Below are 72,089 nucleotides of genomic sequence, written 5' to 3'. Positions count from 1 at the left end.
TTCCCTATGAAAAAGGAGGTATAGCAATAAGACTGCTAGGACTAATGAACATTGCCCTTGGGACAAAAATTATCTGGAGAATGATAAATGGGAATGGCCACTGGTGGGAAAAAATACTAACAATGAAATACTTGAATGGTCATAGAATAAAGTTTCTCACTGATACTATTCCAGACAGGTCATGCACCCAAATCTGGAAATTGGTTAAAAGGATAATTCCTCTTATTAGAGATAAAATATCCAAAAATCCGGGGAATGGAAAAACAATTTCTATTTGGGAGGATAGAATAATGGGGGGAAACCCCTTAAATCAGTAACAAAATTTAAGGGGCCTTCAGAGATGGATTGAAAAGAAAAGTTTTAACACACTTTATTCTCTTTTGGATTGGGATCAGAATATCTGGGTTAGATGGAAAAAGCTAGCCACTCCACCAAGACTTAAAAGTCAGTGGGAAATTTTAAAAGTCCATTTGGCTGGGGGCTATGCCCATAAACATAGAAGAGCAGGATGACTTTGTTTGGGACCCAAATGGAGGGGATTACATAGGGAAATCAGGGTACAACCTCCTCCAAAAACTTCACAATCAAAATGACTGGAGTCTTTGGAAGGCAGCTGTTGAGCTTTGAAACTACACCTCTCCTACACATTTTCCGAAACTTTTTCCCTCACCAGTACTCCATAAGCTATCAGAAATCATTGCATATTGATTCTAAAAGAGCATTTAAGTGGTTTTCTAACTATGTTCTTGTGTTTGCTGTTTGACTTAGAATTTGCTCATAAGCTGCGGAATGCAGCCACTTTCCGCAGTTGTTTTTGCTAAACTCTAGGTAGCAAGAGTCATCAGGAAAAACGGGACACATGGGTAGGTCAGGAATGACCTGGACATGGATCAGGTCCTATTGGTTCAACTGAATTCATCAAGGAAAGTTGTGGTCAAGAGTGGTCAAGCGGTGGTCAAACAGAGGAATCCTACAGCAACAGGACTCCGTCTTCAAGCACATGAAGGATTCATGGCAGTTCCTAGATCCTTAGGGTCATGTCGACAACTGTATACTGAGGTTGTCTTGCACATATAGTGAGCCACACTTCATCAGTTTACGACTCCCGGATTTATAATTAATGTAGCAATTTAGGACACACTAAATTGACCAAACATTTTGGCGCCGTTGCCGAGGAAGTGTAACTAGGTAGCCAATATCTTAAAAAAAGGGGGGGAAATTGATAACTTCTTGAAGTATGCTCTGCTCTTGCACCTAGTGTGATCTGGAGGATAAGAAAAGAGAGTTGTTAGTTCAATAATTTCTTGATTATGCTCTCTTCTTGCACCTAGTGTGACCTGGAAGATCAGAAATAGAATTGTTAGCTCGAATTAAAACAATAAAAAATGACATGCATAGAGCAAGAGATTCTAGGGGAAGGTTTATAGCTAGGGCCAAAATTTAGATTTTCACAACTCCAACTACTTCAAGGCATAGACAAGATACACCTCCATCATCTCCGACTCACACTACCAGCCTTAGGATTCCTGGAATTCAAGGGGTAGCAACTGAATTAGGAGACTCTCCCACATTATCCATCAAATCTGACCTAGGAGAAGAACCTTTCTTCACTTCTACAGGGGAACACATTGTAATCAAAGAAGTAGAATCACCTGAAGAATAGGAGGGAGAAATTCTTCCTCGTTCACCATTAATAGAAGAACCATAGGACTCTGAGAACTCTGAGGAAACTATCATGACAGAGGAAGTAGTGAATGGATTTGGAGGAGGGGGTCGAGGTAGAGGTAGAGGAGGAGGAAACAATGGAGGAGGTAGAGGTAACAATGGGGGAAATAGGGATGGAGATAACTCATTTGGATTCCCTATAGCTGATGAGGAAACCCATTCAACAATGAAAAACATTTCACCATCTGTCCTCCCAAACTTTTATGGGTTGCGAAGTGAGGATCCTAAAACATTTTTATTTGAATTTTAAGTCTTGTGCCGAACCTATGACTATATGGAAGACTCTCAAAAACTCAAATTGTTTCCTTCAACATTGAAAGGAGCTGCTTTGAAATGGTTCATGGCATTAGTCACTCAATCTATTAGGACTTGGAATGATATGAAACAAACATTTTTGGATAGATACTTCGATTATTGTATGCCCACCAATCATAAGGATGAGGTATTCAAGATTATGCAAAAAGAAGATGAAAACTTGGAGGATTTACTTGAAATATTTCAATACAACTTAAAGAGAGCAATAATGAGTAATTTAGATGAGGAAACCTTGAAAGCCCTTCTATTGAAATCCATTAGAGATGAGTGGATAGATATTTTAAACATGATGGGGAAGGGAGATATTTCTCAAATTCCACTCCATGACATAGCAGAACTATGTCTCCATCTCTCAAGGGGAAATCTAAAATTGGAAAAGGGCCTAGAGATCCTTCTCTTCTTAGAGCAAAAAAATATCCAACTGGATCAGTAAGTAGGGCAGAGATTGGCAATATGCTTCATGAGTTCAAAACTGATATTCTAGGGAGCCTTAGTGAACAACTAGACACCCTTAAAATACAAAACAAAAAGAAAGCAGAAGTTGAAGCCTTAGCCATATTTTGTCCAAAATGTAGAAAGAAACATGCTTTAATGGAATGTCCCTTGGATGCAAAAGTTGTAGAGACGTGTGATTTTCTCAAAAATCCATGAGACCAAGGATTGTCCTTCAATTCCTGGGCTCAAAGCTGTCTTTCAGGAAGATCCAACTTCAGTAGAATCCCTTTGTTTTGTTTCAATAAGACCATGGCAAGGGCCACAAAATCAAGGATTTAACAATCCTATGAACTTTCAGCTCCCACCAAATTGGAATTCTTGGCAACAACCTTGGCCTCAATCTCAAAATCCATACCAATCATGGGCACAAGGGATGCAAAATCCTTATGTGAGATTTGCTCAATTTTATCAATATCCTCCATCTTTCCAAAATCAACAAAATCCACAAATTCCAAATCAAAACCCACAGCTCTCATTACCATTTCCGCAACAACAACCTTCTCAAAAAAATCCAAATTCTCAACTCTTGCTTCCATTTAAACAAAAGACAAATCAACTACCAACCCATCCATTGCCAAATCCCAATAAAAAAATCCTCATAATGCTTACATGGTAGAAGGACAACAATTTCCTACCTATATGATTGTTCCTCTCAACGATGTACAACTCAGGTCTGGTAGAGTTTTAGAAAAACCTTCTATAGATGTTCAAAAGAAATATACCTCTAAGGAGGATTATCTTAAAGCCAATAAAGGTTCTGAGGAAGAATCTCTTCAAAACCCAAACATTCAAAAATAAAATGAAAAGAGCTAATCCCCACAACTCCTGTAGTTGAGAAACCTGCATCTTCATCCACACCTCCTTTCCCTGAAAGATTACAAATTGACAAAGGGGTGGAAAAACAAATCTTGTTTCCTGACTATGATTTCCTAGATGAATTAAAGAATGTCTATATCAAGATTCCCTTGCTACAAGCCATTAAAGAGATTCCTATTCTAGCAAAAACAATAAAAGAGTTGAGTCTCAAAAGACCAGGAAGGAAACCAAGAGATACAAGAAGAATCCACCTGGTAGGAAAAATTGCAGATATCATGATGGGAAAAATTACCATGCAGAAATATGTACATCCAGGAAGTCCAATTGTCAAGACACATATAAATGGGATAGAAATTCCAAATACTTTGATTGACTTAGGGCCTACTATCAACATTATGAGTAGACAGACTATGGAACAACTTAAACTTCCTAATCTTCTTTTTACACCTACCTTACTGTAACTTGCAGATAGATCGATAATCAAACCAAATGGTGTATTAGAATACATTTCAGTCTCCTTAGATTCTTGGGAATATCCAGTAGATTTCATGATTTTGACTCCCAAGAGTAATTTAGGAGGGCACCCACTCATCTTAGGAAGACCTTGGCTAGCCATAGCTGATGCTTTCATTAGTTGTAGATCTGGAGATATGTACATTTCTAATGGTAGTTCGACAAAGAAATTCAATTTGTATCCTCCAGAAAAAGCAGTTCCAGAAGTAGGAGACAATGAATGGGTCGATGATGAGGATAGTATACAACCTGTCTTTACCATTTCTGAAATTAGTGAAGATAGTCAAATTCTGAACACATTAGAAAATTTTGAAACACCTTCAGAATATGACCACACACAATTTCAGTTAGATTCTGATATTGAGTATTTATCATCAAGACAAATGTCTCTTTACTCTATGGAAGAGTTTGGTAGTTCTACCATTGAGATTCTCCCGGGTAAAACATTGAATATCAACAAAAATTTGGAAAAATCACAACAGGAAGAGCTAACCAAAATCTTGCAAAAACATTCTACTGCATTTGCATGGGAATATACTGATATGAAAGGTATTGACCCTAAGACTTGCATCCATCATATCTATATCGAGGAAAACAATAGACCAATCAGAAAACCTCAGAGAAGGATGAATCCAAATCTTAGGGAGATAGTGAAAGGAGAGCTCCAAAAACTACTCAATGTAAACTTCATTTATCCAATTTCAAATAGCCGATGGGTTTCTCCTTCGGTTATAGTACCTAAAAAGAATGGTAAATGGATGGTATGCATTGATTACAGGGAATTGAACAAAGCAACTTTGAAGGATCACTTTCCTTTGCCCTTTATCGATCAAGTATTAGATACATTAGCAGGCAAAAAGTACTTTTCATTTCTGGATGGTTTTAGTGGTTATAATCAAATTCAGGTAGCACCTGAGGATCAGGATAAGACCACATTTACCTGTCCATGGGGAAATTTTGCTTATCTAGTGCTTCCTTTTGGATTATATAATGCACCCGCGACATTCCAAAGAGAAGTGCTAGGAATTTTTTCTGATCTAATCCATGATTGTGTAGAGGTTTATATGGATGATTTTACAGTTTATGGTGATTCATTTGAGGAGGCATTAGAAAATTTGGAAAAAGTCCTTATAAGATGTAAAGAGACAAACCTTTCATTAAGCCATGAAAAATGATTTATGATGTTTACTGAAGGTATTGTTTAAGACATCATATTTCAGGGGATGGGATTAAAGTTGATAGATCAAAAGTTGAAGTCATCTCCAAATTGCCTATTCCAAATTGTCAAAAAGAAGTTAGAAGTTTTCTAGGATTTACTGGATACTATAGAAGATTTATAGAAAACTTCACTAAAATAGCATCTCCACTCTTCAAACTGCTTACAAAATACTGTGAATTCAAATAGGATCCTGATTGTCAATCAACATTTGAAACTTTGAAAACAAGAATATCTGAAGCGCCTATCTTGAGAGGACCAAATTGGAAACTCACTTTCCATATTTCTACAGATGCTTCAGATACAACTTTAGGAGCTGTGTTGGGTCAAAAAGATTTAGTTCCTTATGCAATTTACTATACCAGTAAAAATTTGACTCCCACTGAATTGAACTATAATGTAACTGAAAAAGAGTTCTTAGATGTTGTTCATGTAATCAATAAGTTTAGACATTATATAACAGGCTATGAAACTTTTATTCATACTGATCATTCTGCAATTAGATATCTAATGAAAAAACCTATTACCAATGGCAGAGTTACAAGGTGGCTCCTACTTTTACAAGAATTCAATATTACTATGTTGGATAGATCGGGGAAACAAAATACAATAGCTGATTTCTTGTCTAGGATCCAGAATACTAAAGAAGATTCTCCTGTAGAGGATAAGTTTCCTGATGAATATTTATTTGCAGTAACTACTAAGACCCCTTGGTATACAGATATAGCTAACTATTTGGTTACAGGGAAACTACCTCCACATTTATTTCCTAGTGAAAGAAGAAAGATTATTCAGGAGAGTTCAAAATATTCATGGATTTCTAATGAATTGTTTAAAGTAGGGCCAGATCTTGTGATCAGAAGATGTGTTAGGGAAGATGAAATGCCTGATATTCTCAAAGCATGTCATGATGAACCATGCGGTGGACACTTTGCTGACAAAATGACAGCCTATAAAATCCTCTCCTTTGGATATCATTGGCCATCCCTCTTCAAAGATGCAAAACAATATGTCAAAAGGTGTGATAGATGCCAAAGAGTAGGGAAACCTACCCTTTCAAATGAAATGCCATTGCAACCACAGGTACTCATCGAACCCTTTGAAAAATGGGCTTTAGATTTCATTGGACCTATTAACCCACCATCTAAACAAGGAAAGTATATATTGGTATGTACTGATTATGTCACTAAATGGGTAGAAGCCAAAGCATTATTTTCTACTATTGAAAATTCAGTTGTTAGTTTTCTTTATGAGGATATTTTTACTCACTTTGGTGTTCCAAGAGAAATTGTGACAAATCAGGGAAGTCAATTCACATCCAACCTGGTGGAGAAGCTGATGGAAGAATACAAAATCAAGCACAGAAAATCTACTCCTTACCATCTGCAAGCAAATGGTCAAGTGGAGTCTACAAATAAAGTTATTGAAGGCATCATCATCAAAACTGTTCATCTACACAGAAGAGATTGGGCAGAAAGGCTTCCTGAAGCCTTGTGGGCCTACAGAACTACATGGAGAAATACAACAGGACATTCTCCCTGTGAACTTGTTTATGGGAAAGAAGTCCTGCTCCCCATTGAGTTCCAAGTCAAAACTTTCAAGATGGCAGTTCAGTTGGGAATGGATCTATCAGAAGCCCAAAAGCATAGAATGGAGCAGTTGAATGAGCTAGATGAGATCAGACAAGAGGAAATCCTAAGAACTGATCTAGTTCAATATCAAAGAGCTAAGTGGCATGAAAATACATCAAGGAGAAAAAGTTTCAAGAAGGAGATTGGGCATTGCTATTTGATTCCAAGTTTAAAGATTTTAAAGGAAAATTTCAGACTCATTGGCTTGGGCCATATGAGATTGACAAAATATTTAGCAATGGAGTGGTAAGAATCAAAACCATTGATGAAAATCAAACTCCTCTTATTGTGCATGGCCACAGATTAAAGATCTATCATAAGCCACTCTCAAAAGAGGAATTTGTCAAAATCTTTCAAGATAATTCTACAATGAGGTTGGTGAAGAAGAATCCTCCTTCTCCACCAGCCTAGCCTTTGTTCTTTTCTGTTTCTAAAAAAAAAAAAATTGTGTATAAGCCTGAAAACCAATCACTGATTGGCAGTCTTATACAGAAAATACAGGGCAAAAATCAAGAACTCCTAACGCCCTATATTTTCCAAAAGAAATCTTCTCTCATTGTATCCATAGTTTCATGACATCTCACTTCACTTCATTTCACCTCATTTCACTTCACTTCATTTCATCATCTCATTCCGCCAATAAAATTCCTTTTATGACCATTTTCATTCATTCAGTCATCATTTATCCATCTCCATTTAGTCATATGATTACTGTGTCAGTTTCCGCAGCTGAACCCAGTTTCCGCAGCCAGAGGCTGATTCCACAGCCACCACTCTGTTTTTCAACATTAACAATCAGATGTTAGTTAAATGGTCATGAAAATCAAATGCAGGCATGGCAAAAGGAAGATATTCTAAAGATATAAAGCAATTAGGAGCATGCAATAAGCAGCCAATCAAAGGTCAATGGATGGAAGTGGTAAAGTTCCAAGGTATGAGCAAATTTCGTTTCAAATAGCGTTTTAAAACACATTTTACATAGTTATGAAACCACCAGCTCCATTATATGTAATGATTCACCTTGATAGCCTCCATAACCGCTCCATAACCTTTTCATAATTTCACCACGAACCTTGCATTAATTCCTAACAGCTTTATGATCCATCTCCGATTTTAACTCGTGTTCAATCATACTTTGACATTCCGTCTGTTAAGCTGGGTAATTATGAGGACGTGATCAATTTGTTCACGGCTCCTTTCCTACCGCACAAATTCCGCATCCATTTTGTGAGCAAGCTAACGTCTATTCTGCAGTCGTCTAGTTCAAAACTTTTTCGGGTTCACTCTATTGCCATATTGCCCATCGAAGTTGCATTTGTATTGCTGGTCTGCTCACATAAACCTACATTTTGTAAACCCATTCTAGCCTCCGTTCTGTGAACTCATCCTCGCTACCTATTCTCTGTCCCGCCATTTACGACTACTGGTTTTTCTGCATAGTCCTTCCACATTCCCCACGAGCACAACCGTCTCACCTCCATTAGTCTATCATTCACGCAAACGTACTTTAAAGCGAGGGAAGGAATGGGTCCTCTGTTGAGAGCAGAACCGGAAGGGCCCAAATTTATGGAAGGGTATCTGCAAGTGAAAATCATGCTAAGGAAGGCCCGGTGGCTACAATTTATTCAGAAATTCAGAGGCTACAACAAGGAAGTTACGAAGACTTTTGTGAGGTCTTTTGACAGAGTGGAAGCTGAGGTTGGAGACCTTAAATTCTCAATCATAGAGGTGTCCATATCAGCTGCAACCAAACTCTCACAAGAGGGAGAACGGTGGTTCAAAAATAAGATCTTTGACAAGAGAGCATGGAGGGTTATCCTATGAAATCAAGGTATGGATGTAACCATCTTTATTCGAGAAATCCTTGTCTCTACTTTACAATAAAAATGGGCTAGTTTATTATTAATAATCCAAAAATTCATTACCTATGAGGGACGATTCAGGTCAATGTACATGTACCACACCCAGTTGCTGATGAATTTTCTAGAAAACCAAACTATTAATTTTCCCTACTTCTTGTTAAATAGCCTGAAGAAAATGTCCACCACCATCCAAAAGAATCTGGAGGATGTAGAACCCCATTTGTATCATCACGGCCTTGTGAAAATTTTGATAGAAAAACAATTGAAAGAAAAGAAGGACACATGGGAGCAGTTTTTGGTTAGAAATTTCTTTAAAGATCCACAAGAAACCCCTGAAAGCAGCACATCAAGGAGAAGAAGAAGAAAGAAAACAAGTGATAGAATTCAGGATACTCCTACTAACATAGTCAAAGAAACTAGTAGGGAAGAAAAATTGTCTGAAGGTAGGAAGGAAAGAACTTAGGGTAAGAAGCCAAGAAAATCAAAAGGGAAAAGAAGTATTGAGGTTGTCTATCAAACCCCAGAACCTTCCTCAGAAGAGGACCACCAAATATTGTCTGAAAGACTAGTTTACCTTCAGGAGCAGTCAACTGTAGCAGAGAGAAAAGAGAAAGAAAAACAGAGTATGGAGAAAGAAGACATTAGTCCACAAAATTTGAGGAGAAGTTCTAGAATAAAATGGAAATTGAGGAAAATACAAATTAAAGGGCCCCACTTTATTGATTTAGGAGGGGAAACATCGGAACAACCTTCAGCAATCCCTCCTAGCCGTGGTCCACAACATACTCCTATTCCTCAGCCATATTTTGAAAATAGTCCTTCTCGGCCAGAGTTTGAGATCAGTCCTTCTCAACCAGAGTTTGGGGACAACCCAAGGAAGACTACACCTGAGATAGATCTAGTCTAGAAAGAAATGTATGATTATATTGAGACCTTGGAGAAAACAACCACAGATCCAGGCACTTCATCTGCCCAACCTAATACAGCTCAAGAAGCTCAAATCCAATCACTAAAACAGGAAGTTTTTGAGCTGGAGGTCTTAAATAGACACATAAAAAGAGAAAATAAAACATTGAAGGAATAGGGCAGGTTAGATAAGATTATTCATGACAACACCATGTTGCATCTTGGGCTATGGCAAAAGAAAAATAGAAAATTAAAGAAAAAGAACAGGAGGTTGAACAAGGCTCTCATCAACCTCAAATTCAGGTGTCTAATGAGGAAGCCGAGGATGGTAGTGGTCCCAAGAAAGAAGAAAAGAATGCTAGATGTATTGGCAGAGGTCTCAGAACACATGAACTGAAAGGAGGATGATCAAAGTTTTGGTTGCATGGGGACATGCAACACCTTCACAGTGGGGGTATGTTGAGCTTTGAAATTACACCTCTCCTACACATTTTCCTAGACTTTTTCCCTCACCAGTATTCCATAAGCTATCAGAAACCATTGCATATTGATTCTAAAAGAGCATTTAATTGGTTTTCTAACTATGTTCTTGTGTTTGCTGTTTGATTTAGATTTTGCTCATAAGCTACGGAATGCAGCCACTTTCTGCAGTTGATTCAACTTTCCACAGCTATTTTTGTTAAACTCCAGGTTGCAGGTCTCATCAGGAAAAACGGGACACGTGGGTAGGTCAGGAATGACCTGGACATGGATCAGGTCCTATTGGTTCAGCCAAATTCATCAAGGAAAGTTGTGGTCAACTGTGGTCAAGCGGTGGTCAAACAGAGGAATCCTATAGCAACAGGACTCCATCTTCAAGCACGTGAAGGATTTGTGGTCGTTCCTAGATACTTGGGGTCATGTCGACAGTTGTAGACTACCCCACGATGTGAATCCAACACCCACAGTTGATAGATTTAATCATCTCGGCAACCATTATGCTAAATCCATGGACGTTGTCTTTTACGTGTCCTCTGTTCATTTAGTTTTATAGGAAAACAGTTATGTAACCTTTGTTATAAACAACGGGTTTCTATATGCATAGAGTTAGTCTTTTTGAATGTAATTTTGTTGTTCAAAGTTCACTGTGTCGTGACACTAGTCTTATTGTTGTAACTGTGTTTTTAAATATATAAGAAGACTCTGTTTCTACATGATTGTGTGAACGTAATTTTGGATTGATAGCCTGTTGATCGAGGTTGTGCAGAGGGCCCCTGTACGCTGAAGTTTCATTTTCGTTGTTGCTGTACAGTTTTTATGTGTCATTTCCTTATTTTCACTGCACATGTTTTATATTTATTCACTTGTGTATATATTTCTAACATTTCCTTCCTGTTTATGATTTTACAATCTTTGTATATTGTTGTTAACACTGATAAGTGTGTGTATGTTTCAGGACAGAGTAGGCCCGAGCATTTTTCACGAAATTTTTTGTAATAACTAGTGACATGGAATTAACCTCTCTGCTGAATTTGATTTTCTTAGTTTTTTAATCCCAGTTATGCTTTGATTCCAGTCTTGTTCACTTGCTTTAGTAGTTAGTTTAGATATCAGATTGCTCATGTCATTGACGATTATCTCTGAAAGCCATAGCTAGACTAACTGGCAAGGAATTGAATTACGAATGTTGTGATTTGATTTTAGTTTTACTTTTCTACAATTAGATATCAGATTGCTCATGTCATTGACGATTATCTCCGAAAGCCATAGCTAGACTAACTGGCAAGGAATTGGATTATGAATGTTGTGATTTGATTTTAGTTTTACTTTTCTGCAATTAGATATCAGATTGCTCATGTCATTGACGATTATCTCCGAAAGCCATAGCTAGACTAACTGGCAAGGAATCGGATTGTAAATGTTGTGATTTGATTTCAGTTTTACTTTTCTGCAATTAGACATCAGATTGCTCATGTCGTTGACGATTATCTCCGAAAGCCATAGCTAGACTAACTGGCGAGGAATCGGATTATGAATGTTGTGATTTGATTTTAGTTTTACTTTTATGCAATTAGACATCAACTTGCTCATATCATTGACGATTATCTCCGAAATCCATAGCTTAGACTAACTGGCGAGGAATCGGATTATGAATGATGTGAATTGTTTTTACTTTTACTAGATTGCAATTTCTGATTTATTTGAGTGCAGTAGCTTAATTCATTTTTCTGTATTTAGACAGCAGCAGAGATAATGGTTTCATGATCAGTAGTTCATTATTGGCTTGATTTGAATAGCAGTACATTTTTGTTCAAGTATTAATTTCATCATTAGTATGTTCTAAGACCCTCTAAAGTGTTAAGTTCTGGAAATCATTATAGAGGACATAATTGCCTTAAAATCTATATCCATACTTGCCTTCTAGAGTATTCTTAAAACTCAGGAATAGGATTTCCATTAATATTGGAGATAAACAAAGATAAAAACCCCCAAAACAAAATAAAAATTGAAAACGACAAAAGGTAAGAAAGAGGTTGTCTTGCACATATAGTGCGCCACACTTCATTAGTTTATGACTCCCGGATTGATAATTAATGTAGCAATTTAGGACACCCTAAATTAACCAAACAGCAGCATGGAATTCAGAGAGTCTGCCCAAAATTAAATTCTTCACCTGGACCCTTCTCAAAGGTAAAATTCTTACCTCTGAAAATTAAAAAAAAAGAATACAAGGGCCCTCAAAATTTGTCATGTGTCAAAAGGAGGAAGAAACTATCGAACACGTCTTCGTTAACTGTATGGTGGCGAGAGAGTGCTAGAAACAGGCAAAATGTCCTTTGGAAATAAACATAAATCTAACAATCTAGTTGGCAATTCTTCATAAAAACTAGGATAAAAGCTACCCATATACAAAGAAAAAAAAGGCAACAATGAAAAGGATATGGAAATGTCTCCCTTCAATACTATGTTAGCAAATTTGGTTAGCCTGAAAAAAATGCATTTTCAAAGAACAAAAGCCAAATCTACACAAGATCTTAGCAAAAACTTGGAGCCAAATTGCAAAGATAATCAGTACAAACGGAATCTTAAAAATGGACCAGAATAATTTACAACAAGAAGAGAAGGACTAGTACAATAAAGCAATACTAGAAAACAAAGCAAAAGCAGCAGTCACAACAAATAATAAAGAATCCCACACAAACAAGAATTGGAAATTAAGATTGGAGGACAAAGAATTTGCAGAATGGATAAAAGAACAGAAGAGACACATTCTCTTTTTTGATAGAGTTGAAAAAGATAACCCAGGAAAAGCAAGGGTAGGAGGAGTTATACTAGACCCAAATGGACAAAAAATAATAACCTATGAATGGCGCTTGGGTGAAATGACAAACAACAGGGCTTAAGCATACAACCTTCTCCTTGGCACAAGGCTTTTAAACAAAAACGCATTCAAAAACCCTCTAATAATAGGGGACTCCACTATCATAATAGCTGCTTTGGATTCCAATAGGGACTTCAAAAGCATAACCATCAATAAAATCTATCAAAGGATTAGAGCAAGTTTTGAAAGTCTAGGAAATATAACCTTAAAGCACATCCTGAGAAACCAAAATAAGGATGCGGATAGCCATGCCAAAAAAGCAATTGACAGACCAGTTGGCATAGTCAAAGAGAACAATGAAGTTTATGAAGAAAGTATCCCTTGACCCCCTCTCCCAGTATAAAGAACGAGAATGTATACCATGATCCACATGTATCAGTGCAGGCTCCCAGGCGACCCGAGACAGTTTGGCAATCAACAGCAGCAGGTTTCTTCACAACAGAGACCAATAAGACAGGACCAGAAACCACAAATCAATGAAGAAAGGCCACAAAGTAGGAGTGCAGAGACTGATGAAGAATCATCGCACAGGTATCATGGGATTCTGGAGATCAATGGCCGAGGTCTGATTTCAGTTGTAGTGGAAGAGGATCTCGGAAATGCTGTCGCAACCGTTGATGGTGATAGATCAACGACCATTGGGCACTTTCTTGCATGAGATTTAGACAATAAGAAAAGGAGGGGTTGTAAACCAGAATGGTATTTTGGGCAGAGTTTCATCGATAAGTGGTTTCAGGAGAGAACCACCTAATACCACTCACCAATGGACACATATCATGAGGGCATTGTGAGATTACCACATTTTGGGGCAGGTACTCTCCACGTGATTTACCCGCCCAATATTCATGCCAACCATTGGATCTATCGTGTGAGGATCAAAAACGAAAGTGGGACGTGAAAGTTGTTTGACCAATCAAATCTGAAGGAGGATTTTCTATGGTGGAGATCGTGTCTTATAAAGGTAATATTTGAAGATCACACCAAGGCTTCAGAAAAGCGGAAAACATTAATTACCATGTATTATGTATATGCTGACTTTTCGAGGATAATGGTCTTTGACTTTATCCGCCTCTTCAAAAGTTAAGTCATTTTTCAGAGTCCAAGTCATCTTTGTTGAAGTTTATGGATTATGGGCGGAAAAAGTAGTTGCGGGGACTGTGCTCCCATATACACACTACTTTTGAACATGCCCTCCTTTGATTGTACAACGAACTAGCTTCCTTTCCTTATTTTTTTTACAATATATAAACGTAACCGACTGCATTAAAAAAAATGACCCAAAAAAAACCAAAAAGAAAATCAAAGTAACCAAGAAAATACCAAAGCAAGTTTCTTAAGAAAGAACGCAAAGCACTCCAAAAGTGTCACATCTAGGAAAACAAAGCCCAATCAAACAAAAACTCTCAAAGAAATCAAACCAAAATCCAAAATTAAAAGAAGGAAGGCAATGTCAACAAGCTAGGGTTGAAGCATAATGGCTCAACTAAGGCCAATGTTCTACAAAGGTCAAAACGAGACTCTAGAGGCATGAAGGCCTAAACAAGATCAAATGAGGGTGATACAAAGAAATGAAAACACACTCAAAATAACTTTTCTAGATGAAAATTGCACAACCAATCACAACACCACCAATTGTGACAAAAATGACTAAAAGAGGAAAGGTATCACCCAACAAGAAGTGAAAAAAGTGAGCAAAACCCACAAAATTTGAAAGTAAAATGTGGATTAGGTCTAAAGAGTCACTGAAAAAGCCAATCAAATATGAAAATGAGATCTAGAGGCAAAAATCAAGCCTCAACCCAAATCATCCAATAAAAATTTAAGAGCACCTTGAAAGATAGAGGGTAATGGAAGACCTTGGATAAACTGATCAAAATGGATCAAGTCAAATACACACAACATCTGGTCAATAACAGAAAACCATAGACCGAGAAAATCTCCAATAGATCGGTGAAAAACAAGAAGATTAATGCCCAATCAAAGAAAAAAAATCCTCTCAATGAGGAATAACCAACTTAAGGAAATCAAGAAAATAGAGACAGATTTGGACCAGATCCACCAAGGAAGTATGAGGCCCAGACTGAGCAAGGACAGAAGCAGAAACTTTAGAAAGAAAAAGTTGTTTTTTAGTGCTAAAATCTCGAACACACGCACAAAACAGGGAATAGAGCAGTCAGACACTCTCACACTAACTACAAGGGAGTGTCTAGTATCTACCAAACGCATGAATGACTCCTTGTGAGAGCGTCTGGGGAAAAAAGTGACTAGCTAACTTCAATCGGCCATAAAATCCTCATATGGAGTCTGTTTTCAGTGAATTTTTTTTTACGAAATTCCGAGAGGAATCTAGATCTATGGTCAATTCAATTAATTTTTTTACAGAAAATTCCATAATTTGGTTTTAAACACATGATCTATTATTCTCTCATAGAAAAAACAAATATAAAACTCTGGATCTTAGATCAGCTCATATCTTAAGCAAGTAAAACTAATAGAAGTCATATGTGTTCATGGTATGTGGTCAGAAAGGGTTGTGGAAGCATTACATCAAAAAGTAGGTCAATTGTACTTTGTTTAGGGTAGTTTGGTCATCATAGTTGTCGGTACCAATCCCTAGTCGTTATATTGTATCATTGTTGATTGTAAGGGCCATGATCCCTCGTACAGGAGCCCTAATATTGTTGTATTAAATATTTGTAATATAAAAATTTCTGGGTTAAAATTTTTCTTGTGTACTAGTTGATTCACTGCTATGTATTTTCCATTGTGCAAAGTAGAATCGTTGTGGGATTTGAGTGTTTTTGTGATTGTGATCTTAGACTCAAACTATATTCTTGAGTGTCATGGAAAAATCAACTCTACTCTCCCTCTTGGATTAGGACCTAATGTTCCAAGTTATGGTTTTTGTACCCCCTTATCCTTTTATCAAGCCCTAGTATTCATCCTTTGTTGTTAAAGTAGATGATTCAAATCGAGGAGGGGTAAGTATTGTTGTTTCTAAGAAAAATGATTCATGGGATTCCATCTTCTAAATGTTTTCTCCTAAGGTAGATGACCCCTAAGATTATGTTCTCTGAAAAATTGTACCTAAGGCAGATGATTGGTAGGATCCTCCCCTCTAATAATTCACTCTTGAGGTAGATGATTCTATTTTGATTTTGAGATCGATTCCTAGATGAATGTTACCTATCCTAAATATTTACATCTTCTTCCTCCACATCCCCTTCTTCCTGTAGGGTTAGTAATTTTGGGGGAACTACATTTCTCTTCTTTATTCATGCATCCTAATTCTTTATCACTGCATCTTCAAGAGAAATAATGTTATTTGTATTTTTTGTGCCTTTAATAACCTCCCTGGCAACAATGAAAAAATGATGGTGACTTATTTTGTCTTTAAAAAACAATTCATTAACTCATACATAAATTATCAACTATGGTAATTATTTCCATTTCAAGGTTATTAACCAAATAGTAACTTGACATTAATTAACTCCCAGTATGCATTTTCTTAGTCTAGATCCTCAATAATTGTTATAGATCCAAATATCACCTTATGTATTTGTGATGCTTGGTTTATGGCCTAGGGCAACCCCTCCTTCCAAACTTGGTCAAAATATTTTAAAACAGCGTTTTACTCCCTGTACGCAACTTTTCCCTGTATTAAACGCATGTACACGTGGGTCAGTATATACCCAACCCATGTATATGTCTTAAAACACTTATAAAAATTAAATTTCCTTAATTATGGGCGAATATCATGGGTTTGACCTGTTGATTACCTATTAGTGCCCGTGGCCCAACTGTTTCCCAACTAAAAAACTACTTTGGGAGAAGTATAAAAAGACTTCAATGGGAAGGCCTTAAGGGGAGGAGAGAAAATAGAGAATTATTCTACTGAGATTATCCCTTGATCAAGTCTGAAGATCCTTGTGCTTCAATCACTTCCCCAAGTTCAAGAAACCCTTGTTTCCTTGAGAGTTGATATCCTTTCACTTGTTGGAGATATCCTTGTATTGGTTATGGAAGGAGCCTTTTGAAGACTAGGACTGGATGGACCTGGAGGACGGTTCCACTTGGAGCCAGAAGAGGAAGACTCAGGTGAACTCTTTCTATGCTTTATTATAGTTATATGCAATAAAAGAAACATTGTCTTGTTCCTGATATCAACATTTTTCATGCATCTAATGTTATTGTTATGGTTTATATATGAATGACTATTTCAATGTATAACTAACCATCAACTTATAAAGTTGATTTTACTATAATGCTTTATTTATATGTTGTTGTGCGTCTTTGAATTGGTTGTTTTGCAGGTTCAAAGATCATGAGGAGTTGCAGAGGGTTTGAACCCTGGATGGAACTACCCAAACGAAGGACCCCTGGGTATGTACATCCTCACATAGTTTGCTCGTTTAAGCATTTTGCCTGAGTTATATGCTTGTTTCTTGTTGTAGATTACTCCTGCTCTGCTAGGGTTCTAACCCAAAGCCCTAGGGGACTTTATCCCTTAACAATAATATCACAATCCTTCAATTAAAGATCAATGCCTACTGTAGACTAATTCATACTTACAGGAATATAAATTATTCTTCACACAACTTTGGAATTGAAACCACATTGTTGTAACCACACTTGCATGAAAACAATACTCAACACACAATTCAGGAAATGGAAAGCACTCTTGCAAGAAAGGAACAACACTCAACACAGTATTCTGAAAATCAGAATCACTCTCAAAACCAAATCCCTCGCTTGCATAAATGAAATCACTCAAATAGCACAACCATCCAAAAATCAGCTTGCAACACCAAACTGAAATCATTCAAGCCTTTCAACCAATATAATATCACTCATTAAAGGTGTTACTATTAAATTATGTAATTATTGTTGGGTTGGGAACAATGAAGGATGGCGAATATCAAACTGTAAAGTAAACTATAACAATGATATATATATATATATATATATATATATATATATATATATATATATATATATATATATATATATAACAGTAACCCCTATAGCAGATAGTAACAAAGATCAACAACGATAGTATTATAGAAATATTAAAAACACGAATCATTATATGTCTATGACGGCTATGGTTAAGTGTCAACAACCTGTGTTGAAAATTATCTACAGACTAAACTAAGTGATAGTAACAATATTTCAACAATTAATATCATAGTAAATTGTAGAATTATAAACAATAACCCACAAGAAAAATAAATGAAATAGCTACTCTACTTCTACAATCACAACAATCCCTACTAAAGAGGAGGGCCCTTCCTCCTTATTAGGGAGATGGAAGAAACTCGCAACCTACAATTTAACACAATGATTCATAAATAGAGCCACGAACTTACTAAGTCCTTTGTTACTTCAGAAAATATATAGATGCATAGTTTTGTTTTAGAAAAATAATGCCAACCCATCAATTGTGGAAGTGGTGTCCTATTTTAAAGGTCCCCTCTTCACATCTAATCTTGGAAATCAATCAGATATGAACAACCCTGAAAATATTTTGATTCTCAAGTTGTTCGATAAATTCCTCTTGATAGTTTATTACAACAGATCATATACATATAAGATTTCATGCCACAACAGGCTGACTGAATTAGTGAAATGGATAAGAGATTGATGTCATAACCATTGTTTCTTGATTATCTAAAAGTCGATTCTTGTTTTCATCGTGAGTCATGTTGACCAACATTTCCTTTGAATAATAACACACATAATGGAAACCCTAAATAATAATGATATTATTAGGAGTAACAACATAACAGAGTAATAACATAGTGGTGTAACAAAATAATTATTCTGGAGTATCAACATGGTGAAGTAATAACATCTTGGATCAATACTTCTTCCTTAGTTAACTAGCTCATCCTGTATACATTTTCCTCAATACACTTATCAATAAAACACCAAACAAAAATATTCCCATTTTAACTGCAAACAAAAACTTAATGGATTAGAGTGACTAAGTCAAAAGGTAAGATAGGAATAGGTGCAAAGGATGTAGTATTTAGCACAAAATAGACAAAACGGTTGGAAAAGAGGTGGTAAAAAAATTCCATTTCCCAAACCCAACAGTATTAGGATCCTCATTGGGAATGATGCTTGGATTGGGAGCTAAGACTTTCACATAATATCAAAAAATTGATTCAGATACTAAATGAGTAAGGAGTATACTTTCTACATCAAGTCTCTAATAAGAATCGGTATGTTGGTCCTCAATATTGGAGGACTCTAAGAGCGCTAAACTTAGAAGGTGAATTGACAAACGAATGGATGCCATATACTACCACCATTCAAAAACCCATTATTTCCTTTTACCTTCTGAAGATATTTTTTTATGGTCCCTAGCCCCTTCAGGGGATTACAATCCAAAATTTGGCTATTTTTCTTTGACTCTGCTTCCTGATCCTCACCCACCCCAGAGGGAAAAAAGATTATGGAAATTTTATTTTCCACCAAATACAAAATTGTTTATACGGTTTTCATTAAAAACAAATCACCCACATCGGAAATATTGCAGAAACCATCTCTTCTTAGGCCTAGTAGATTCTCTCTATCTTGAGGAATCTAACACTATATCTCATCTCTTCATACATTTCCATTTAACAAAAACAATCTAGAAAGAAATACAAGGAAAAGATGGGGATGGATATTCTTGGCATTGAGAATCCATTGAAGATTGTCTTAAAACATAGCTTGAAGGAAAACCAAAAGTAAAATTAAAATCCCTTCCTTTGATAGTAAATTGGGGGATTTGGCTAGAAAGGAATAATTTAGAGATCAAGGGAAATCTTATATCAGGGTTGCTTTTCACAACCTTTCTCTACAATAAACCCTTCCCTTTAGTCTAAAACACTAGCATTCCCAAAATTCTACAAATGTGAATATACTAAAATATTGTCCTTCAACATTATTTAATGGTGCAACTCAACAAAATCTATCTATTGGAGGCTCGAGGGGTAATTCTTTATTATGTGATACACATTTCTAGTCCTTCTCATGCAAGATAGGATTGGCCACAAACAATTATGTAGAGTTATTTTCTCTTAAAATTGTTCTACAATTGATAATATTTCTTCATATTAATACCCTTACATATTTATGGAGACTCAAAGCTTGTGATTGAATGGATGAATGACACAACTAGAATGAAAATTCACACTTTTCTTCCAATTTATCAAAATGTTATCAATAGATTGAGGACTTTTACTCACACTACTTTTACACACATCTATAGGGAACAAAAACAGGAAGAAATAACCTTTCAAAAAGAAGGCTGGCATATGATAAAGGAAAGTGGGAAGTCATTGAAAACGATGAAGACCTCATCAAAGATCATTCTCAAAACCCATGGAATTGAATGTTTTCTTTATGTTCTTTAATTTTTTATATAGATCTTTTCTTGTTAACAATAGCTTCAACCATACTTCAGTGACAATTTATCTTTCTTTTGACACGGTAAATGGGAGCAAAAATAAGAACTTTTTCAATTGATCTCATATATTTAGGCTAGATAAGAGAACATGTATAGAATGATTATCACATGGCAATTATAAGATCAACTTTTGGGACTCAAAGAGGACTGACAAATCAAAACTAAATTTTTTTGTTTATTCTTTAAAGCAATACTTAAAATTTTTGGGAAAATATTAAAATTGTAATGATATATAACAATAATTTCAACTTTGGGCCATATATGTTGGCATACGCATACAATGTATTTTATTTGAACTATAAATATAAATACTTATTTTTTCCAAAAAAATAATATATATATATTAAACCCCACACACACATATATACCATAAATTGTAGAGACTAATAATATGTTATTAGTATAAAAGTGTAATACTATCGAGAGGATTCTGCAATGGTTCTTCCTACTTAAATTGCTTGCAGGCATTCATTAATTGATAAAGGTTCAATAATTAGACAAGTAAAAGTTTCCTGGAGGTATTAGAATATTAATAATTTACCTAGTAAAATTTTAATGGAATTACTATGATCTTGACAGTGGGAATATTAATGATTCTTGTGATAGCCAGTCACGACCGAACCTAAGAAGAAAAGGAGCCAGACTTTAAGCCTAGCTAAGTTACAGTTTGGGAGACCCATTGGGAGGACCAAGGGTTTTACAAAGAATAAACGGTTGACAACAAAGGAAATGATATTTCTCCCCACTACCCCTCGGAATAGAACTGGGTAAGGGCCTAAGTATGGTAGCAGGGGTTGGGGGGTGTTTTCAAGATTTATGGGCGCAACAAGGTTAAAAAAAAATTACTACCAAGCTTGGACCAATAGAGCTCCTTTGGTTTCAGAGGATATTATTACAGGAAAATATCCTATAGAGCTCAAACCCTTCCAGATCTCAGTCAAAACAATGTATGAGCATTCTCTATTTTTTTGGGTACGATCTAGAGATCTAATAAGGGACCTCAAACTTGTATTGGTGCTCAAATTAGGGTTTCCCCAAGGGGTTTAGCACCTCCTTTTTCAAGGTAAACAATTATAAGGTTCTCTTTCCATTTCTTATTACATTATTTGCAAGGATGCCACCGTGCTCTTGACTCTTCACCTATGAGGGGGTGACTTTGGGAATCCCTACTCCTCCTAAGATTTCTCATACAAATATACATTTCATACTCAGGCTCCATAGGGTGTTGTTCCTCCTTCGAATCACCCTCAACCTCCAAGGAAAGTGGCCCCTTCCCAGGTTGTTCCTAGTCTGTTTATAGTGGAAAAATATGAGGATATTCCCTCTGTTGACATTTCCCATCCAGATCTAGAATATCTTCACAAGCTAATGGCAGAGAACGACCTGATTTTCCGCTTTAATGGGTTGTGGCCTCACACATCTAATATTTATCATGGATCACTCTAATTGGACCAAATATTGCAGGGTTCTATTTTTTTCTAAGGGCTTCTTCATAGTTGTGTTTTCTCGCTAGGAAGATTGTCAAAGTGCTTTTTCTAAGGGACCATCGTTCTGGGGAAAAGTAGGGTTGTTTATGACCCCTTGTTTGCCATAATTTGACCCCTCTTCGGCAGTAGTCATAAATCTCTCATTTGGATCTGTCTTCCAAACTTATCAGCTCATCTATGACATGATTTCGTGTTTACGATCATCGAAAACACCCTGGGTCACTTCCTAGCCACAGATCCTACGTGAGGTCAGAGTGGAGTTTATACTTATACTAGGAACTTTGTAGAACTCAACATTAGTAAAGGCTTACTTGAAAAAACCAACTTGAAAGTAGGTTATTTCCAGTGGGTGCAGCTCCTAGACTATGAGAACATGACTTTTTGTTGTTCTTTATGCCATCAAACAGGACACCTACAAAATTCCTGCACTCAAAATCTAGTAAAATGGAAGACTAGATCTAAGGCTTGGAAGCCATGCAACCTACCCCCTTTGGAGGAAGATGGATGCTCTTCTTCAGACCAGGAAGATAGTGAATCAAATGATGACATTCTCTCATTGGACGATTATCAGACTCTAGATATTCAAATTCATCACAAGGAGAGTAAGGAGAATAAAATTTTAGCAGTTTGAAAAGAAATAGACAACAATACTATTTTGTTGGGAGTAGTAAAATAAGCCCGTGAATTGGTTTCCTCAGACTCTGATAAGGATGCAATAGTAGCTTTTAGGGAAATTATTTAGAAATCATTGGTTACTCCTTTGCCAAAGAGATGGGTTAAAGTAACCAAAAAGAAAGGGAAAAAAATAAGATCTAAAAACTAGCCCCAAGCGGGGTGATACTTTTGGTTATGTTACATTGTTTACCTAGATTGCTCATTATAATTTCATTTGGGTCTCTCTATGGAAAACCCCACCTCCAAGCAGGTATTATAACCTCCATGTAAAATATTTTTGGTTAATGAAAATTCTATGCACAAATTTAACAAAAAAAAGAAGAGGATGCTTGTTAAATTTTTTGATTGTTCTATGTTGTATTAGTTACTTTGGCTCAGATTACTTCTTCATTAACAATGCATTCAATTATTAGCAGTATAATCAATCATAAATGTAACTGAAGAAATAAAAATGTATGCAGTGTCAAAGAAGACAATACCAAAACCATAGGAGACAGCAAATTGGTCCAAGACCAGGAAAATAATGCACAAGGGGGAAACCCTTTCAAATATTCTTCTTTAATAGATCGTCATAAAAATATTTCAACAGAGAGTACAATGAGACCAATACATATGTTTGTAGCAGATAATAATAAATCCGATCTAAAGATCTATAGATCTATATAGAAATAGAGAGAAATCCAGATCCACCAGATCACTAAAGCCAATATGTCAAGCCCTAGATCAAAACCCTAGTCACTCTCATCAAAACTGTCTGTGTGTGACTGAAACACCCTGGTCGCTCTCTCGGGTACTCTATGAGGGCAACTGTGACTGCTTGGTCACTCTCAAGAAGACTTTGTGCATGTGACCAGGGTGAAACACACCAAAAACCCTTGGTCACTCCCTTACTGTTGTTGTGTGAGCAAGGGGATGGCCTGGTCGCTCTCAGTACCATTTTATGCCAACGTCCAGGGACCAATCTCTAGAGATCTGCTTCTAAACCCTTAGTCACTCTCATAAGCCAATGTCCCAGCATCCAGAAAGCCCTAGTCATTGTCTTTCCCACTCTATTCTAGTGTCCAAGGACCAAAACTCCCTGTTCTGTGCCAGCCTCCGAGATCCAGAAAACCCTAACTCAGATCGAACCTTTCTCTTGTGATTTCAAACCCTTGTGTGAACTCCTTCTGTTGAACCTGTGCGAGCCAAGAAAAAAGAGAAGAATAGAAAAATGACTTGATTAATGTGATGAAATGAACTTGAGGTCACTTCTATTTATAGGCTTTCTTGAGGGGTTTACTTGGGGTTAAGGTAACCCAAGTAGTTACCCATGTAGTTAGGGCTAACCCATTCCATAATGACTGTATGTATAAAATAATTTGAAACTTAACTTTCACTTAACCAAATCAGGTGATCTTTAGGTCGATTTTGGTCCTCTCAAAAAGAGGAATTTAATGCAAGCATCATATTGGTCATATAAGTTGCCTAAATTGGAATTTTACCCTAGTTTCAAAATTAACACTCCCTCTCAACTACGAATAATTCCACTTGCTTATATCTGTTAGTTGATCTTCACATCATCCTATCAAGTTGTTGTAATGCTTTGACTCTCTTTTCTCAACTATATCTGTTGAAACTTTCTCAGATCTAGAATAAGAAGAATTGAGGAGCCATAGATTCCACCCATACCAAGAAATAGGATAACACATCAAACAGGGGAGCACCTGTTCAACCCTAGAATTTCATTAGGGAGCTTACCCTCAACCCGAAATCTCCAAAGGGGAGTAACTCTCAACCCAATCCTATTGCCTACCGATCTTCCAAAAAATTACTCTCCGTAGCCATGTGGTATAACACCTATATCATAATCAACTTGGATTGTACACCCTAAGTACACTCACAAATCGTTGGCCAAACGAGTAGTGGTATTCCCGACAAGCTGGCCTACTTGTGGGTATGATGCCAACTAGGGTATAATTTGCAAAGATGAAACAAGGGATTAGCATTCTCTGACCCTATGAAGATAGGGGAGTAGCATTCTCCAACTCTATGGGTAACAGATAGGGATCATACCTCATTTTCTAGAGTTTTCTCAACCCCAGGAGTCCTCTATCTCAATTCCTTACCCTAGGAGCTCCAACAAGGTAGGAAGAGTTGGATCAATGTCCTTGATCAATGTTGCCACTTACCTGGACAGGTTACATCCATCAGTCCAAGCTATTCTTTGAAAACCAAGAACTTTCTTTTTTATAATTCCTTGGTGAGAATATTTCCAATATGTTCGTCTATCGATATGTGATGGAGCTTGACACCTCCTCTCTGCACCATGTCTTGAATGAAGTGATATAGAGTTTTAATATGCTTGGAATTTTCATGGAACACAAGATTCTCTGCCAAATGGATTCCACTCTTGTTGTTGCAGGATATCACTATGGTATCTAGGACATGCTCAAATAGTTCTCCACAGGGACTTCTCAACCAAACTACTTCACAGCTAGCCATGCTAGTGGCAACGTATTCTGCTTTGGTGGTGCTCAATGCTACAAACTTTTGTTTCCTAGTCATCCAGTATATCATGGCGGATCCAAGTCTAAAACAACATCTTGGTGTATTTTTCCCTACCGATGACATTTCTTGCCCAATCAGCATCATTGTATCCATGAAGTTGAACATTTTCAACAGAATATCTCAGGCCAAGTGTGATCAGCCCATGCAAATATCTCAATATGTGTCTGGAAGCTATCCAATGTGCGTCGAGGTGCTCAGTCATGAATTGGCTCAATGTGTTTACTACATAGCATATGTATGGACAGGTGTTCACAAGGAACATTAGAGCCCCAATCAGTTGTCTATACTGGGATGGATTTTCTAAGGTTGGTCCTACAGCATCTCCACATAACTTCTTGAAGTTCATTTATGTCGGTGTAACCATGGATTTTCATTCAGTCATTCCAAATCTTTCCAACAACTTTACAACGTATTTTCCTTATGAAAGGAAAATCTCACCAAGCCTTTGCCACACCTCAAGGCCCAAAAACTAGTGCATGATACCAAGATCTTTCATCTCAAATTCATGGGCTAGCTTCCTCTTACATTCGATCATTAGAGGCTCACTACCTGTCAAGAATAGATCATCAACATGTAAAACCAAAACCAATGGCATACCTAGGACTACCTTGAAGTAGAGGTTGGGATTGGCATTGCTTCTTGTTAATCCTAGCTTCACTAAGTAATTGTCAATGTGTGCATACCAAGCTTAGGGAGCTTGATTCAAACCATACAATGCCTTCTTCAACCTGCAAACATGAGTTCTTTGATCTTCCACTTAAAATCCCTATGGTTGTTAAACATATACTTCTTCCTGTAACTTGCCATGAAGGAATATTGTCTTTACATCCATATGATGAAGATTCCATCCCCGACTTGCAGCAAGAGAAACTATAGAACGAATGGTTGTATATCGAACCACATGAGCAAATATGTCATCGCAATCTTCTCTCTCTTTCTGAGAGAATCCTCGAGCTATGAACCTTGCTTTGTATTTCTTAATGCTGCCATCCATTCCATGCTTGATTTTGAATAGCCATTTTGAAGTCACAACAGACCTTCCATTAGGTCTAGGTACAACATCCCATACATCATTTTTCACAATTGATTCATATTCCTCAGCCATAACATCCTTCCAAACTTGTTCTTTTACTTCTTTTTAGAATGTCGATGACTTGACTTGAATCATAGTGCTCATAGCTATAGCATATCCCTGATACCTGCATGGTTTCTTCCTTTCTCTGAATGATCTACGAATGGGGACATTTCTTTCAGTATCATGTAAATTATCGCAAAGCCAAAGTGGTATTTTCCTAGTAGGAGGATCACTTGGAGGTGGATCTAACGGATCCATAAACTCTATGGGATTGTCAACCATATCAGACTTGGGCATGGATGGACCATCTAGAATATCCCAATTGTTAGTTTCAGGCTTTCCAGCCTTCCTCCAGTGATCAAACATGCTCTTACAAAGTTATTTTAAGGTGTTAAGGTCAATTTTTGCCATTTTAGTGAGTCTTCAAGCAAAATTTCGTCACTAGGTATTAGGTCTAGGGTTTGCTTTTACTCCTTTCAAAGTTGTCCAAATGTCAGTCCATGTCACCATTCAGCTGATTGTACCATCATTCAGAGGGTTTTCATCATCATGTCAGGGTCTAATGGGTCATTTTACACCTTGTTCATGCTTCAGTCGTGCCTAGGTAAGGTTCATTTCCCTCTCCTAGGGTTTTGAAGGCAATTTCTCTTGGATGGTCAAATCATTAGCAAAACTTGTATCCTGATGTTCATACACCTTCCCCTATCCTTAATGTACCTTATTAAACACTTCCCATCACTGAGATCCCCCAAATTCCTCATTTTTGCACAAACCCTAGTTTCTTGCTACAACTTGACAATTTCCTAGGTTGGGCTTGTGTTTTTCCCTTTTGGACCCCTTCCCCTCACTCAATCTCTGAAATTCCACTTTCCCCTACTTCCTAACATCCCTCCCTACTTTCAAACATTTTCTCAAGAAATTAGAAGCCCCTTGTCCCCTTCATTTCGCCTCATTTCGACAAATCCCATGTTCCACACATCGGGATAGGTTTTACTAAAATGATCCTTCTAAGAAAGGAAAGATGAATTTTGGAAAAACGAGAGATTTTTTTGTCCACAATAGGCCAAGGAAGAAAAACCTCCTTCACCTTTTACATAGCTGTCATGGTTTTAAAGAAATGTCAAAAATATAGCTGCCCCGGGAGAATTGATGCACCTCTAAAATGACCTTGGGTAAATCACGTTTTCTCCTAGCTTGGTTGGCTAAATGACTTGCTTTATGAGTCAAATGATAACTAGACACAAGTATATTTCCAATGAGCTATCATGAGCTCAATTTTGAATTGAGGAAGACCTTAAAAAGTTGACTGCAACATCACTCTGCATTGAAGCAGCCTCATTTGGCACATTTTGACCAGTCTTGGGAGATTTGACTTTTTACAGGGAAAATGAACTCAAAATTGAAAAATTATAGTTAGGTTAGAAATTATACTCAAAAACCTTTCCAACAAGCTATCCTGTGCCCAATTTGGACACCAGGAAGGCCTCCAAAAGTCATCTGCAAAAATGCGCGGCGCACCTGGGTAGTGACATGACGCATTCGTGGTCCGCACCTTTAACAAAGTAAACGTGCAGTCAGGTCCGCTGGATACATGACCAATAGTTGCAGGACCAAAGGTAATACACAGAGGAAGTGCGGACCTAGAAATTTTTGAGCTAAAACAGACTTGTCTGCCCAATGCACCACGCCACTTGGCTCACGCTTATGATTGGGACATCTTCTGGAGGAAAACTTGATATTTTTGGATTTGTCATGAAAAGTTATGCATACTCAGGAATGGCCGAGAGATTTCATCAAGTTCTGGGTGGCCTAAAGGGTCAAAAACACCTTGAAAATTACCTCACTGCCCCTATGTTGACGCACAGGAAGCAGTCTTGGGAGATTGAAGTTTTGAAGGGGCAAATGACATCTAAATTCAAAAATTCCACTTGGGTTGGAAAGTAGACAGGTAGGGCTTTCCAACAAGCACACTTGGGCTCGATTTGGACTTTGGGAAGTGCCTCAAAATCATCTCCAAAGTTGTGCGATGCATAGAGAATTTGGGCACGGCGCATAGAGAATTTTGGCCTGTTTTTCACTATACAGCTCAGAAATTTGCCCAGTTTTGACCAGTTTTGCTTTTTGATGTAACTTTTGATCCACCATGATGTAATTTCATAACCATGATGTATTATTGGCACATTTTTACTTGTTCTAGAGGATTCATTCACTAAAAAGTTAAAATTAAATGAATGAATCAGTTTCCTAACATATAGGGGTAAGTTGTTTGACTACCTAGATTTTAGTTCCTTGTTTAGAATTGGTTCAAACAGCTCCTAGAATGATGAGCTCGACCCATAGAGGCATGAGAAGGAGTTAGGCTTGTCTATATCATGTAATTTCTCAGTCATTTTCATGGTTGGATACTTGGGATTGCTTGGCACTCCATTGTACATTTCATTTCTGCATTTTTGGCTAAGGAAAGACTAGGGTTTTGCAGCACTTGTTGGGATCCATGTGGCTCTATGTTTTGATGGTGTGTTTCTCTATGTATTTGTAAGTTCACTGATGTTTATGTGTATCATTTTCCCTTCTCTTGTCTTTTGCAATTAAACAAATGAGTGTTTAAGGTAGAACTCATTGGACTGCTATGCTCTGCCTGGATATTTTGTTTAATTCTTCATGTTTTCATTTGTTTGAGGAGGACTCTTGAGACCCTCTTGCCCTCCTTGGCTCCTCACCAGTCTAATCCATCCATTCATTCAATCCAAAGCATCAAAACGATTGCCTTCCTTGCCCCAATCAGAACTCTGCAAAAAACTAGGCCTCATCCCCGGACTCAAATTTACCTTTCCCATTTTTTCAACAAAATCCCCAAAAAACTCAAATCAAATCCTTGTACTTCATACCTAGCCTAAAATTAGTTTGTATTTAAGTCATCTCCAGCCCCATTCATTATCTTTTGTGGAGATTGACCCAGAGAGAGCCCTCTCCTATCCTCGTAGGGCTAGCTACGAGGCTGAGTGTGGTTTTATGTGGACCTAGAATCTTGTCTTTTTAGCCTGAGGCAAATCTAGGCTCTAACACCAGTCATCATTCTCTTCGGAGGAGGTGGAGGAAGATCTCTTTCTTTTCCAAGATCTGCATCTTCATTGAATGTTATGTCCCTGCTAATTTCAACCTTCCTCTGACCAGGAATATATATTCTATATGCTTTAGAATTTTCACAATAACCCACAAATGTACCTTTTCTTCCTATAGCTTCCAATTTGTTCCTTTTATATTTTGGCACATGAAAATATATGGGGCATCCAAATACACGAAGATAGCTGATATCAGCCTTGATGCCTGTGAATATTTCTTCAGGGGTGCTGTTTTCTAATGCTTGATGAGGCACCCTGTTTTGAACATATACAACAGTAGATGTAGCTTCGGCCCAAAGGAACTTTGGCACCTTTTGATCATGGAGCATATCACGAGAAACTTCTAATATATCCATGTTCTTCCTTTCAGCTAGACCATTTTGTTCAAGAGTATATGGCACAATCGTTTCCTTCTTGGTCTTGTCTTTCTATTAAAATGCTATGAGTTTTTGACATGTATTCCCCTCCATTGTTGGACCTAAAGACTTTGATTCTCTTTCCTGATTTATTTTCAATCAAATATTTGAATTCCTTGAATAATTCAAAGGCTTCATCCTTGTGTTTAAGGTAGTATATCCATGTATTTCTTTAGAAGTTGTTAATAAACGTGATGTAGTAGATATGACCACCAACAAAATGTACAGGCATCAGACCACATATACCAGAATGAATGAGATGGAGGATGTCAACTTAGAAAAAATCCTTCATGATGAGCTTGAACATCAGGAATACCTGATACCAATTTCTTCAACTTCAAAAGTGCATCATAGTGTAGATGTGCCAGTCTGTGGTGCCACAACTCACTCAGATGATTGGTATTATGAACCAATGCTAGAAGAGGTCTTCCATTGACTCTATAGAGTCTTTCAAATCTTGATCCTAATGTGAATGCATCTCTCATAGGTGAATCAGTAGGCCAAGTTAAAACTTTTCCTTTGATGAAGGAAACCCTCATCCCTTTATCTTCCAATGCGAATACAAATACCAGATTTTTCATTAATCTTGGTACATACATAACATCATGTAGCACAACTGATTCCCCAGAATTTAGTTGAAATTTGACGAACCCAAAACCTTTCACGGGATGAGTGGAGTTGTCTCCAAGAATGATCTTTAGCTTAGTATCCCTCTCTACCATATTAGATAGGACTTCTTTATAACTAGAGAAATGATGAGTGGCCCCACTATCAAACAACCAACTATCCCATGAATCTAGTGGAGAAGAACTAGTAAGAGCATAGATAAGAATGTATTCATATTTATTTACAGTATTACTTTCATACCTGGAAGCCTATGACTTCTTTTGAGGAGGATGATCTTCTTCACATTTTCTTGAGGAGTCTCTTCTTATTCTTTCATATCTTATGTGATAGTTATTTCTTTGATTATCTTTCCTTCTTTTGTTATTGTAGTTTCCTCTGGTGTTATATTGTGGCTTCATTCTTTTCTCAAGACATTCTCGTTCATAATGACCCCTCTTGTGGCAATTGAAGTCTTCAATATGAGATAATGATATTTCATTCCTTCCTTTTGTATTTTGAGAAGGAGGCTTCCATGATGGACCTCCTCTTGCCTTCTTTCTTTTACCATGAGTGATATATGTAGTGGGATCTCCTTCTTCATGTTTTTGAATCCTTCCTCTTGCTATCATCCTTAATTCTTCTTGAGTGAGATTCTCAAGAATTTCATCAAATGACGGAAGGACATTGTTGTTGTTGATTGTAGTAATTAAGGTTTCCAAAATAGTAGGGAGGCGTATAAGAGTCACAACTACTAGCTCCCTGTTAGGCACATTTTCTCCAACTCTCTTCAATTGATCTCTAAGGTGAGAGATCCTCATAATGTAGGATTTAAAGGCCTCTCCTTTTTTCATCTTAGTTTCCTTGAGTTTATATTTCAAGGTGATGATCTCATTCAAGTTGTTGGTTTCATACATGTCGGCAATCTTGTCATACATATCTTTAGACTTCCTTCAATTTCCAACATATGCAAGTAAATGATATTGTAAACCATCAACTATAATTTTCTTTCATTTGGACTCACCTTTCTTGTACTTTTTCTTGAGAGAAACGGAAACATTTTCTAGAGGCTCAGGCATCCTTCCTTGGATGTATTCTAGCACATCATTGTTGCCAGCTATGATCTCCAATCTGACTTTCCATGTAGCAAAGTTTGATGCATCACCCAACTTTTCATGCTTCTTGAAGGTAGAGGACGACATCTTGATCTTGATTAGGAAATATGCTTTCTAAAAATGAGGACTTCAATCTTTGTATTCTTTTGGGCTTGTCCCTCACCTCAACTCTGATCCCATGTTAAATTTTCTAATTGTTCTATTCTATATCAGATACTTTAGCCCAAATCACTTCTTCATTAACAATGCATTCAATTATTAGCAATATAATCAATCATAAATGTAACTGAAGAAATAAAAATGTATGCAGTGACAAAGAAGACAATAGCACAACAATAGGAGATAAAATATTGGTCCAAGACCAGGGAAAAACCCCACAAGGGTGAAACCCTTTCACTTTTTCTTCTTTAATAGATCGTCATAAAAAGATTTCAACAGAGCAATGATCCCAATACATATGTTTGCAACAAATAATAACAAATTAGATCTACAAATCTATATAACGCTAGAGAGAAACCCAGATCCATCAAATCATTGAAGCCAACTAAAGCCAAGATGTCAAGCCCTAGATCAGAACCCTAGTCGCTCTCATCAAAACTGTCTTTGTGTGATTTAAACACCTTGGTCACTCTCTCGAATACTGTGTGAGGGTGGTTGTGACTGCTTGGTCACTCTCAGGAAGGCTATGTGCATGCGACCAGGGTGAAACACACCAAAAACCCTTGGTCACTCCCTTATTGTTATTGTGTGAGCGACTGGGATGGTCTGGTCACTCTTAGTTCCATTCAGTGCTAGCGTCCGCAGACCAATCTCTACATATCTGCTTCTGAACCCTTAGTCACTCTCATAAGCCAGTCTCCCAATGTCCAGAAATCCCTAGTCATTGTCTTTCCCACTCTGTGACATTTTCCAAGGACCAAAAGGCCATGTTCTTTGCCACCATCTGAGATCCAAAAAAAACTAACTCAAATCGAACCTTTCGCCTGTGATTTCAGACCCTTGTGTGCACTCCTTCTGTCAAACCTGTGCGAGCCAAGACAAAAGAGAAGAATAGAAAAATTAGTTGATCAATGTGATGAAATGAAATTGAGGTTGCTTCTATTTATAGGCTTTATTGAGGGGTTTACTTGGGGTTAAGGTAACCCAAGTAGTTACCCATGTAGTTAGGGTCGACCCATTCCATAATGAATGTATGTATAAAATAATTCGAAACTTAACTTCTACTTAACCAAATTAGGTTATATTTAGGTTGATTTTGGTCCTCTCGAAAAGAGGAATTTAATGCAAGCATCATTTTGATCATTTGATCTATCCAAAGTGGAATTTGACCCTAGTTTCAAAATTAACACATGTGATACAAAAATTGTGATTATGTGAAAAGCTACATTAAGTTTTAAATGAGAGGGATGTAATATTTTAATATTGATTTTTAATTTTTATTTAAATTATTTTTTAAATAAAGTTTTAAAAAAAAATCTATAAGAAATTATATATATGATGTATTTAATCTGAAATATAAGCTAATTTATTTTTAAAAATTAATCTAAAGAATATTTGGTTACTTTCTTTTCTAAAAAAATAAAATTAAAGGCAAACAAGATAGTGATAAATGTTGTACATGTCTTTGGTGACTCATAGCTGACAATTGATTGGATCAACAAAGGAACAACATTTGTACCTCCTCTCATGGGATGATGGATGCATAGAATCCAAAATATTAAGAGCCTTTTCCAAGTGGTTACTTTCACACATATTCACTGTGAATTCAACAAAATTGTTGATGTTATGTCCAAGGAAGGTCTCTACATGTCTCCAGGCTATTTCAGGTATCAGTCCTTTCAATTGGGTAGCCTATAAGATTTTGGATTTCTCCAATTGAGTTGAATATGGATTCTAACCTTACTAGTTCATGTCTACTCTTTTGTTGGAGTTTTATTATACTTCTAGTCGCAATGCTATTTTTTGGCTTTGGAGACATACACCGACATTATATTTTGCATCGTTTAGAATTCTATTTTGGCATTATTCTGAAATAATTTTTTTTTGGTATTGTACTGATATGGAACTATGAGGAGGCTCAAATATAAGAAGGGGATCATTTATTTATGTTTACAACTTTCATATACAAGCTACTCAATGTTGGTATATAGTCACTGAAAATCAGAACCTCCATGTAAATTTTATTATTAATCTAAGTTTGATTTTTCTTTTTTGAAAAGAAAATAGTGATAAAGGTAATAACATAATAGTTAAAGGTCATGACCACTATGAAAACATCCCTAATGGTTTTCCTATATGGTTGATAATATGTTTTCTTGAAATGTGATATTGAAGTTTGACTTATAAAAGAAAAAGACTTGAATAACTCACCTATCTCATAACTTGATTTATACAAGAAAAAGACTCACATAATTGACCCCTTCCATAATTAATTCATGTATTTATTTCGTGATTTGTAAATAGAATCCTATTTGTGGAAGAATATTTTGTTGTTATCTCTTGATGCCAACCAAATCACATTGCTCTTGATTTTCCCTCTAGCTTCCTCTCAAACAAGGAGCTCATTTGTTTCATTTTCCAATACCATTAGTTCCTTTAATCAAACTTGCTAAAAACATCATGTATATCTTCTTCTTATTATCTTCTTCTTATTTTTTCTTTCTTATTTCTTCTTCTTCTTCTTCTTTTATTTTATTTTTGTTTTCATTTTTCTCTTTCTTTATTTTTTCTTCTTTCCTTTTTTTTTTCTTTTCGATAAAAAAAATCAACTTCCCTCTTAGCCTGAGGGTTAGAGTGAGGTTGTTGATATGATGCCAACTCATACATATAGTCACTCAAGAGTTCAAAAGGTTCAAATCCAATACAACAATATTCATAGGCACAAAGCTATTACAACAATATTTATCAAGGAATTATAGCCCATAAGGTCACTAGTGGAGATTTGAACATGAGTGACGAAGATAATAACCATTTTCTTTTTCTCTCTTTTCTTTTATTTCTTTCTTTTTTGTTCCCGGTGAAAGAAATAAACCTCCTTCTTAGCCTGAGGGATAGAGTGAGGTTGCTAGTACCAATCTAGCCCATAGTTATACTCACTTGAGAGTTCAAAAGGTTCAAAGAAAATACAACAATATTCATAGTCACAAAGATATTATAACAATATTTATCAAGGTTGTAACAACAACTGGTTCAACTTCCATGTAAAAAAATATAAGGCCAAGGTCATGGGACGTGTATTCCAAGTTGAATAGTGGGCAAAACATCCTAGTGGGTGTCACTTCGGTTTATTTATGGCTAAGGAAATTGGCAAAGGAATTTACAAAGGCAAAGAGGCATTAAATGGAATTTATTTATGAAAGTAATGGAAAATAGAAGAAAAAGAAGGTGAAAGGTCACAAATTTTTCATGAGGAGGAAATTGAAGGAAAAGTTATGGAAAATGAATCAAATAAAGGCCTTAATGATAAAAAGGATTTTGAGGATTAATTCATGGCTTTTGTGAGTTTCAGCTTGGAGCTCTTTCTCCATTTCTCTCTCATACTCTGAAATTTTGTAGCATTGTTGGAGAACTCTAGTTTGCATTGGATTTGGAAAAAGAATGAAAAGGAAAGAAGGAAAGTGAAAGGGAATAGCAGGATCAACAACTACAGTGGGATTGCCTTGCAGGTATCAAGTTGCATGTATGATTTCCTTGCTATTTTTTGCATGCATGGTACATGCATGTGGTTTCTTGATTATGATTTTTCATTGTCATGGAAGATTGTCTAGATTGACAGTGGTTTTGCCTAGCCTTGACATTTCTTGGATAGCCATTATGTTATGGGTTTTCCCTTTTTTTTTATGATTGGTGCTCATGTTCCTTATGGTTGTGGGTTGAGTTATTATTTCCTGGATCCTTGGTTGGAAAAATGCTCTGGAACCCCTGGAACAACTTGGGTTGAGTTACTAGTCCTGGAAGCCTTCATTGGAAAAATGCTATGGAGCCCTTGTTGGGTTGAGTTACTAGTATTGGAGCCTTAGTTGGAAAAGTTCTCTAGAGCCCTATGGCAGATGTGGGTTTAGTTACTAGTCCTTGAGCTAGGTTGGAAAAAACACTCCGAAGCCCTAGACAACTTGGGTAGAGACTAGTTTGGTGATGGTTAGTGATATCCAATCGTGAGGTGGAATCACTGGTTGAGGTTTGAGGTGGTTTGGCCTCTGGAAGCCCTATTCTAGTTTTGATTGGTTTATTCCATGAGATCCCACATTCATGATTGGAATATGGCATGGGGGTGATTGGTTGAAAGAAATATTTGGTTCAGCCCAATCAATGGTTGGTTGGTACGTGGAAGTCCCTGACTTGGTTTCCATTTTCATATGTTAATAATAGCTATTTTATATTGTGATTTATGAGCATATGTATTGATTATGATAGTAATATTATGGTTGAGTTTCATGGTTTATATGATGGTTATTTGTTGATTTATATGTTGGTTTATATTTTGGTTATTTGTTGGTTATATGATGTATAGTGTTTATGGATCTTGACATGTTTGATGAATATATCAATGATTTATGAATGCATGGACTAAAAATGTTATTGCAACTATTATGAGAGGGAATTAGACCTTCTTGATCATTCTTAGATAAATTTCATACTCCTATGACCGAATATGCATTCATGACCTATAGATTACATGTTTTCCATATGTTTGATGAAATGTTTGCCATGGTTGGGCTTTGTTAGGTCAAGTTCTTGACCAAGTTTTACGTTAGAGGCCTTGTCTCCTTATTATTTATCATTTCTAAGTGTTTCATTAAGTTTTGGGTAGAGGCTTAGGTCCTAGCCCTAAAAAATTGGCTTAGATCTCAAAGTTGTTGGCACAGAACTAAGTGAAAAAGGATATAGTCGTTGGGATGCAAGCTTATGGGAGTGACTAAAGGGTTTCAACCACTAGCTTGCCTTGTCATGGGAGTAACTAAGAGCCCAAATCTGTGAAAAGGCAATTTAACTTAGGGGTTGGGAATCTGGAGTGGTTGGTTAGCTCTTGGGGGTACTGTAGCACTCGAGGGAGGTCTATAAAGTTTTGGTCTGTCGGTTCCACTTCCTTAACTATACTTAGGGAGTTGAATCATATCATAGTAACTCTTTGTCACATATTTACCTAGTGGACTAGTAAGCTTTAGTAAGTGTGGGAGAAGCGTGTTACAGAGTGGTATTAGAGCGAGTTTCATTCTCTTTGGGAGATATCTGATACCACAAAGTGGTATCAGAGCATGGTTCAACCCTTGGACTAGATGGGCAGGATGTGGTTGTCATGCATGCATGTAGATTGTATATGTGTTTGTTATGTATGCATGGTGATGGTCATTTTACAGTTTTTTTTTCATGTATAATTTTATGATGTTGATGTTGGGATGTGTTTGTCATGAATGCATATCGGTTGTATATGCATTTTTTGTGCATTTTAGTGTCTATATGTTTTAATGCATGCATTGTCATGGTTATGGTTATGCATGCATGGTAGGTCAAGCATGCATCATGGTGGTCATTATGTAGTTTATGTCATCATGATGTTGTTTGTATGTTATGATGTTGATGTGTTTGTTGAGATAGAGTAGGAGATGTTGATCATCAGAGTGAGGTTGCAGCACTAGACCTCAAGGTAAGAGTAGATTGTCATACAGGTTTGTATGTTAGGCATGTAGGTATGTTGGTTAATGTTTGTTATATGTACTATGGATATTTACATGCCTTCCATTCTATTGTTGTTGTGGTTACGTGCATGATAGATGTTAGTTAACAGTGTGATCATATGCATGTGCATTAAATAGTCATGAATGATAGTAACTTGTTGTGATATGAATTGCAGTCATATGCATGATGATTATGGTCATTGTAGATGAGGTCTTGATGTTATTATGTGTCGTGCTAATTTGGATTGGCTTGTGCATATGGTTATGGTTATGATAGTGAGGTATGAGTCAATATATTTATGATATTGTGTCATACTAATCTAGACTGACTTTTGTATATGTGATAGCCTCCCCTGAGATACATTGAGGTATGAGTTTGATTATGTCGTATATTTGGTTCATCTAACCCAGTATGTTTACAAGTTGTTTGACTGTTAGATTAAGTGCATGATATGAGCATGTATCTATAATATTGCATGAAGGAATGATCTTGTTTTAAGATGGTTGTACTAACTCATTATGTGTTGAGACAGTTGATATGTACTTGAGTGTAAGTGGGTGCTAGTTGTGGTATTGTGATTTGTGACTTTGAGTTGATTATGACATGGTTATTAGTCTTGGTAAAGGTTGGTTTCAATTAATAGACATGATGTCTTGATCTTTGGAACATGCGACTAACATGTGTGAACAATTGTAGGGAAACATGATTGGAATTAGCATGACAAGGTAATAGATGATTTATGTATATAACTAACAATTGGGTGATGTGAGACTTCATAGTAAGACTCAATTGTAGCAAGATAAAAGGTAAAAGAAATGAATTGGGTGAGAATTCATTTGGCTATGTTTGGAAACCACAATCCCAAATGAATGAGTGTTTTTCATACAAGAAGTCTTCTTAACCTTGATTTCATCTGATATTATGTGGATATGTGTTATATTCAGGAACATGTATTTGGCAGGTATATTAGCTAGTTTCTAGTTATAGCTGGATCCGTCAAGGGAATTGGAGTCCCTTGAGAGATGACATGGATTTGTTCAGTTGCAAGGAAATGTGCTTGGAACGACAAGGTAAGATAACTACTATATTCTTATATTTATTTATACACTAATATTATGGTAGTATGATGTAGAGAATTGCATGGTAAAAGAGACTGCCATGAAATCTTGAAGAAGGCTCAGGTTGAGCTTTCCATTGGAAGGATTGGGAACCAATGGGGATTGATTCATGGTGTCCATTGGAAGTCTTGTACTTTCGGTGTTTTGTAATTTTTTTGTGCTTGATTTGTGATTTTGAGTGTGTCTGGAGTATGTCCATACCACTTTGTTTATAGTATCATATTTCTATTGGTTTTCCATGGTTTTCTTCTTATTTGTTTCTTGTTCTTGCCTTTTATGTTTTGAGGGTATTTGGAATTGGTTGGGAAGGAGGAAGTTAATGGAGCTAGAGGAGAGCTTTACGGTACTCCAACAGGTAATGAAAGACTCGAATGAAGACTAGTGCATGTATAAGGGCAGATGAAGGTAAGAATATGACATTCAATTGGATTGGTTGGGTCCATTGAGGTAAATGGATAGTGGTAGGACAACCATGAGAAAGGTAACAGGAAAGGTAAAGTAAATGGATTTGAGGTGCCAGATGCCTTAGCTATGTTGGGAATTTTTGTTCTTAATGTTTTGCATTCGCTGGATGGATAAAGGAGGTTCTCGTAACCTTGACCTTATGATATTTTGGTAATTATGTTGTGATCATGATTATGATATTGTCTATATATGTATATATGTGTGCATGTATGTTTTTATCTGACAGGATCATGATTGTTTTATGTTAATGTTTATATATATGTATGTATGTATGGCATTGTCTGATAGGGTTGTCAGGGATCATTCTTGTGGAAGAATGATTGCTTATGCAAGTGAATGGCATGAAGAGGTTCCTGGCCATGAGGAATAAAGTGGGCAGAGTAGCCCAAGATATTTATGAGGTTGGTATCATGTGGATATGAATTGATATTATGTGTTTATATTATTCCTATGTCTATGATATGACAATTGATGCTGAGGGATACATCAACAAAATGAAATAAGTGTTCTTTTGTGGCATGCTTCGACACGCATGGATAGTAGAAAGACACTAGAAGTGATCCAAGTGGATCTTCAGATACAATGGCATGGAAAAGTTCAGAAATCAAAGTGCTCAGGATTAGAGCATAGGTCTTGTCATCCTGATTCCAATGGCCCAAACGGTACTTCAATCCCAGTCCGGATGATGAAGTTGTCGCGAAGAGAAGGTTGCATTGTTCCTTAAGGAAATGAGGCTTTTTCCCTTAAAAAATGGGTTTTAGCCTTAAGAGGAAAAATCGCAATCAGAGGCCCTGGATAGGTGGACCTAAGAAGAGGCATTGGAACCCCCGATTACTAATCTCCGATAAAATTGGATCAGCAATCAGAGGGCAGTCGGGTCAGCGAAATAGATATCAGCAGTAAGGCGCATTGGCAATCGGAGGGGTCATATATATATATATATATATATATATCGGCGAGAAGGTATAGCGATCAGTGATAAACCGATTGGTGGGATCATTAGCGGAACACTGATGCAATCAGTCGGTGCCGATATCAGCGATTGGTGATCGACAGTGAGCACTTCCCTAGTATCGAGACAGAACACCCCCGATATGCTGATTGCGATAAATAGGTCGGACCCGATATCAAAATAAGCCCGATTTGATGTTTTTTTGAAGTTTGATAAATGGTTTTGGATCGGACTTTCAGTGATTTTTTGGGGTTTTCTTGTATTAATGGTGCAACAATAAAAGGACCATTTTAAGAGGTGGTTACACTAGTCGGTCCTTCCATGACACCAGCTTCTCTTATTAACCAGACATGCCTGATTTGAATGGGATTCTGTCCAAAGAACCCATTATAAAACACAGTCGATGGAAAAAGCACGGGGGAGGAGGCATCTAATGGTGGCAGCGCGTTGTTTTTACAGGAGGTCGAGAGCACATATTGGTCTATTTTTTTGAGCAGTTTACATACTCCAGCCCCTTTTATTGCTGTGGGAAGCTTTGGTGTTGCATACCTCTCCACCCTAGGCATTCATTTCATGGCCATCTTGCAGATTAGAGATATAATCTTGTTTGAAGACAGTTGATGATTGTAATTCTCTTTTCTTTCACGCCATTTAATAAGAAAGGCCTCCCGATTATTGAGTTGGGCCCAGAGACATAGTCTGAATTGGACGAACTCCGTTATCAAGCCTTGGTGTCTTCTTTTGTGACTTTTATGTGTTTCCTTCTTCTTTTCACATGTGCACATTTATGTGTTAAGCTGCAATTTTACATGTGATTCTTTTCTATACATCTATAAGTGAAAACATCCTGGATCAAGTGGTATCAGAGCAGGGCTTCTTAGATGTGAATTGTGTGTTTGTATGCTAACAAGAGGTAGGCTTCAAAGAGGCGAAGGGAATTTAGAACCTTTCGATCCATAGGTAGGACGTGCACCTCGGAGAAGAAACATGGCTAAAGAGGAAGCTTGTATTGAAGAGGAGCGCAATTTCAGAAAGACTTTCTATTCAATGGTAGAGAATATCAGCCAGCTGGTTATAAGACTAGAAAAAGCAGAAGAGAGGAACCCAGAAGGACAAGGTTTAGCACATGGGAATGATGGAGAAGAACCCCCTCATTCTCCTTCTGGTGGTGAAGGTTCTTCTTCCTCTCACCACCATAATCAGATAAATCCAAAGGATGCATCTAAGAAACCTTTTTTTTAAGTAGATGTTAAATTTGATCTTCCTATGTTTAATGGTGAAAGTAACGCAAAAAAGCTTAAAAATTGGATCAGGAAGATTGAGGTTTACTGTAGGATTCAACAAATTGTAGAGGATGAGGTGAAAATCCAGCTGGCCTCTCTACGGTTGGGCAGCATAGCTCTCATTTGGTGGGAGAGTAAATTACAGAGCAGTAAAAATGTGGGTAAGCTCTTTTCCTCATGGTGTGATTTTACTTATGTGTTAAAAGAACAGTTTTATCCCTTAGGATACAAGCAAAAAACATTAATGAATTGGAAATACTTAAGGCAAGGCAAAGGTCAGGATAATCCGAGTTTTACAAAATAATTTAGGAAGCAAGCACTGAATCTAGGTATTGCACTTGATACACTAGAAGTTGTAACAAAGTACATTGGCTCACTGCATAGATATATTAGACATTCATTGTTTTTGTTTGAACCAACCACTATTGATTTGGCCAACGTAAAGGCAATCCATATTGAGAATATGGGTAGCAATGAAAGATAAGACCACTCAAGGAGAATTGGGGCAGCCAAAAGAAGGGAAGCAAAGCCCTATTGCACACATTGTGAGAAAGAGGGCCATGACGAGGAGAATTGTTGGAGGCTACACCCTAAGCTAAGACCTGAGAGGAATGACAGAAAGGGAAAGCAGAAGGTTGTCACAACCGTGTAGCAAAGCCAAGATTTTGAGTTAGAGGAAGACGATAAGGTCATAGCTATAGGATTTGCATGGAGTAGGCCCGTTGACTTGGGGTCTGATTTCGGTGATGAGACGAAGTTTGCAGCCCTTAGGATTGTGGCAGAGGGACCCATAGATTTGGGGTCTGATTCTAGCACTGAATCGTGAATTTCCACCAACATAATGAAAGGGGCATTCACCACAGCAGGACTCCCAAGACTTAAGGAGATCAAACACCACCTCCAAGTAGAAAACACAGAGCTAAGGAGGCTTTTATAGGAGGCAAGGGAAGATAAAAAAATATTATTACGCCAGTTGCAACCGAAGGACGAGGCCTTAGGAAAGCCGCAACATAGCTATTTTGAGGTAAGAGGCACTTCTCCATATTCACATGATTTTCATGATGAAGAGTTTGTTGCTTTTGAAAAGAATACTACAGGGATTGGCTCCAAGCTATTGAATAAAATGGGGTATCAAGGAAAGGGGCTCGGCATCAAAGGCCAAGGCATCATAAACCCCGTTAAAGTCAAGGAGTTGTCACATCATGCAGGTCTCAGATACACCACAAAGGAGCTGGGGAAAAGCTCCAGTATAGCCAGTCACCAACCAACAACTGATGATGAGGCTCCTCCATCACAGTCCAGCGATAGCGAAGGCTCCATGAATACCTATCAAAGGAACACCAAGAGAAAACGCCCCAAGGCAGTCCCAAAAGTCTGGAGGAGAAAGAACCATTGTAGTCATTGCAACCAGGAGGGGCACCAACAAACCTTGTGTCCAATACTCCACGCTCTGGAAACATCGCTAGAGGAGCCCACAGGTGAACATGTTCAATAGATCACTCCACCCCATTCATGTAGGTCTGCTCTATTAATTTGGTTTTTTTAAGATTAGTGGCTTGTTAGGGCCAACATTGTAAATCATACATTGCAAGTAAATGTAAAAATGTTGATGTGTTTTCCGTCACTTTGAAGATGCAACGATGATATTTTGGCCTTTCCTTATTAGTATTTGAGGCATTAATTACTTTTTATGTAATCCTTGGCCAATGAGTGTGCTATGAACTCTTGGCAAGGAGGGGTTGTTGAGTCATGTGTGGTGTGCGAAGAATGTACCAGTTTCGCGTGCAGGTGATTGAGAGTGTGGATCGAGATAACGTTTTAATTATTTTGGAGTAATATGTCCATCTTATTGTAAAATTGACCACTGAGTATGAGTTATAAACTCATGGAAAGTATGGGACGTTTGGGTCTTTAGTTTGTTCATTTTATTCAAAGCATGTGATTTGCAAACAATGTACTATAGGTTGCAGGGGAAGCAAGTGTTTGTTCGTCGCTTAAGGCTCCAAAGAAAAAAGTTGAAGGAGATGGAAGCGAGACCTTTTAAAGACATTTGTGATGCAGACAGGGTACAGAGAAAGATGCAAATTAATTTTTATGCTTTTGGAGGACCAAAAGCTCCTCAGTGGGGAGGATTGATCTAGATGGATCTTCAGATACAATGGCATGGAAAAGTTCAGAAATCAAAGTGCTTAGGATGATGTGAACTCAAGATTAGAGCATAAGTCTCGTCATCTGGATTCCAACAGTGTAAACAGTACTTCAATCCGAGTCCGGATGAAGAAGTTATGGCAAAGAGAAGGTTGCATTGTTCCTTAAGTAAATGAGGTTGTTTCCCTTAAAAAATGGGTTTTTACCCTTAAGAGACAAAATCGCAATCGGAGGTCTTGGATATGCAAACATAAGAAGAGGTATTGGAACCCCTGATTACCGATCTCCAATAAAATCGGATCGGCAATCAGAGGGTAGTCGGGTCGGCAAAATAGATATCGGCGATAAGGCACATCGGTGATCGGAGGGGTCATATATATATATATATATATATATATATATATATATATATATATATATATATATATCGGCGAGAAGGCATAGCGATCGGCGATAAACACCGATGCGATCGGCCGATGCCGATATCGAAGATCGATGATTGGCAATCGACACTTCTCCTGTATCGGGACAGTACACCCACGATATGCTGATTGCGATAAATGGGCCAGACCTGATAACAAAATAAGCCCAATTTGATGTTTTTTTGAAGTCTGATAAACGGTTTTGGATTGGATTTTTAGTGATTTTTCGATTTTTTCTTGTATTATTGGTGCAATGATAAAAGGACCATTTTAAGAGGTGATTACACCGGCCAGTCCTTCCACGACAACAACCTCTCTTATTAACCAGACAGACCCGATTTGAATGGGATTTTGTCCAAAGAACCCCTTATAAAACTCAATCGATGGAAAAAGCACAAGGGAGGAGGTATCTAATGGTAGCAGCACGTTGTTTTTCCAAGAGGCTGAGAGCACATATTGATCTTTTTTTTTAACAGTTTACATACTCTAGCCTCTTTTATTGTTGTGGGAAGCTTTGGTGCTGCATACCTCTCCACCCCAAGCATTCATTTCATAGCCATCTTGCAATTGGAGGTATAAGCCTCTTTGTGGACAGTTGATGATTGTAATTCTCTTTTCTTTCATGCCATTTAATAAGAAAGGCCTCTCTATTGTTGAGATGGGCCCGAAGACAAAGTCCTTATTGGACGAACTCCATTATCAAGCCTTGGTGTCTTCTTTTGTGCATTTTATGTGTTTCCTTCTTCTTTTCATATGTGCACATTTATGTGTTAAGCTACAATTTTACATGTGATTCTTTTCTATACATCTATAAGCGAAAAATCCTGGATCAAGAAGCAAGGTGCTTGGTGGAGATAGTTTGGTCTCCGAATGTGCGATACTAGTGTCGTGTGCATGTTGTATATGTGGTGCTATGTACGTATTGTGTTGTGTGCAAGTTGTATATGTGGTGTTTTGTACATGTTGTATATGCGTTGTTGTGTACATATGGTGCCGTGTGCATGTTGTATATGCATGTTGAGTACATATGGTGTTGTGTGCATGTTGTACATAAGGTGTTGTGTGCATGTTGTACATGTGGTGTTGTGTGTATGTTGTTTTGTGGTGTTGTGTGTATGTGGTGTTGTGTGCATGTGGTGTTGTGTACACATTGTGTAGGTGGTGTTGTGTACATGTGGTACTGTGTACACATTTTGTAGGTGGTGTTGTGTACATGTGGTGTTGTGTACACATTGTGTAGTTGGTGTTGTGTACATGTGGTATTGCATGCATGTCATACATGTTGTCTTGTCCACATGTGGTACTGTGTATGTGCATTGTGTATTCATAGCATCGTGACATGTGTATTTGTTGTGTTATACTATGTGTACGCATATGTGTTGTGTTGTACACCAGGTGTAGGTGTATGTGTTGTGTTGTACACTAGGTGCATTTATCATGTGGTGTTATACGTCGTGTGTGGGTGTATGCATGTGATGTAAATTGTGTATGTGTATGTGATTTAAGAGAAGTGAAGCAATTGGGTGCTTTCCATTATATAAAATGATCTGGTGTGTGTATAGAAAGAATAAAAGCAAAAGCAATGGACCAATTGAAGGATGAGTATCAACATTTATTTCAGTTTTTATTATGCATGTGATCTGTGACTTGATTCATGCCTATTACATGTGATCTATGATTCTGGTTTATGATGGTTACATGTGATCTATAATTTTTATTATTATGGTTGTTTCATTTTGAGCTAACCGAATGTGATATGTTTATACATGATGATTTGATCAAACAACTAGTTTGACATGTTGTGATAGGAAGTAAATAAAATTGCAGGTGCACCTTATTGAAGAGATACCAATGAGGTATGACTTGAATTTATTTCAATTTATTTTGAATCTAATGTAAATTATGTTCTTATTACAAGAAAGCATGAAAATGCCTACTTGGGTAGTTGAAACTGACTACAAGAATTAGTAGTTTCAGTGAAAGGAATTGGAACAGGTGGCAATATGTCAATAAAGCATTCAAGGGAAAGGCCATTGTGGGACATTAGTACCCAATAGTGTCCATTTATTTCCATGATCATGTTATGACCGATATGATGGTTTTGAGGCAGGGATATGCCTTGGTCTTTGGACCTTCCAATGCGAGGAAACCTTTCCAATGAATGGGTCACTTGAGGGACTGTGTAGCAGAGAAGGGGATGCCTGTGGAACTTGGAAGGTGTGTAACTACATGGAAGGGGGTGACCAAATTTCCCTAGGGACTGTGTAGGAAAGAAGGGAAGATCGAGGGATGGACTTTTTTTGGTCATTAAAATTTCTAGATTGAATCAGATGCATATTGGGAGTGTGCCCTAGAATAATGAGTCAAGAACTGTTCGCTGAGAGGACAAGTGGCGCAAGATTGTAGTGTTGGATATTGGATGCAGGTTTGACTTTGGCAGTGGATTTTGGACTGCCTGGAAAGAAGATGAATCCTCGTATTACTTTGAGGGTGGAGGTGTGAACCTTTGGATTCCCTTGTTCCTGATGCAGGCACTATATCCTTTCCTTTTATTTGTTGGTTAAATAAAATGTGCATGAGTGTATATGTGGTTGTTATTATAAATACTATAATGAGTTTTTTTATAAAGCTCCAATAAATGGTATGATTGTCATGTTTTCAGCAGTGGTCATTGTAAATATTGCAATGATTTGTGTCATAAATCTCCATGGGAAGTATGTTTAAAGGTTTGTTGGTCATAGGTGTCATAGAACACCGAGGATGGTGCTCCCCCAAGGAAGATGGTTTTGTAATATTGTTAGGGTCCCACCCTGTTATAGACATTTTTGTGCCTTACAGCTCTAAGCATGAAATGTCCATAAACCAAGGGCTCCTAAGTCCCTAAAAGTGTTGTTCTAACTCCTAAAGGAACAAGGTCAACAAATTACAGCTTCTCCCAGAAGTTCTCCACCAGAAACTGCTCAGAACTAGTCAAATCAGGATCATTTCAGCTGCTCCACTGGCTAGTTGTGTTGCATAGCACCCAAATACACTAGCTAGGTGCGTTGCAACGCACCTAAATGCACTACCAGGGTGCGTTGAGCGGGAAATGACAAGTGGCAGAGTCATTCCACGAGGTGGAGAGACAATGGAAGCTTCCAGAATCTTCTCCAATGACACTTGCCTCACTGAATTCGACCAGGGATGAGTAAGAGGCTCTCAGTCTCCAAGTGGAAGCAAGAACTGATAGAGAGAAGCCACTAATCAATTCATGAGCTGACTCATCCTCTTTGCATACATCTATATATGGATCCCTCATCCAAGAGATCCAGAGGCTGGAATATTGTACATTGCAGAGAATTGCTGTTGGTTTTGAGATAGATATCAGAGTATTGGGTGATTTATGCTTTGTTGGAGGTGAAGAGGGGCTTCTCTGCTAGGAGGTTGATGCTGGATCAGGAATCATCGGTTGTAACTCCTCCTGGATCTTCTTGTTATATCAATAAAACTATTTGAGTTTCTCCTACATGCTTGTGTATCATTGATGTTTGTTACATTTGTATGTTTAGCTTAAATCTGATCCTAAGCTATTTATGAATATAAATCCATGTCTTTGTGTAGTTTTCTTCTTCTGTGATCTTACAGGAACTTGGTGAAGCTGGGCAAGTAAGGAAGCAGGTAGCTGGAAGCTGTCAAAGAAGAGAGAGATTGGATCAAAGGACTAGCGCAAGACACAGGTTGGTTCATCCTATTTCTCTTTGTTTATAGTTCATAAAGAAGAATACAAAAGTAGTTTTCTCTGTTTGTTTCTAAGGTCACTGTCACACCTTAGTGGGATAGGGTCGTTTTGAATAGACACTTTTCCCGTTAACAAAATGGCGACTCTGCTGGGGATGATTGTCTAGTTGGTTTGTTTGTGTTTCTCTTGTTGTTTGTTTCATAAACTTAGAAGTAGCGAATCGAACTGCATTTGCCATTAACAAATGCAAAGTAGACATCTGCTGCTTCAATCCATTCATTGGATCTGTTTATGATTTGAACAGCTGATTCACAAATGATCTGATTGCCCTTTGTGATAGCTCTTAAACCTTCTTTAAATCTACCCTCTGATTGTGCATTACTGATTGATTTTACTCGGCCAAAAACCATAGATTAAACTGCAAACCGTGACCCAGAACCCGAATAGAATTCTCGTTTCTGCCCCAGCGCAGCTACTGTGAAGAGTTCCTGCATTTCAGCGCAGTTCCCAAGAGGGCAACCTGCGTTGCAATCCAGTTTCTCTGTGTAACAGGTGCGCTAATCAGCCTAGCCCTGTGCAGCTGAGGTTCTTTGCTTCATTTTTTTAGTTTTGTCTCTGATTTTTGCAGCCTGTGATCAGTGTATGTGTCTGTTTAAAAACCCCTTTTCTTTGCTGTAATTCCGCCTCAGTTGTATAAAAGAAACTGTAGATGTTTTTTGTGTGTTTGTTACGTCATTTACAGTTTTCCATTGCAAAAGTATAATAGTCGTACTGTCGTCCTTTGATTTAGATCTGTCGCAAGTGTCGATTTTGATCATAGGAGAAAGTTTATTTACTGTTGATAGTCGATTATGCTTTTACTTTTGCCTTTGGCTTGAATTTGTCACTTTCTAGTGTCGAAACGAGTATTTACTTCAAAATCATAAAGTGTCGTAATCATCTCTACCTTTTGATTTCGAAAAGAAGCTTGTTTGTGTTTGTCACTTCAAAGCGAATTCATATTTGTACAAAAACTTTCTTTTTAGGCATCAATATTAAGAAAGTGAAAAACAAAACACATGCATGTGCATTTGCATATTGGCAATCTGTTTGGCTTGATTTAGGAAAAGTGCATTTACAATGTGCTCTTTGCTCTTTGCGAAAAGATTGTGTCTTTCTTTTCCCTTAGTAGCTAGGATTTTCATTGCTGAAAAGAGATAAAAGATTGTTTATCATCTTTAGATTGCATTTTAGGAATTACATATACATCTCGTGGTGATCCCAAAAGGCAAACTTCATAAGAAATATCAACCTAAAATAAATTCAATGAACTTAACAACGCTTTGTAACTTAACGCACAACATTTAGAGGTCTAGGCTAGAGATGTATTCCGGCGTCGTAAAGCCTAGTAACTGTTGTCCTCACTGATGGTTGGGTGATTCCTCCACTTTGAGACGATAAGTGCCAGTACGAACTTGTGCTCCCACGTACCGTCGAGTATATATTGGGAGACCCCTATAGGCATAAAACCTTTATCCAACTGATCACAATGCACCGAACACAGCATTCGGGAAGATTGACTGTCGTACCGTAAAAAGTATTCTGCAGTTTTGCGATTGGTTTGGTACTCCCTCTACCTAGACCTCCAGAGCAATCCCTTTCGTTCCTTTTCAGACTCCTTAACGGAAAAGGTCCATCTGATCACTTGTCACTTCAGGCTCATTAAAAATCGAAGGAGACTAGAGTCATCTTTTGTTTTTTCTCGACTCTTAAAAACTGAAAAAACAAGTTGTGTCAAAAGCGTCTAAAATTCATTTAATTCGGAAACATACTTTCCCTTTATTTTAGTTGATCGAGTAATCCGCAATCGTGGAAGAAAGTCAATTGAAACCCCGTCGTTCGCGGAGGCTTATGAGTCAACCATCTTTGTCTCCGGAAGCGAAACCAGTACGGACAAAGCGAACTCGTTTAACCGCTTACAAGTCTCCTATCAAAGTTAGAACAAGTGTTCCAACGACATCAGAGACTCCGGTTACTCCAAACATTTCTGGAATCCCTGCCTCAACAGAAGAAGTTCAACAGCCACAGAAGGACAGTGGTACTGATCCTAGCTTAAGAATAAACACTTGTGTTACTGAACCAGTTCCATCTATAACCGGTTCAGAGAGTCTTACTCTTCAAACATTTGTCGCTGCTTCTTTGGCACCAGAAATATTTTACGGACCTGACGGTCTTCCCCTTCCACCTGGTCTGATTGCGATAAAAGAAATTGTAGAAGATCCTCAAACAAGTACTCCAACGCACTTTGGAGTCGGGATCACTCTATATCCTTCGACATCAGAAGTTAGTCTACCACCAGCGGAAGTTCCTGTAGAATCGCTAGGTAATATTTTGGATAGACTACAAATGTCTGAACAACCGTCAACATCTAGGACTGTGTCTTCTGACACAGTGACGACAGAACTCCCTGCTGTCACTCCGACAATGTTCGCCGGCATACCATCTGTCCCGACTAGCTCACAACCGCTAGAAGGAGCCCACCCAGGGGCTATTTCGACAGTCTGGTCCGTTCCTGTTTGTTCATCCGGAATTATATCCGGAAACTCTTATGTTGAGTCTCAACAAATTGATCCATTTGGAGGTCAATTTGGGCAGTCCGGTCCCCAAGGACAAACAATTCCCTTGAGTTCTGGATTACCACCGTATGGGGGGCAGTATGCCCTGTCATTATCCCCTCCGGGAGGATATCCATACGGGAGTTCGCAACAGCATTCAGGTTATACTGGAATTACTTCAAGTGGTTGGGTACCTATACTACCTCAACAACCAAGAGTTGTGTATTCAATGCAACAATGCGTACCTATGTCGAACATACCAACTACGCCAGCTATTGTGACGGTGTCGCAAGTTCAAGCGCTGCCTGTTGTATGCCAACCTCAAGTTTCTCAGGTTGTAATGCAATAGCCCCTTGACCCTGCGACTCAACCACAATCGCCGACTAGTGGGTCGACACAGGTCCAGACGGGTACAATTACCCCTCACCTTGGTCAAACGGTTAGTATTGGGCAACAGCACATGGCTTCACAACCGTGGCTGGTGCAATACCAACAACCACAATTCCAACAAGTATACCAAGGTGCTGAGCAGCAGATCTTTGCGAACAGTGGACAGCCGTACATTCAAAACGGTCAAAATCAACCATTTTATAATGTTCAAGTCCACCAACCTTACCAAACATACCAACATCAAATGCATTATGTCGGTATGCAAAGACCAACTGCTCAGGCGATTCCATCGTATCCTGGGTATGCTTCACCTAACCTGAATCAACAGTTACCATTCGTGGCAACTTTAGAGTTACCTGATTTAAACCGGTTAATAAACGATCCAATTGCTTATGCCCCTTGGTGGCCAGCGATTCCGCATAAACTTCCATCAGATATTCCTAAATTTAATGGAAATTCGGGTGAAGATCCATCGAATCATGTGATGACCTTTCATCTATGGTGTTCATCAAACACCCTAAATGATGATTCGATAAGACTTCGCCTCTTTCAGAGGACGTTAACAGGTCCAGCGGAAAAATGGTACATTGAATTGCCTAGAGCTTCGTTCGACAACTTCAGTACCTTAGCCACAACCTTTTTAACCCATTTTCAATTACCAATAAGGTATGAAATGGGAACAGAACTGCTTACCAACTTCAAACAAACGACGGCCACTCACATATATGATCATATACATGAGTGGCGACGTCGTCGTAGGATGGTAAAAACGTACGTTCCCGATCAGTTGTTAGCTGAATGGTTTATCAATTCATTACTGCCTTCCATCACGGAAGATGTGGCAAAGGGGGGAGTCGTAACGGAAGAGCAAGTGATCGCTCGTGCACAATATCTAGACTTGATTTACACTCAGTCCGGCACGCTCTACGACAAAATACCTGACGCCCCTAGACTGAAATTCTCAATTCCTCCTCCTCCTAAATCGAACAATGACTCTCATGTCGGCGATGGCGTGATTGGCATGACAGACACGAAATCGACAAAGGCTACATCCAAGAAAGCCCGTAAGATTTCAGGTCAAAATGCAAAAGACGAACTTCTTGTTTCGGAAGTAAATGCCGTATCGACAGATAAGGGCAAAGAAACCAAACAACCAGGAAGCAAGAAGAAAGGCAAAGGGAAGAAGAAGAAACAAGATGAGTCATCTCCTGAAAAACCTTCTGCAAACCCTTCTGGGAAAAGGAAACCCCCTGCAGGGTGTCATATATGCGATGAGGATCATTGGACAAAAGAATGTCCATACAAAGCTGAGCTTAAGAGATTCTTTAAAAGTTCGAAAACCTCAGCAGTGTTAACTGATCCGTTTCCAAACCTAGGAACGAATCTGGTTGAAAGTGGAAATGCTTCCCCATCTCAAGTGCTAATGTTGTCGATTTCAAAACAGCAGAATGATGCTTTGATTTCGACAAGGAACAAAGATTACGGGAATCCGCAGCTGTCGAACAACAAGGATAAAGATCAACCAAGTAGTTCGACAACAACTTCGACAGAAGTTGTACCACCCACCATCCCTGAATTGACGATAAAACCGCCAAAGGGAGTAGTACACAAGTCGACATTTAATCCCCGCGCTAGAGCGGCGCAGCATTATAACATAGTGGAAGATTTGACCCAATTGCCATCCGCTATGTCGACTCTTGAAGTACTACAAAATTTGCCCATCCCAAAGGCAGGCGTTATTATCAGCCATTGGTGGGATTGATCCAAAGGATTCCAATCTTGTATCCTTCGACCACAAAGGGTACGATCCTCAGTTACCAGCTCAATTAGCTTTCCTTGTTCAAGTGAAAGCCCTCAACAAAACTGTTCATCGAACGATTATTGATGAGGGGGAATCCACATGTATTATGTAATGAGTTGCTGGAAAACTTTAGGATCTCCAACCTTGTCGCGATCCGCGACAACATTAAAAGCATTCGACGAAAGGACATATACCCTGTACGGTATCCTAAATAACTTGAAAGTTGAACTAGGAGGGAAAAGAGTAGAAATAGATGTTGAAGTCATCGATGGGAATCTTGATTACAACATCCTACTGGGACGACCATGGATATATGCCATGGCAGTTGTTGTGTCGACCTATTTTAGAAAGATTGCATTTCCCTTTCAAGGAGGGATTACAATCGTTGACCAACAAAACTTCCTCCCCAATGGTTCTCAAGTTACATGAAGCATTCCCATGATCCATGGAAGCCCCCATTCACTTCAGAATATCGGAGTAGGCCTACTAAAAGATCCTATATTAATGGGAACTTTCGCTCTTCCACCTCCAATTAATCTGGCAGAAGTAGCATCAATAGGAACCTGCAACATGATATCTTCTACAAAGATCTCAGAAAATGATATCAACATGGATCATGCAATGGTTTTGCCCCCGAGCCCAATGGAAATATTATAGAAATCAATGTTTCTGGCATGGGAGGCAAACCCAAATCAACGCTCATCAAGCGTTTGGATAGATAGGTCTAGAGAATATGGTACTCCTTTAGATCCTTGGTCGCAAGTGCATGGCACCGACGAAGGAATTCTCCAAGCTATGGTAATTGAAGGAGCACCATGGAATGATTCCCACCATCGTTCTCTTCTTCCGAATTATGAAGAAGATACTCAAAATGACCTTTACCATCCTTCAGTAGTTGATTTTCTATCAAATACTGTAAATACGGTGGATTCCGAGTGAAACTTGTCCAACATTGAAGAGACTATAGCCATAAATATCTCGACCAAAACAGATGTTGTAGAGAATATTTATGTCGGCAAATGTTGTTCTCCTTCAGAGCTGGAAATATATAACGCTCTTTTTCGCAAATTCAGAGATGTCTTTGCTTGGTCATACAGTGAAATGCCAGGCATCGACTCGAGTATTGTTGAACACGAAATTAAGATGTATCCAGATGTAAAACCAGTACGGCAACGGCTAAGGCAGGTGCACCCCAAGAAAGCCGCCGCCATTAAGGCAGAAGTTGAAAAACTCCTCCATGTAGTTTCATCTACCCGGTTCCGCTAACCGATTGGGTATCGAATATTGTCCCTGTTATGAAAAAACAAGGGACAATTAGAGTGTGCGTCGATTATAGGGATGTAAATCAAGCTTGTCCAAAAGAAAACTACCCTACACCCTTCATTGACCAGATAATTGATGAATGCACCGGATGCGAAATCTTTTCATTCATGGATGGATTCTCTGGGTATAATCAAATAAATATCCGCCCACAGGACCAGTCAAAGACTGCATTCATTTGTCCGTGGGGCACATTCGCATATCGAAAATTACCCTTTGGTTTAAAGAACGCAGGGGCGACGTTTCAGAGGGAAATGAATTATGCCTTCCATGACATCAAAAACATCGTTCAACCTTACCTCGACGACCTTCCGGCTCATTCGCGAAAGCGGACTGATCATCCGCAGCATTTAAGAGCGATATTTCTACGTTGCCGACACTACAAGATACGACTCAATCCGCACAAATGTGTATTTTGCGTCAGTTCTAGTCGTTTACTTGGCTTTGTGGTCTCCAAGGATGGGATTCGTCTCGACCCGTGTAAGGTCCAGGCAATCATAAATTTGCCTCCACCTTCGAACTTGCTTCAGATTCAGAAACTCCAAGGGAAAGCAAACTTTCTGAGGAGGTTCATTCCGAATTACGCCGAACTTGCTAAAGGTTATACTCGTCTCTTGAAAAAGGAGGTACCCTTTGTCTGGGATCAGGTCGCGCAAGCTTCCTTTGATGCTCTAAAAGATTCCCTAATGAAAGCATCATTAATGTACGCCCCCGATTATCAAAGAGACTTTAACCTGTATCTGACTGCAGCAGTTACAACCATAGCAATGGTTTTAGTTCAAGAAGTCGATGGAATTGAACATCCTATATATTATTTAAGTAAGAACTTAAATGATACAGAAAGCAAATATTCTTATGTTGAAAAACTAGCGCTTGCAGCCGTTCAAGCGATACAAAGATTTCGACACTATGTCCTCTTTCGGAAGACTACCATTCTGTCAGATTGCAACCCCATGACTTATATATTGTCGCGACAGTTGCTAGGGGGCAAATATTCAAAATGGATAGCAATCCTTCAAGAGTTTGATCTGGAATTTGTGAAATCCAAGTCAAAGAAAGCTCTAGTTTTCGCAGAATTATTATGCGATCTCCCATCGTCGTCCAACGATGAAACATCCGAAGAATCAATCGTGGATGAAAGTTTGTTTCTGATATCTACAAGCAATGAGTGGTATGGGGATATAATCATTTATCTCCAAACCCAAAAATTCAGGCCAAACACCTCCCACTCTGAACAAAAACGTATTCGATACCAAGCAAAAGACTACATGATCGTCGGTGATACGCTTTACCGTCGTGGTATTGATACGGTTCTGAGAAGGTGCCTCACCCATGAGGAGGCCGAAAAAGCCCTGAATGAGTGTCATTCAGGCGCGTGTGGGGGGCATCAATCTGGATATGCTACAACACAAATCTTACGAGCAGGATACTTCTGGCCAACAATGTTCAAAGATTGCATAACCGCAGTCAGAAGTTGCCATGCTTGTCAAATTTTCGATAGCAAAACCAGAAGACCACCCGCACCTCTACATCCAATAGTTGTTGTTGGGCCATTCGCCAAATGGGGCATCGATTTCATGACATGTAACCCCACCTCGACCGGGGGGCATGGGTATATCATAGTCGCAGTTGACTATTTTACCAAATGGGCCGAGGCGATGCCTACATTAGATAATACTGGTGAAACAGCTGCCTTTTTCTTTTTTAATCATGTAGTCGCCAGATTCGCCGTACCACAGGCTATAGTCACAGATCATGGATCACATTTTCGCAATCACATGATGGTTGAATTAGCTGCCAAACTAGGGCTGTCTCACGACAGCTCTACTCAATATTATCCGCAGGCCAACGGACAAGTTGAAGCGATCAACAAGGTCCTGAAGCGCATGCTGCAAATGATGATCGGAGTTCACAAAAGAAGATGGCACCTAATCCTGTACTCAGCTTTGTGGGCTTACCGAACATCGGTAAGGAATGCAACCAGGTTCACACCCTTCCAACTGGTATATGGCCTGGAAGCAGTCTTACCAGTCCAGTGTGAAATCTCGTCTCTCAAACTCGCAATTGATCTCCTCCCCGGAACTTCAGAAGAAGAAGCTCGTTTCTTGGAATTAATCCAATTGGATGAAACCCGTCGTGACGCCGCGTTGGCTAACGAAGCCCATAAGAAACGAGTCAAGGCGCAGTTCGACAAAAATGTCAAACCCCGTGTCTTCTCAGAAGGTGACTTGGTCTTGCTTTACGACCAAGAATCCGATAAATTGGGAGCAGGTAAATTTAAATCTTTATGGATGGGCCCTTACATTGTTAAGCGGGTGTTAGCAAAGGGAGCCTACGAGTTGATGGATTATGACGGAATTCCACTGGCGCAACCTCGTAATGGGTTGTACCTCAAGCGTTACTATGCGTAGTAGTAACCAGTATGCTTTTGTTATATTTTTGTTTTCGCTAGAGTGTTTGTTTTGGTCGAGTAATCCACCTTTTTACATTTATTGTAGATGTCAAACCCATTGGAGCCATTTGTTGGATATGCCGACGGAGCGAGTCGTAGTTCGCGGAACCTGTCCTCCGTAGCCTGGACCATTTTTGATCCAAGCGGCGAGTTAGTAAGTTTCAGAGGTGTATGTATTGGTTGATCAACGAACAATATCGCTGAATATAGCGCGTTGATAGAACTTCTCTTTGATGCCATCACTCATGGTATACGCCGACTAATTGTCAGGCTAGACTCACAGTGCGTAATACTACAACTCAATGGTATATATTCCGTCCGAAACCCAGCTATTTATCTAATGTTCCTAAGGGTTAAGATTTTGGAAAGACAATTTGATCTTATTCAATACCAACATATTTCTAGAAACTTAAAAACATTAACCGACTCATTAGCAAACTATGTGTTAGATAGACATTTGCAACATTTATAAAAAGAAACACATCATCAATGTTTTACATGTGGATCATATAACTCAACCAGAATAAAACTCCGAAAATCAAAATATATATAGCTGTTTATGGTTTACATATAATGTTCTGTAACCAAGACAAAATCGGTCACGCGACCCAAAAACTCAAAATGCTAGGGGGCACCCTAGTCTAATGATGCTCACGATAGCAAGTCACAGCCTGTGCGATCATGCGTAGGAGACGAGTCCATCGTCTGGGCACACCAGTAGTATTCCGCTGTAACCACAAAGGTAGCTCGTCAGTCGTCACATCTGGTATACCAAGAGTGAGGCCCTCAACCTACTCCTGCAAAGCTGTGAGAGTCTCGGCCACATCGAGGTCGCGAAGAATAGCTCTTCCGGCGGCCTCTCCTGCTGGGGCAACAACTGGTACTCTCAAGCGAACTACTGGACGAACAGGACCAACATCTGCATGTACACATGAGTTTGATTAGAGTCTTGATAGAACAAAGCACAAGGACATTATAAACAAAAATAGTAAACAGCAATATGGTCAGAGATTTTACCAATAGCACCCCACTGCTCGCCATCCGACAGTACTAAATCTGGATCACCCCGGAAGTCCATGCCAGCATATGGATACTCGGCATAAACCATCTCCTGACGATCAAACCACCTGAAGAAGGTATCAGAAAATGAAATCTGAGATTGGCCAGCATGCCTAGACATATGGTCAACCCATCTCTGCATACGTGGTTCGGTAGGAGAAGGTAAGTCAAGTGCAATGTACTGCGGCTGCATCAGTGGTATCTTCTCCAAGGCAAAGGCGGTCAAAATAGAACCGTACCCAAAGTTCTTCAACCTCCCGTTCTTTATCTTGGTCAACTGTTCCTTCATCACAAGAAGTATTGCGTCGCACCAGTTGAACACCTTCGGTTGAAGGCATTCCAAGGCATGTTGCATATAGGATCTGTTGGCCACATGAAGAGAAGCACTACCGGCCATCCTACCAAAAGTAAACAGGATAGTCCTAAGAGACCTATCAGTGACATCACGGATGATGATCTTGTCGTCTTTACTCGGCTGAGATCCTTCTCTGCAATACCGGCGAACGTAATCTCTCACAGAATCGTCTCCTCGGGCTGAACCTGACAAAGAGATGGGGGCACCCCGCCTCGACAAGCCAGTCAAGAAATAGATGTCTACTGCGGTCAAGGGGATAGATTTTCCCCTAATCTGGAAAACCTGGTTGATAGGATCCCAAGCATCGAGCAAATACTGCAGTAAGTTAATCTGTTGTCTCATGCTAGAGATGCGGAAGAACTTCAGCAAGCCACAATTCCGCAGCGCGTTCACTGTAACTGGATCATGTAGGGCAATCATGTCCTCTTCTTCATGTTCTCATTCTCGCCATGTAAGGGTCATCTTGCTCAGGATCTCTGAAAAGCAAACAAGAGAGGAGTTAGATCCTGATTTTGATGAGAAACAGGCAAAAATCCATTAAAAAATTGTGCAACAAATTCCCTTTCTGTGCCCAACGCACCTGCAGCAGTGTTCCAGGTGCGTTGAATGTCAAACTGCCTTCATACAGGCCAACATTCAACGTAGGTTTCGATACCCTGGGGGTGCGTTGATGGCAGAATGAATCCCTCAAACCCCAGGGGCTCAGAAAAGCAGGGAATAAAACACAGAATGCAAAAAGGAAACCATGAAATGAAAGAGCTCAGGTTTAGCTCCTACCTGGTCCAGACGGCGCCGAGAATCGTCCACAGAATCTCCCGAAATCAACTGATGAAAATCAAGGGGGAAAGCACCTCCAAAGCTCCAACAAACCAAGTTCAAACGAAATGGTAAAATGAGAGGTAAAAAACACTTTTTATTTACTTTTACGTAGTTCAAAGTAAAGTATTAGCGTTTTAATCTCGTTTTCAAGCAAATATTGTTCATTTCTAACTAGTTTGATGAAGCAGTTGAAAATACAGTACGATCTTTGGAAGGACAAAGCTATCTATGGTAAAAATCAAAACAAGACCATCTGATCGAGCAGTTTTAGCACATAGTTCAAGCTCGTTAAAAAATAAACATAAGACTGAGCAAATGTTTCCACCCGCGTTTAAGCTCGTTAAAAAATGAACTATCCCCCCGGTAAATAACCACCGTGAATGAAACATTTCAGCCATTAAAGCCTTGGTCGTGTTTGCACCGTCACCTCCACTTTTCCATTGGCCGATCATTCACCTCCATTTGATTGTTTACCCATTTTGAGGAACAGCTGCGAAGAGTGATTTCACTAGCCATCCTTGTGACACTGTCGTGATTGGAAAATTTCAAACCTTACCTGGAATCAGCTGCTACCCATTTTATCACTCGTTCCTCAAAAGACGAGTCTTCTTTAAGCTCTTTTCAACTGACTCGTAAAATATGAAAAGATTGCCGAGTTTTGGCCTTCCAGCTCGTTAAAGCGACCGGAAGTGCTATCCCTCCTCTAGATTTTAATCTTTTTGGACCTGAGGGATTATTGCACAAAAAGATCGAGTGCTTGTTTTGTTCGGCTCGTTAAAACTATCGAAAATTCATCCCTTCTGTATTATTTTATACTTTTTCGGACTTAAGGGATTAGATGACGAAAAAGGAATTTCGGAGTTACCTTTACGTACCTTTTCAGACTCTCTAAAAATGAAAAGGACCGAGTTGTCTTTGTCGTTAGACTCGTTAAAATATTAATAGCGACAAACTTGTCTTTAGACGAGAACGAGTTTCACTATCGCTAGGCTCGTTAAAACATAGCGATGGGTTTGCCCGAAGGGAAAATTATAGAACAAGCATATGTTATCCTCCTCAAGCTTGACAAAAATAAAGAGGTACTGGTCAGCAATGACTGGGGAAAAATTGGGTTGTTTCATTCACCGGTCACATCGCCATGGTCTCGCCATACCATCCACATTTGGGGTAAATGCTACCAATCCATCACATAAGTGTCGCCGACATGTTCAAGAGAAGTCATCCAGAGAAGTCACCTGTGTCCCATCCACTACCATACATCATACTTCATTCTTTCATGACCGCCACCCTGAACCATATATCATCAGATTGTTTTCACCTCCATCAAAATCATTTGCTCTGTTCCGTGTCATTGATGTGGGATTCATTAAGGCCCTCCTTTGATGGATCACTTCTTGTCGACATCAGCTCATTATCCAAGAAGTTGATCTAGGAACACCCCATTCAGTACTTTGAAGCTTGCATGCCTCAATGGCAAGTTTCTCACTTCCGGCGACAGGTATACATCAATGACCTTCGACCGAACGATTTTGCATGGTGTTCGACGCCAAGTCCTTTATTCACACCACGTGAATTGTACTGCAGTACCTTGAGGGTCATTATCATTATCGGTGATTCCTCTCGTGCTTGTTAACAGTTTACATCATTGACTGGTAATCAAGCGATGTCTTTCCATGTTCGACTTCAAAACATTTCTCACATGGATCGACTTGTACTTCGAGTGAAGATCGGACGAGATTGAAGACCCCGGATCTAGTTTCATCCATCCGGGCTGCGATATATATTCAGGAAAATAAAGACATTGAAATGTACAGCATTATAGCACAGATAATCATCCTACCAAAAGGATGATGGCTCTATCAGAATCATCAGTCTACCATCAGATGATTGTCTATCCTATGTACATGAAAATGAATTTATAAAAGCTGAGCATGGGAATGCCCACCTCAGCTAGATCATGAAAACAGTATGAAGATAATGTATTGTATTGTATCTTATTACAGGTCTCCTCCCAGCATTGAAAGAACTTCGGATCCTCCTAATAAAGCATTTCACCCGATAATCGGCCTCATACTTTAGGGGGCAACTGTTATAGACATTTTTGTGCCTTACAGCTCTAAGCATGAAATGTCCATAAACCAAGGGCTCCTAAGTCCCTAAAAGTGTTTTTCTAACTCCTAAAGGAACAAGGTCAACAAATTACAGCTTCTCCCAGAAGTTCTCCACCAGAAACTGCTCAGAACTAGTCAAATCAGGATCATTTCAGTTGCTCCACTAGCTAGTTGCGTTGCATATCACCCAAATACACTAGCTAGGTGCGTTGCAATGCACCTAAATGCACTACCAGGGTGCGTTGAGCGGGAAATGACAAGTGGCAGAGTCATTCCACGAGGTGGAGAGACAATGGAAGCTTCCAGAATCTTCTCCAATGACACTTGCCTCACTAAATTCGACTAGGGATGAGTAAGAGGCTCTCAGTCTCCAAGTGGAAGCAAGAACTGACAGAGAGAAGCCACTAATCAATTCATGAGATGACTCATCCTCTTTGCATACATCTATATATGGATCCCTCATCCAAGAGATCCAAAGGCTGGAATATTGTACATTGCAGAGAATTGTTGTTGGTTTTGAGATAGATATCAGAGTATTGGGTGATTTATGCTTTGTTGGAGGTGAAGAGGGGCTTCTCTGCTAGGAGGTTGATGCTGGATCAGGAATCATCAGTTGTAACTCCTCCTGGATCTTCTTGTTATATCAATAAAACTATTTGAGTTTCTCCTACATGCTTGTGTATCATTGATGTTTGTTACATTTGTATGTTTAGCTTAAATCTGATCCTAAGCTATTTATGAATATAAATCCATGTCTTTGTGTAGTTTTCTTCTTCTGTGATCTTACAGGAACTTGGTGAAGCTGGGAAAGTAAGGAAGCAGGTAGCTGGAAGCTGTCAAAGAAGAGAGAGATTGGATCAAAGGACTAGCGCAAGACACAGGTTGGTTCATCCTATTTCTCTTTGTTTATAGTTCATAAAGAAGAATACAAAAGTAGTTTTCTCTATTTGTTTCTAAGGTCACTGTCACACCTTAGTGGGATAGGGTCGTTCTGAATAGACACTTTTCCCGTTAACACACCCTAACCCCCTTATCTATGTAATAGGATCGAGTGATAGTTATAGTTAAGTAAAGAGTCAATAAAGCCCATATTAATAATTGTAAGTGGTTAACCCGCATTTAATGAAGGGACCACAGTTAGTTGCAAATGGGCCATGGTATTAGATAGATGGTATTAATAAGAACCATGGTATTTCCCCATGGTATTGCATGTATGAATCCTATATAAATGATAGATACTCCCCTCGAGGAGCATTGTGTCTTATTTTGTAATCGAACTTTTCTCTATTGGAGGTTTCCCCCTCGAAGAGGCAAGTGAACATTGCTTTTTGAATAATAAAACACTGGATATTATTTCTCATTGTTCTATGTTCTGGGAATATTTCTTCATATATTTGGTATTCTGGTATCGTCTTGGAGGTTAAGAGCATAACAAGTGGTATCAGAGCGCTTTCCAGGGCCGGTGGGATCTCCATTTTTAGCAAAAAAAAAATGGCTAGAGACGTGTTCTGGTGTCTTTAAACCACGAGATCTGTCATTGAGCGCATAAACCTGCGGATTTGGGGAGGCATGCATGCATGAAATACAAGAGGTGGTCACACTTTTGGACTCCCTTGTAACCCCTATGGGTACCCCTTCGAGTAGTAGCGCATTAGACAAAATCGCGCATGGACTGTCTTCCAAGTACCCTCTAGGTATATCGAAAGCCCCCTAGCTCCCTTGAAACCTCGCCATAGATAAATTGTCGGTCGTCTTGCTGCTACAGTACATCGAGAACAACACTTGGAGAGATTACTTGCCTGTATGATAGGGTAGTCGGGTTGTACAGCGAAGGGTACGATTGATCCTCCTTAGTTAGTGCCCTGAAAAATTAGGCTGAGTACTACTATCAGACCCTTATGTATATTGTGATCTGTAGCACCTGACACTTCTAGAGACCAGAGTTCCATTCTCTATCTCTGGATCATGCATAACCTCTGCCAGATTAGATCTCGCAAGTGGGGTTTTGCAGCAGCAACAGTAATCATTTCCGCAGTTCAGATTTATCAAAACAACCATTCAATCTATTAGATCCATCAGATCCGTAGCAGAAATTTGTTCCATTGTTCAGATCTATCCGATCAGCCATTCAGATCTCTCAAATCCATCAGATCCACCATCTAGATCTGAGTAGTTGTGTGGGTTCCTATACCTAGGTGTGATTTTTGCAGGACTTTTGGCAACATTGACATTTCAGGGATTTGGCTACTGCAGTATTCCTAAGCAAGGAGTAAAACTTTGTTAGGAGTTTAAAAAAAAAGTCTGAGACCCCCCGGGGCGCTTATTGGTGAATTTTCCCATAAGAATCAGGACGGCAAGCTGAGCAAGTTGGTACCATTCAATTGTTAGTACCAAAAAATTCGGGCGGTCCCAAATTTCAAGTAAATCGGCTCGGTGCATGGTACAAACTAGAGCTAAAAATATGGCGAATGACAGGATGGATAACCTTGAATCATCCTTGAAAGAAATCCAAGAGCATCTGAAAGTAATAACTATAGCACTTTCTAAGGGCAAGGTGGAGACATGCGAGGAGGCATATATTGGCAATGAAAATAGTGAGGGTGAGTCTAGCCAGTCTCTTCACCTCTTTGGCACCCCCCAACCATCCCATCCGCGACCTCCCAAGTTGGACATGTATAAATTTGATGGCTCTAACCCGGCCGCATGGATAGCACAAATGGAGCAATATTTCACACTCAATTACATCCTGGATAATGTGACTCAGCTTAGTGTGGGTATCATGTACTTGGACAATGAAAGATGGCAATGGTGGCAATGGCATCAACGTTGCTATGGAAGGCCCTTGACATGGGATACATTCAAAAAATCTCTTATGGATCGCTTTGACCATGACTCTAACTTTTTGGGCCGTCTCACTAAGCTCAAACAGACAGGAACAGTGAATGAATATATTGCAGCCTTTGAAGCCTTAGCCTTCTGCATTGGAGGTCTACATGGAATATTTTTTCAGTGGTCTCAAAGAAGCCATACAAGCCCACGTTCGACTGCACCACCCTAGCTCCTGGTTGCAGGCTTGCAGGATAGCTTGTGAAGTCGAACGTGCATTGGCGGCCCAGTCCAATCGACCAAATTTCATCGCCAAGGGTCGCCCCCCATAGGCTCAAAGCACTACCCAGACACTCAAGGTTCAAAAGGTGTCACTAGCAGAAATGGCGAAAAGAAGAAAGCAAGGATTATGTTACTACTGTGATGAGAAATACTCCCCGGGCATAAATGCAAGGAGCCCATATTTTTTCAAATTGATGCTACTGATCACAATGCATCGGAGGAAGAAGAGGAAAACCAGCAGGACAATGTACCTGAAGAACTAGTTATCTCGCTGCATGCTTTGGCAGGGATTTCTTCGCCTCAAACTCTAAAAATCAAAGGTTTTATTAAGCATCGAATAGTAGTAGTCTTGATTGATAGTGGAAGTACACATAATTTTATCCATCAAAAAGTCACAGAAGTAGTGCATTTTTTTGTCCGAGCAGTTTCTAACTTCTAGGTCCAAATTGCTAATGGGAGAACAATGAAATGTGAAGGCCCTATGAAAATGTCAAACTTCAAATGGGGGATTATCAATTAAAGACCCACATGTTTTCCATACACATGGGAGGGTGCGACATTGTCCTCGGTGCTAAATGGCTTCGCACACTTGGCACAATCACAATGGATTTCCAGGAGTTATATATGAGCTTTAAGCAGAACAACCACACACATACCTTCCACAGACTCCAGGTGGGAGCTCCCTCTATCATCAACTCACATTGGATGGAAAATTTGTTAAAAAAGGGCCACCATGGAGTCATAGCTCAATTTAATGCCATCCAGGCTTGTGAACCCAAGCCTGTTCATATTCATCCTAAGATACAACAGATCTTAAACAACCATCTTCCAGTCTTTGACAAGCCTCATGAGCTTCCACCCTCGAGAGGGGAACATGATCATAGCATTACTTTGGTCCGAGGGGCCCAACCACCAAATGTGCGCCCATATAGATACCCGTTTGCCCAAAGGAACAAAATAGAAAAAATAATCAAGGAACTCTTGGAAGCAGGCGTCATTCATCCCAGCATTAGTCCTTATTCATCACCGATGGTCATGGTGCTCAAGAAAGATGGGGAATGGCATATGTGTCCAGACTTCAGGGCCCTTAATAAGTTGACAGTCAAAGATAAATTTCCTATTCTAGTTGTTGATGATTTTTTGGATGAACTAAATGGGGCTCAATTCTTTACTAAGCTTGACCTTCGCTCCGGCTACCACCAAATCTGCATGAAAGAAGTAGACATCCCAAAGACTGCTTTCCGAATTCGTGAAGGCCATTATGAGTTCCTGGTCATGCCATTCTATCTTTGTAATGCCCCGTCCACTTTTCAAAGCCTTATGAACCACCTGCTCAAACCATATCTCAGAAAATTTGTCCTTGTCTTCTTTGATGACATCCACATCTTTAGCATGTAGATCTGCTCTTGCAACTGCTCCGCAAGCATAAATTATTTGTCAATATGTCCACGTGTTCTTTTGGCATAGAACAAGTTGAGTATTTGGGCCACATTGTGGGGCATGAAGGTGTCAGGGTGGACCCCAAAAAGATCCAGGCCATGCAGGATTGGCCTCAACCTAAGACATTGAAGAGCCTGAGAGGATTTTTGGGTCTCACAGGCTACTATCGCAAATTTGTCCGCAATTATGGTCACATTGCTAGGCCCCTTACTCAACTCCTCAAGAAAAATTCATTCCTCTGGAATGATGAAGCACAATAGGCCTTTACAGCTCTCAAACATGCCATGTATTCCACTCCAGTATTAGCACTACCCAACTTCACCAAATCTTTTGTGATTGAATGTGATGCTTCGGGTACAGGTATTGGGGCAGTATTAATGTAGGAAGGTCGACCCTTGGCCTTCACGAGCCAATAACTAAGTGGGAAGAATCTAGGACAATCTACCTATGAGAAGGAGATGATGGCCATCTTACATGTAGTAGATACCTGGCGACCATACTTATTGGGGCGACATTTCCAAATCCACACCGACCATCAAAGCCTTAAATATTTTTTGGAGCAACGCCTATCCTCACCACAACAAAGTAATGGCTTGCAAAAATGTTGGGATATGAATATGAGATAATTTACAAGAAAGGGCACGAAAATATTGTAGCAGATGCATTATCCCACCAATTTGAGGAGGAAAGTACCCTGCTCGCAATTTCCCTTCCCATTCTAGAATGGATTGAAGAGGCCTGCAAGGAATGGTTTTCACATCCCTGGCTCTCCCAACTCATTAATCAATTACAGGCAGATCCAAATTCAACAGCAAGCTACTCGTGGCAGGATTAGATTCTTCGCTACAAGGACTGAGTCGTAATATCACCAACATCCACCCTCAAAAGCCGTATTTTGGCAGAGTTGCACTCATCTCCCACTGCAAGACATTCACGCATTCAAAAGACGTATGCTCGCACTCGAAGATATTTTTTTTAGACAGGCATGAAAAAGGACATTCTTACTTTTGTAGCTGAATGCGATGTATGCCAGTGCCACAAAGGAGAAACAATCAAATCCCCAAGCACATTACAGCCATTGCCCATCCCAGCCTCAATCTGGATGGAGGTTTCTATGGATTTCATTACGGGTCTTCCAAAGTCAGGAAACAAGTCAGTCATCATGGTGGTTGTGGACAGACTTTCTAAGTATGCTCATTTTTGCGCCCTACCCCACCCTTTTACACCGACTTTGGTCGCTCAATCTTTCATGGATCAGATCTTCAAATTGCATGGCATGCCCACTTCCATTGTGTCTGATCATGACCCGGTCTTCACTAGTAACTTGTGGCAGGAACTCTTCTGGCTACAAGGTACCCAACTACAACTCAGTACTTCCTATCATCCACAAACTGATGGTCAAACTGAAGCAGTCAACAAATGTTTGGAAACATACCTTAGGTGTTTCACTTCAAAAAAGCAACATCTCTGGGTATAGTGGTTACCTCTAGTTGAATGGTGGTATAACACCAGCTATCATGCCACCACCAAAATGACTCCATATGAAGCAGTTTATGGTCAACTCCCTCCTTCCCCTACTCCTTATATCAAGGGATGCTCGAAGGTACAAGAAGTCGATCAACTCCTACAGAACCGCACAACCATGTTGGCTCACCTTAGAGAGAATCTTCATCAAGCTTAAAACCGCATGAAGCAACAGGTAGATCAACATCGCTAAGAACACCAATTTCAAGAAGGGGATTAGGTATTTTTGAGGCTACAACCATATAAGAAAACATCACTCAAAGACAAGGGTTGTCAGAAACTATCTCCAAAATTCTATGGACCGTATCAAGTACTTCAGCGCATTGGAGAAGTTGCCTACAAGCTAGCTTTGCCACCCACTGCAAAAATCCATCCGGTTTTCCATGTCTCATGCCTCAAGAAAGTGATTGGGAACAATTTCCGAATTCAAACCAATCTACCTAAACTAGATGAAGAAGGATCAATTTGGCTCCAACCTGAACAGGTTCTTGATACACAAGAAAGGCACCTATGTGGCCGCATGATCAAGGAAGTCCTCGTCAAGTGGAAAGACACCTCTCCGAAAGATGCAACCTGGGAACCAGCCACTATTCTTCAGCAATTTCTGCAGCTTCAGCCTTGAGGACAAGGTTGTTCTTATGGGGGAGGGCATGTTAGGGTCCCACCCTAACCCCCTTATTTATTTAATAGGATCGAGTCATAGTTGTAGTTAAGTAAAGAGTCAATAAAGCCCATATTAATAATTGTAAGTGGTTAACCCACATTTAATGAAGGGACCATAGTTAGTTGCAAATGGGCCATGGTATTAGATAGATGGTATTAATAAGACCCATGGTATTGCATGTATGAATCCTATATAAAGGATAGAGACTCCCCTCGAGGAGCATCGTGTCTTATTTTGTAATTGAGCTCTGCTCTATTGGAGGTTGCCCCCTTGAAGAGGCAAGTGAACATTGCTTTCTGAATAATAAAATACTTGCTATTATTTCTCACTGTTCTATGTTCTAGGTATATTTCTTCACATATTTGGTATTCTGGTATCGTCTTGCAGGTTAAGAGCATAACAAATATCCCCTGGTTGAATTTCCATGTAAAAAAAATATAAGGCCAAGGTCATAAGACATGTATTCCAAGCTGAACAGTGGGAAAAACATCCTAGTGGGTGTCACTTAGGTTTATTTATGGCTAAGGAAATTGGAAAAGGAATTAGCAAAGGTGAAGAGGTATTAATTGGCATCTATTTATGAAAGTAATGGAAAATAGGAGAAAAGGAAGGTGAAAGGTCACGGATTTTGCATGAGGAGGAAATTGAAGGAAAAATTAAGTAAAATGAAGAAAATAGAGGCCTCAATGATAAAAAGGCTTATGAGGATCAGTTCATGGCTTTTGTCAGTTGAATCTTTTATGAGTTTCAGCTTGGAGCTCTCTCTCTATTCTCTCTCTCATGCTCTTGCACACTTAGAGAAATATTGGGGCATTGTTGGATCGTGCTTGGAGAACTCTAGTTTGCATTGGATTTGGAAAAAGAAAGCAAAGGAAAGCGAGAAAGCACGATGGAATAGCAAGATATGTAGCTACAATGGGATTTCCTTGTAGGTATTGAGTTGCATGTATGATTTCCTTACTATTTTTGGCATGCATGGTACTTGCATGTGGTTTCTTGATTATGATTTTTCATTGGCATGGAGGATTGCTATATTGACAATGGTTTTGCCTAGGCTTGCCATTTCTTGGATAGCCATGGTGTTGTAGATTTTCCCTTTTTTTATGATTGATGCTCATGTTCCTTATGGTTGTGGGTTGATTTATTAGTTCCTAGAGCCTTGGTTGGACAAATGCTTTGGAAGCCATGGAATAACTTGGGTTCAGTTACTAGTCCTGGAAGCCTTGGTTGGATAAACACTCTATATCCATTAGTGGGTTGATTTACTAGACTTGGAGCTTCATTTGGATAAATGCTTTGGAGTCTTGTGACAGTTGTGGGCTGAGTTGCTAGTCCTAGAGTTAGGTTGGAACAAATGCTCTGGATCCCTATACAGCTTAGGTAGAGACCAATCTGGTGATGGTTAGTGATGTCCAATAGTGAGGTGGAATCACTGGTTGAGGGTTGAGGTGGTTTGGCCTCTGGAAGCCATGGTTTGGTTTTGATTGGTTTATTCCATGATATCCCATATTCATGCTTGGAATATGGCACGGGGGTGATTGGCTGAAAGATAGATTTGGTTCAACCCAATCTATGATGGGTGGTACGTGGAAGTCCCTGACTTGGTTCCATTTTCATATGTTAATAAGAGGCATTTTCTATTGTTATCTATGAGCATATGTATTGATTATGATAGTGATATTATGGTTGTATTTTCACGGTTTATATGTTGATTATTTGTTGGTTTCTATGCGGGTTATATGTTGGTTATATGATGTATAATGTCTATGGATCTTGACATGTTTGATGAATATATGAATGGTTGATGAATGCATGGACTAAAAAATGTTATTGCATTTATTATGAGAGGGCATTAGACATTCTTAATGATTCTCAAATAAGTTTTAGACTCCTATGATTAGATATGCATTCATGATCTGTAGATTACATGTTTTCCATATGTTTGATAAAATGTTTGTCATGGTTGGGCTTGGTTAGGTCAATTTCTTGACATGTTAGAGGATTTGTATTTGTATCATTTATTGTTTTGGAGAGTTTCTCAAGTTCTAGGCAGTGATCTGGAGTCTAGCCCTGTAAAGGTGGCATGGATCACATGGTTGCAGGCATAGAACTAGGAATAAAAGACCGAAGTTGGTTGCTTGCAACCTTATGTATGCGAATTTAGGTCTATAGTCAAATTTAGGTAGTTTTATGCCTGCAGCTGGGAATCCAGGTCAGCAAAAAGGATGTCTAGCTCAGGATTTGGGCATTAAGAGTGGTTGTTTAGCCTCTGAGTGTATTATAAGTCATGTAGGATGTTAGTTTATGGTTGGCTTGGTTCAGCTGTTGGCCCCACTTCCTTAATGGAACCTAAGAGGTCAGGTCATATCATAGTAATTTTTCATCACATATTTACCCCAGTATACCAGTAAGCTTGGTTAAGTGTGGGAGGAGGTTATCACAAAGGCATTATAGCTCATCCTATCACTAGCAAAGATCTGAACCTAGGTGAGGAAGATAATAGCTATTCCACTCAAACACCAAAGATAATCCTAATTGACTAATAACCCCATTACATATTTTCACATGAATATTTTTTATTCTCTCCCCAACTTTCTTTATTTTTGTGATAACATCCCAAAATTTCGTTCTTACCATTCTTTTGAGACATCTTAGCATTGAGAAGGATTTTTCAAAAGTGGACCATGGAATATTCCTCCACTCTACAATCAAAAGGAACCTAATTATTCTTGATTAAATCAATATAATTAGTATATACCGACAAATAAGGATTTAATTTAAAGGGTGAGAGAGTTTTTTTGGTTTTCTTTGTCTATCTCTACAACAATTGTTAAATGGTTTGAACCCCCATTTACTATTATAACTTGATTTTTTATGTTTTTGAGATTAATGTATCCTTTTTAAGAAACAATCAAACATTTTTCCAATATATTATTGCCCAACTCACTTGTTTTTCCAAGTTGGGACAAGCTTAATTGGTTCTATAACCATAATATCGATTTCGCTAAAGAGAGACAAAAAATAATCAACAAGGGAGTCTTATTTGGCCCTCAACCCCCATTTCCCTTATATTAGTTATTAAATTGATGTCACCTCCAATGATGAGATTTAGAAATTCCAATAAACCCACTTGCTTCAAGTCCTCCCAAAAAACCCTACTTGTTCTCTAATGTACCATAAATTTTCAATACATCCATGTTTATGTGCAATTTTTTAGAGAAAGTGTAGTCTTTTATGCATTGTTTGACTTATGTTATTAATGATCTCAATGGAATGTTTCCAACCCATTTCCATCCCCTTACAGAGCCAAATTTCATTTTCGCATCTTAAATTCCAATATAGAAATTATTTTTGTAAAGAAATTTTGTAATCCAACTCAAGTTGGCTAATTACCATGCCCCTATGATTTATTGATATCATAATCACTGGGGAGAGTCCTTGGATACCTCCTTTGCTTTAATTGCATTATAAATCAATAATTTCCTTCCTTTTATTCCCTGCAATTATTCTTTTGATATAGTGTTTTCTATGTTTGATTTCCTCCCTACATGTTTCTTATCATCTGCTAGAGTGTTGTTCTTCTCAATATCACCTGCCAATATTTATATTAAATTCACTCATGATTTTTGGCTTTTGATCTCTCTATTTATCTATGCTTAGTAGGGATATTTATTTTAGGAGTAACCATAGCAAAATGGAGTTGATAGTTTCCCCACTTTCCCTATTTTTTAGAGGGATGATAGGGGTCCCTCTTAGATATTTGGTTTAGAAATCATCAGTGAGGGGACCATTAACCTACTTCATTCCCCACAAAAGTAATAGTGGCACAAATACTTTAAAGATTAATTTCTTCAATGAACATTGAAAACCCCCTATTGTCTCCTCTATAATGACATTAAACTTTGAATCTTGTTTAGATTTTTTAGGAATCCACTTAATTCCTTTATAGCATCCCCAAATCCAAATTTTAGATATCCTTAACCCTCCAATTGAACCAGAGGGTTTCTTAGGAATGGATACTTCCTTGACCTGATCTACGAGAAGCGGAAGGGGTTGACATATGTTGATAGTATTATACTTATCACCTTTCTCTGAGAAATCCTTATACTCAAATTCTTCCTACATGAAACCTTTTATTAGCGTGCATGGGAAAATGCATATTAGATGATGATATTCCCATAGATTCAACATCTAAAAGGAATGTTGACATAGTCCAAAGCCAACTAGGGAGCACTTTCTCCAACTTTCATGCATATTTCTTTGGAAGTCCATCATTTAGGTTAACTACCACACAAATATAGTTATGATTTATTTTCCCAATTCCTAAAGATTTTTAATCTATCTTCAAGGATATTCCCAATGTTTCCCCTCTCATCTTAAAAATCATTGAGCTCCAAAATTCATGGGGAAGATGTGGGAATTTGATCTAAACCACTAGTTAGGAGATTTGTTCTCAAATTGGGTTAAATTTTGGTTCCTAGTGTTTGATATAGAGAAAGGACAAGTGGTGAAAAGACGACCCTCTTGCTTTGATCCTATTTTCATACCTTGGGTTCTTGAAACAAAAAATATTAAAGCCCCTTGAACCCATATGAAAATTTGGAACATACACAAGAGCCTTCCCTTGAAAAGGTACAAATCATCCTCAGTTATTTTTCAAAACTTCTTCCAATAAAATAAGATATGAAGCCCTCTTGGAAATGTTTTAGCACATTCTCTATTACTAGCCCCTTTCACATCTAACAACATCTCTTTATTTATGCTTTTGACATACCTCGTTGATTTGGATTTCTTTATCCCTTGGATCTACTTTTCCTCTATTATAGGTGTTGTGTTCCTAGTGCCTTTTATAGGTTGAAAGTCTAAAGTTATTTCCACACTATATTGTTGAGTTTCAAAGTCCCCTTTTGATATGTTTCATTTTTTTATATTTTGTACCTTTTGGCAAAGTTGGAAGTGGAAATGAACCATTGTGACTATTTTCCTTCCAAAGATAACCCATTAAAAAAAAGAAAGTTATAGCAAGGAACAAAGAAGATGCAAGTAGAAGTTGGGAGGGTGGTAGTTGAAATAAAATCTCAAATAGGACAATTTTCTTAAAGATCAATGAAGGAAGGAGTCAAGGAGTTTTTCCATAATAAGTGGAGGTGTATTTAAGCCATGGCCATTTGCAATTTTTTATTTGTCAATGAGTAACAATATGAAACTCCTTGTATAAATTACCCCCTTGTAATTATCTCCTAAGCTTAACAAAATTCCCATTATATGTTGAAATCTATGTAATTCTTCTAATTTTGTGGCTCCAGCATGGGTTCACTAATTTTTGTGTTC

The sequence above is a fragment of the Pinus tabuliformis genome, chromosome 6, assembly GCF_031772625.1.
Source record: "Pinus tabuliformis cultivar Carrire ecotype Pingquan chromosome 6, CPIR1, whole genome shotgun sequence".
In the NCBI taxonomy this organism is placed as follows: Eukaryota; Viridiplantae; Streptophyta; class Pinopsida; order Pinales; family Pinaceae; genus Pinus; species Pinus tabuliformis.
Note: the sequence above shows the minus strand (reverse complement) of the source record.